Source organism: Strix uralensis, chromosome 4 (genome assembly GCF_047716275.1).
Source record: "Strix uralensis isolate ZFMK-TIS-50842 chromosome 4, bStrUra1, whole genome shotgun sequence".
In the NCBI taxonomy this organism is placed as follows: Eukaryota; Metazoa; Chordata; class Aves; order Strigiformes; family Strigidae; genus Strix; species Strix uralensis.
The window spans coordinates 9,505,968-9,578,056 of NC_133975.1; the positions used below are offsets into that span (position 1 = coordinate 9,505,968).

Genomic DNA, 72,089 nt, shown 5'->3' on the forward strand with positions numbered 1-72,089 from the left:
TTCTATTAACTTTCTTCCACCCTATATACTTCAATGGGCTCTTTACTTAGTACTGGTAGGCACTTGAGACCGTGCATCCACATGTTTAAAACACTGTACACTTTACACTGTAAAGCTCAAAAACTTAACAGAATGCATTCAAATTCATGTTCAAGACAGACTTTCACACACCAGATATAGATGTTTCCTCGCCTGCACGTCATTGTTACACAAGGCTTCTTCCATGTTACAAGAAGTCAGGCAGCCGGCACCCTGCCTTGGTTAGCCCATGAGCCCACACTTCACAGCCCCATCACTCCAATGTAGCCCATTAACCATACCCATACAATTTAGATTCTTTTTCCGATGGTATGTGCACCTCTTACTTGTGTCTTACCAATAGGTTGTGGCCAAGATGGTTTTGCTTCCCATTTCCCAAGTCTGTCTGTCTGACCCTCATGTGTCTTTCACTCATGTGGTACCACTTGGCCTCTGCCTTCTACCATATTCTTTGTTCCCACAGTCTTGTAGTCAACATGAAGACTGTAGCTTCACATGATTGTCTCTGTAGGTAAAGGTAGGGAGGAGGCAAGACAACAGTCTTACCCCTTTCTTACAGAAAGTCTACTGACTTCTTCAAAACTCCAGAGATGCAAAAAGTTGGGACGGAAAGATTTTACCCAGCCTCCATCCCAATCTCATATAGTGTTGAAACTTCTTAATGTAAAAGCGTAAAGGTTACACCTTGTAGGAGATGGCCAGAGTGCTTTTGTCTGGATTTTTTTTTGGTGGGTTTTGTTTTTCTTTTGCCTTGCCATCAATGCAATGTGAGATTTTATCAACCACAGTAGGATCTACATTTTTCTGAAGCTGCCACCAGTAGATAAAAAACAGACACTGCACTGCTGGGGGAGATGGGGAAAAGCAAAACCAAACCAAAAATGTGCAGGTGTTCAGCCCTGCAAAGAGCTGTCTGCAAACAGGGAGATGGAAAGCCACATTCACAGGCTGCTGAAGCATCCAGCATAAACTCAGTCTAGCCCCACTGCTTTGCTTATGTTCAGATCTTACCGCCCAGAGCTGTCAGAGCATTTCACACACACACTTAGTCTAGTGTATTCTTTGCATAATGTAAAGTAGGTAGCAGCTTGAATAGCTCATTATGCACATCAATTTGGATGCTGCAAACGGTACCTAAGTCCCTCTTCACTGTCATAATAAAGCAATGGCTGTAGACACATCAAGAATGAGGGAGGGTACAGCACAGACAACAGGAACTTGAACTTCTTCAGTAACATCTGGATCCAAATGGTGAAGACTTAACATCAAAATTAAAAAAAATAAATTCAAGTGGTCCCCAAAACAACACATAATGTACAATTCAGAACAGAACATTGACTAATGAAAAGAGCAGAGACCTTTGGAGCACTAAGCAAAGCAGCAGTTTACAAGTTCTGGAGTATGCCATGTTCGCATCAAAGAGATTTAATTACAGAATGAATAAATCTACCCAGACAAAATTTCCTTGGGTTCTTCAAAGACAGTCTTGACTGTTTTGTCAAAGCACTTTCCCTTTTTGCTTTCATATAAATTATTGTGTGAAAAAAAAAGTCAATTAGGAGAGACTATGAGTTATGAAATATTTCCCTGTGCATAAGCATACCGGCTTGCAAATCTCATTGAAATTCTGTTGAGTTGTATTGCCCACACAACTTGCAATCTTAGTGAAAGCCACACAAAAGGCTTTCCTCCCCATTGTTTACATGAGCATTTTGGAAACAGGGCATATATTGCTATGCAGAAAGGGAATAGAGACAGGAGTGAAATGTAGTTTGTGGAGCTAATAAAACAGCAAGCCTTCCATTTGTTTCTTTAGTCCTATAGAGCCATTTCTGTTTAAGACTTACGTGCTCCACTGTTAGCAGAGCTGGTGGCAAGCACTTTCACTGCAGATTGTTAAAGTGTGTGGGCTAGTTTCGTTTTAACTATGAGAAAGTTTCCCAGCCATTATTAATGGTAGTGGATTAATTCATTATTTAAGAGGTTGATATATAGCAACAAAGGAACAGAAAGCCCTAAAAAGACTGGCTGTGCCATCAACCTAGCTAACTAAACTCATCTAAAGACTACAGCAACCCTAAGAAAACATGAAATTAATCTGAATTCTGGGGCTTCTGATGTTTGCAATGAGCTTGGCCAAAAGCAATGTAACTATTTTCATATTCCTTTACATAAAGTTACCAGTACTGCCTAATTACATGAGTAATAACAGACAACAAAGCCTCCTTCTCACACATTCAGAACTGTGGAATCACTCTTTCATGCAGCAAGGAATGGTATATATAAAATAATTAAGACGGACATCAATGAAAGCAAGAAGGGGCATGAGCTTCAGGAAAGCTGCCAAACCATTGGGGCTTCTGGCAGAACATCCTGAACGTCTGCAATCTACTCGTTTAAATATGGACGTCAAACATCTTACCAGAGACAAGCCATGCAGGTCAGTGGTCACAGGAGACCACGGGGACAGCAGCTGCCTCCTGCTGCCCATACAGGTTAGTTTGCTCACGTCGGCTCTAAGACAGCAATGGCAGAGAAACTGAAAACAGATGAGATGGCAAATATGTCTGAAAAAAGCTACAGAATTTATCAGAGATGCCCATCCTCACATCCCAGGAATTGTGGCTGCTCCAACTCCATCCTCCCATCTCTAAAAGGGCTCACAGACCATTTCTGAAGACACAGGCAAATACAGATAGGAAGAAAAGCCCAGGTGTCCAAGAGTTTCTTGTTTCCCCCAACCCCCAAATATTCAGATGAAATGAATGAGGGAAAATTCAACTTTATTTTACATGTACCCTTAGACCATCATGGCTGCAGCAGCTTAATGCTGCTTCTTACATTTTCAATGCCAATACCAAACCTTTTCACCACTCTGAAACCTATTGAAAGCAAAGGATCACCTCCTGCTCAGCAGAGAGGGATGTGAACCATCGCCAAAATGCTTCTCTTGCCTCTTGGAAATGCCAGTTTATCCCCTCACTGTTGAGGAAGGAAGGGGAAAGGGATAAACACTTCAGTCTAGATCTTCAGTTGATTTCAATAGGATAGCGATCATTTACAAGAGGGGATAATGCCCCCAACAGGTGAACTAATGTTTTTCCCGATTTACACCAGACTGATGAGATTCGCCACCAGCAGGTGAACCATCAGGGTGTGGATGAGATCTCCTCCATAACCAGGTGATTTCATTGTGTTTTACTTAAGAACCTCTCATTTACATCAGCGTAACTGGAGAAAGTACACTCCTCTGCAAAAACTAATTTTTACATGGTTGTGTGTGCTGGGGGATTGGGTGAAGCATCCTGGAAGGTTTTCAAGAGAAGAACTGAGCAGAGATTCTTTCTACAAGAAGAAAGATCCTTTCCACAGGAACAAGGCTTTGAGCACAGCCCCAGACAAGTGTAAAGCATGTTAAAGTCTGCAGCTGAGCTGGTGAAGGTCATCGGAGGTAACTGGGCAACATCTTTTTGGCCATGCAATCCCTTTCCTAAGCACTCACACACCACCGCACTCTTCCAATCCAGCCTCAGCACAAACACCTCCCATGGAGCAGTACTCAGAGCTGGGTGTTTGAATGAACACTTGTTGTTTTTTGGTTTTTTTACTCAGTCCTTGACTCAGACTCAAACCTCCCCTCCCATGCTTTCTCCTCACACATTCACACGGCATTCCCAGCTGGTTTGGTCAACGGCAATCTCGGGTGGGTGGTCACCTCCCAGCTGTGGCAGTGGTTTGCTCCCGTGCCTGCAGCCATGGAAGTGCTTGCCTGCAGCGTGCACAGCTCCGGCAGCTCGGTGACTATCAGGGAATTTGCAAATCAGAGCAATGAACTGTAGGGACTCTCAGGAGTAAGAGCTTCTGGCACATGCACACTTATACAGCTGGAATTAAAATCAGGTTTCATTTCCCTCTCTGTGTCCAACAGAGTAAATCATCATTTGCCTTGTAAGCAAGGAGCCTGGGACAGTGGCCTCCCCAGCAATAAACCTTAGCGGCAGAAATACATACCTACCAGTAGTGAAAGATCTTTGCTCACTCACTGTGTGTTTTAACCTGGCCCTTCTTCCCCCACCCTTTCTGCTTATAACAATTAATTGCTTCATAGCTGAAGGCAGGGTTTAATCCTGCAAGCATAAATTCACACGTACAGTGAGGTTTGTGCGATTAAGTCCTTGGGTCCACCAAAAATTTTCACAGGAGCATAATTATAATCAGACATGCAGCTACATGAGTGCTTAAAGGTAAGCACACGTGCAATTGCTTGCAATTTGTTGCAGTTTTTAAAATCAGAAAAATTGTTCAGCATCAAATGAATGTGAGCTGTCTGGGCAGATATACACAGCAGGGTAGACAAATCACTTTTTGTGGATCCTCCTGTTGATTCTTTACCTAGTCCCTCCTCAAACCCCAAATCCTTTCTGAAGAGGTGATTTTCCTCCACTAGGCTTTACACTGTTGCTCCTCCTGACCTGAGTCCCTCTTGTTACCTCTGCATTAGTCCCAAACCTGAAGTTTCTGAAAGAGGTGCTGCACATCTCACTGTTTTTTTCTTGCAGTCCAAAGGACAAATATGCATAAACGTGAAGTTATAGTTTTGTTAATCATATGCTTGGTCATCTGAACCCCTCCCATTAACCCAGAAATGGGGATTTTCATGTTATCTCCACGATGACCTGCCTGGTACAGTGGTTCCTGTTGCTCAAGAAACAGCTTCTTTCCCTCTACTGAGAACATACGTCTCCCACGCTTTGTTCAGCCATGTCCTGTTCACTCTGCAGCTCAGAGGAAACCACCACCTGAGGCTGCTTGTTACTAACTGTAAGTCACAGACTGAACAACAAGCAGGCACAGCACTGGGAAACGCACCAGAGGAATTCCCACCAGCAAAATGTAACTTTTCACGCCAAGGTCATTAAGGAAACAACATATAAAAAATGCGTTCCTGAAGCAGCTCCTTTTGCAAAACCCCTTCAGTCAGACACTTTCCCTTATCACTCGCTGCATCCCCAGAAGCTGCTCTTGATCCACTCCCCAGGTCTGCCACCAAATCTATCTTTCACATCTTAAATTTCCCACATCCCTGTCACAACTCCTGCACTTACAAGAACCTAGCAGTGCCAACCCACGCTTCACCTGGCCAGCTGCCTGATACTGGTGCAATCTGCCACATGCTTTTGATCCACATTTTCAGCTGCTTTAGAGCCTTTCCAATTAAGCGTTGCACTGCAGAAGCAAACTGTCCTGACTACACCCCTCAGAGGTCTGGGCTTTGGAGTGGAGCTTTCTCCAGGTGAGCTCAGTTGCAATTACTGGATGAATAAGACATTTCAGCTGGGTAGTCCCCCAGTCTCTCTGCTACCGAGAGTTGTAGTCCTGTTGAACACTATCTGAGACCTACTGGCTATTGCTCCAGCTCCACAGCAGGAATCACATCATTGGGGTTGCGCTTGCACCCTAACCTTGACTTTGGACAATCAGATGTAACCCATGGACGATGAAGCCCATGTCCTGGTTTCCTTCATGATGCCTAAAAAATGACCAGCTGCACCAAATTATGCAGAGGTCTTACTAGTTGATAAGCTACTGCAAGAGGTGACTGCCAGGTAAGACAGACTGAATAAAAGGCACCACAGCTGAACCATAAACAGTGATTCTACAGCATCAGTGAGGTCTCATAAAAATACTGGGAGTGTAACTGCATCTTCCCCTTGCAGCGTCTGTGTTGGCCCCATCCTCTTTGGCTTCTGGGCTTTGAGCCATCAGGACAGAAATGCATCTCTCACACCCTGTGGAAGATTCTCCATGCCACATGTACCTGTGCACAAACTAACCTGAGCCTGTGTGTACAGCGTCCTGCTGATGGACTGAAACTATCATGGGTATAAGGAAAAACCTCACTTCAGGATACAAATTTTGCCCCCTTCTGATGGTACCAGTCATCAGCCTGTTTCATGGGCTCACAGGTAAAGTATCTAAATCACACAAGCAGCCAACTAAGTTTGTTTTTAATAGCAAGCAGTTTGCTTAATGAAACCAAGTGCCAAACAGGGAAATATTCACTCCCCTTACTAGAAGCATAATACTAATTAAAGCAAGGGTAAAGAAAGAGGAAAACACATTTAATGTTTCTCCATCACTCTGAAAATTGGACTTATTGTTCTGGACACTTTTAGAAATACTTGCTCCTTTCAGATCATGCATGATAGGTTTTGAATAAAAACGCGCTGAGATAATCAGTATTTAAACCTCTACATAGAGGTTTAATTCCAAAACCACAAAAATAGCCTTAAATATTACCTCTCCAGTTATGCACTGCATAAAAATTTTGCTTTCTTAAAACTGGAATTATTGATTTCTGTACTGAGTGGCAGCTGCTTGCACAGTTGTTCCTAGTGAGAATTTATGCTTGGTCCAGGCAGAGGAAAGGAGCCTGGAATTAACCTCTTGCTCTCTGCTACTGGTAATTACCTTTGCCGCAGAGTGGAGCCTGCCAGGCTCAGAGCATCCAGGCAAGGCCCTGCCATCAGTGGCAGTGGCATAAATCAAGATGTGACAGCATGAAGGAACAAATAAATCATGGGAGGAGAGGTGATGTGGGGAAGGATAAGAGCTATAAGCATCACAATCAGATGAGTACATGGCCAACACCAACCCTGCTGAAGCTGTTTTGGTTGGCATCAGTTGAACATCTGGAGTTGAACTCGTTTTCTGGTACAACCTGTGCTTTGGAGACAGGAAAAATGAGCCACAGAGAAGTTAAACTTGAGTTTTTCAAGAGCTTCAGGGAAGAGAGGCACCCTCTCCTGGTAGAGGGTGTCGTCTAAGCAAGGTTCCCAAGGAGAGTTAGTACCAGAGCTAGAGACAGCATAAAGGCATCCCAGAGCCTCCTCTTCTGACATTGGCGTGGGGAGTTTATTTCATCTTTTACTATTCAAATATATCAGAACTACTTCTACAGGAACAATTTCTTTTTAAACTTCTGCTGTTCTTTTCAAAAAGAAAAAGAAATCTATGTTAAGATACATTACAAGTATTAATGAAGAAATGTCCTAACAGAAACTACTTTCTTGGAAAATAATATACAGAAGGAGCCTTTCCTCTTAAAACTATACATTGGAGCTGGGAAAATAAAGAGGAAATTGATCTTTTTTTGTGTTTTCTTTTCTTTGTTTTTTAGAGGAAGAGGGAATGAGCAGCAGAGAGGGATTTGGCTGTTGAGGATATGTCATGGCAAAGATGCTTCAGTGCTCCTGTGTAACATTTTGGTGAGATGTTGTGGTCGGGAGGAAAGCAAAATGAATGCAGCAGCTTCCCAGAAATTGTCTCTCAAGGTTTTATCTTTAATCTCTTTCCCTCCACACTCTGATATGAACTATATTGAGAAAACCCTGAGATCAGCAAAGCAGCCCGTGCTGATGCCAAAGCATGCAACCACGTCCCAGCCTCTCTCGGCAGAAGCGATAGCAAACGTCTCATTTCCTACAGGAGCTTGAGCAGGCTCCCAACTTTAGCTATGTCTTCATTGCCGCCAAGCCACACACACTGTGCACGGAAATACCCGCTTTGGGTTGTGGGTTCCTTCAGCGGGGAGGGTGTAAGTGCAAAGCAGGGCTATTTTAGCAGGAAACTGCCAGCCAGCTTTGTAGTTAGGAAAGAGATATCTCTTCTTTGCTGGAAAACATGAACACAGACAAATAAACTTGCTCAGCTCCTCTTCTCCTATCCCAGTGAGGGAATCAACTGGGTAGTTTTTATACCATCAAGATTTTTGTTTCTGGCTTTGTTTCTCATCATGAAGACCAGGACACACTTACATGTGGTGAACAACAAATACTAAAGATCATTGCAAGGATAGAGGCCATATAATGGCGGGGAAGAAAACACACGGCAACAACTGAGTGAAAGAAACCCTTAAACCCCTGGAGTAGAGCAGAATCAGGACCCGTTAGGAGGCCAACAGGCAGCCAACATAATTTAAACTGAAACAAAAAAAAGAACATACAGTATTTCGTGCAAGATTCTCACTTTGGTTTATGTCCCACAGCATTATTGAGGTCAACGGCTTGCAAAGTCCTAAAGAGCATCCAGTGTTTTTGTTGGTGTTAGGTCTCTGGAAGTTTTTGTTAATGAGGAATGGGTATTTTTCATTATTATTACTTTTTACATTTAAGTACTTTGAAGAACCAGCCCTGAGGAACAGAAGTCCCCCTGGAAGCTGATAGCAGCTAAGAACATAAGAGCCAAAATAATGAGGTGCTTGAGAACATTTTATACTAGCCATGAGGGACACAAATACTTGCCCTTTAGGGAATACACCAATCACTAATTATGAATCAAAGGGGCATGCAGAGATAAAGAAAGAAGTCCATGTTATAGACAAGGAAATCCACCACACTGACCTGCTACCCTGCTCCAAGAAAGCATTTCTTACACTCCCTCCAACTCGCATTTGATTTTGCGGAATCAAAATCCTGTCAGACTCCAGCTTTCTTTGCCCTTCCCCCTAGTTTTTTTGGAGAGAATTACAAAATGATGGGGTTAATAAAGTGCAGAGCAGCTGGAATCTATTTGGATTTCACTGAAGGACTTGATACTGTCTCCTGAAATCTTACGCTCCAAATTAATTCAAGTTGGGTCAGGCAGGAAAACACTGTCATGCCGACAGAAAGCTGCCTGAGAAGACTGTAAACACAGGGTAATGACACGCGACAATGCTCTCGCTGTGGGCACCATGGGGCCGGAGAGCTGCCTGCTATGGTTTAACCTCATTGGCCATCCAGGGAAAAAAAGAAAGGGAATTCAAGGAGCATTGACAAAAAGTCCCAGATGCAGTCAAAATTAAAGGGAGTTGCATCCATTTGAGCAGAGGGATAAAACCCAAGAGGTCGAGTGTGTTAATGAAGTTGATAAAACAAGTCAACTTTTCAGTGGGAAGGGAAGGGGAGAAGGGGCGAGCAACCCTGCGTAGCTGTGCAGAGATAGATGAGTGCATAATATTTAACAGAGGGGAAAAATTCAGGAGACGGCGCTGTTAATAGAGACCTTGCTTTCTCATTCAAAGGCAAGCATGATAATAACATTATTGGATTCATCATCTCGCAGCCACACAGCCATCCATAAAGCCAGAGGCTGCGTGTGCTGGGTGTGTTCCCACCCATGCTGCAGCAGGGATTCACGGCTTGCCGACACAAGGAACTTGACCAGAATATCTATTGCAGAATAATCTGTTCCACAATCACCGTTCTGGAACAGCTCCCTGCTCAGACCACTGTCTTCCACAATAAGAATCATTTTACGGTGGAATAATTAATGCTCTCTTCCAGAGCAAAATAACCTCTCTGGAATACCCTCCCTCAATAGGGTTCAGATGAGTAGCACCTCCAGAGCAGCTCTTGCAAAATACATCATTCTGGACAATTTTTCCTGGCAGACAAGACCGAAAATCCAAATATTCTTGATCCATAGGCAGAAAATCCATGCAGTGACCAGGGAAAGGAGTTTTGTAGCTGATGCAATCAGGAGTCTGTTACCCTTGTCGGCGTCAAAATCTTCTGAGTGCCCATCCCACTGCTCCTGAAATCTACGGGAATTTTGCTGCTTTGATAGGAGAAGATTTCATTACAGCCAGTTGCATGATTTTCAAGGGAAAAAAATGGCTTTTTATATTAAAATTTTTTAATTGCTTTCAGGTTTAGTTGGGGATGTATTTTTCCATTTAATTTCAATACAATGAAACTGTTTCAGCTTTGGAAGGGAAGGAAAATTGAATAGAAAGATAACTGAGAAGAGTTTGGGAAAATTTAGGGGAGGGGGACACATTTAAAGAAATACAGCCAGGGAAAGATAGCTTGCATTTTCTCAAACACTGTTGATAATTGGGTTTTTTGACAACCCTGCTTCTTCACATGCACAGTTTCCAAATTCTCCAGCAGAAAATAAAACTGCAAGAACTTCCCTGGCATCTCCTGCCCAGCACTCTCCAGGCTGTGTACAAGGAGCTCACCTTTGGACTTTGTGGTATTTCAGTTTTACAGCATCCCATGTGAAACTCTTCATCCTCTTCCTCTCTGTCTTCTAGAAGAAAACCACTGCTGCTTTGGAGGAGCTGGTACCTTTTCCTGCTCCTGCTTTAAAATATTCACCCAATGCAGTGATGGGCATTTCCTGAAGCACCCAGGAGACTGGGGAAGCTGATTGTTCAAAGTGCTTTAAAAACTGGTCTGGTTGTTCAGCTGTTGGTGTTATTCCAGTAATTCAGATTTTCCACCCAGAGCTTACAAGAGCAAACTAACTCTCAGCTCCATCACCTTCTTGGGCTGCGTGTCCTGGGAGGGGTTTTGGGCACCTGGTACAGGAGACTGCTCTCATCGGTACCTCAAAGCCTGCACTCAAGCCTGATTGTATTCACTGGAGGGGTGATTCCAGTTTTTCCTTCCAAATCCAGAAGGCTTCTTCCTGTTTCTGCCGATACCAAGGTTAGGAATTTGGACGAGGCAGAGCAGGATTCAGGACAGGGTGGATCATCCCTGCACGCAACAGAATGGGGATCCTTCACAGGCAAGTCCCCTGTGCTGCACAATGCCCTGTCTCATCACTGGTATTCACCATCGCTCAGCCCTCGATACATGGACATCTCCATGGTGAAAAAAAACCCACTTTAAAAAAAGCCTGATTTGTAGTTTAATGCAGACTCCATAAACAACCAGTCGCTGGGGACATGAGATTCAGCCTTCTTCATCTCTCCCTGCCTAATGTGAAGCCAATGTCTTCTATTAATGAACTAATGGCTAATTAGTAACCACTTCATTTCTCTTCCATCAGTTTTCTTCTCTAGTTCAGGCACAGAGAGGCTGGGCTGTGTAAATAAACCAGTCCCCATAGGAATGTATTGCACATAGAGCAATTTAAAGACAGCAAGGTAGAAGGTGAGCAAGACAGTGCCTCTTACCAGATGGGACAGTTGACAAGGACGTGAGACACTTCATTTGCCACTTTGCACCTCTGTTGACTTGCCAAGTTGCTTAACCCTCCTGTATTTTGGTCTCAAACCTTTGCTCATGCCTTTTCTGTTCATATCATTAACACTAAACACAGGGCATGTCTCCGATTTCAGTGCTTAGCAGAAAGGGGATGTGGTATTTCCTACCATCCTGGGAGACTGTAACAGGGCAAAACTTTATAACAGTTTCTTTTTGCTTGCTTGCAGTGGAGCAGACCTGAGTGATGTCAAGTCACAGTCAAATTCCCATCCCCAGCACAGATTCATACAAAGACAATGTGAACAGGCTTTGAAAGGGAACAAGGGCAAAGCCAGACCTTGTGTTCTAAGCCACAAGGACATGTGGGTTAAGCTGACATGGCATAAAACACTAAGACTTTTTTTAGCGTAATTTTATCACCAAAATCAGAATCGCATGTCTCCTTGGAGCCAGGTTCACAAAACTTAAAAAATATAGACCACTGAGGCCTTACTCCATCATCCCTATAGGACAGTGCATAGGGTATCACGACAGTAATACATGACTGACTTGGACAGCACAGTGACTGAGCACCACGTAAGTGTTCCAGACAGAGAGCAGCATCACTCCTGAAAGTGTGTCCCATCCCATGGATGGGACATGCCCTCTGTTCTTTGTTCACCCTGAATTCCCACAGGAAACTCCAACATTTACCCCAAAAGCTTTCTGTTCGAGTTGCATCACCCTGAGCTGACACAGATGCAATTCTGTGACTTCAGAACTACATGGTAAATACTCCATTCATGGTCCAGAGATGAAAAATTATTCACGGTAAACATCCTATTTTCCTGGTGGGGGTTGCAGTGTGTCTGCTACAACCATCAAAGCAAGAGGCTGCAGCTCTCTGACCTGCTTCTGGTGCAGCATCCTCATCCCTTTGCTCCAGAGATGTTCGAGCAGAAGAGGAGAGCACCCAACAGCTGGGACACACCACCTGGGACCCTTGAACTTGGGACCTCTGAATTCCAGTCCAAAATGTTACATCCCCGTTCAATCAAGAGAGATTATTTCCCTCTGGACTCTGTATTCAAAAATATGATGAAGCTTATGCATTATTTATAGAAAAGGGAAGACATTCAAATTCTGCCTGGGTCCCAGCCACCACATTGCATCTTTCTAATGGTTTCCCAATAGAGACAGATTCCTCTTCTGGCTGCCTGACTCTCCTTTCCCCTTTCCCCCTGATACTAAGGGATCTTAAAAGCTTAGAAAACTATAGCCACGCTAATTTTGTAATACACTGGAACTCTCCTTTTGCATTGTCCTAAGGGGGACTTACTCTAACTTGCTTCGTGGAAATAATTTCTCCCCTCATAAACCACCCCAAATTGTAAACCTTCCAATGAACTCCTTACATTAAGGCATTTTAAAGTTTTATTTTAGTAATCATCATAATAAACAACTCCAGTCTTTACAGAGTTTTCATCCCCAAGGATCACAAAGTACTTTCAACCATGGTGCACTGACTACGGACAGGGATGAATTCATTGCCCTGCAAAAAGGTCCAAATCCCTGTTCCCAGGGCCAGAGCCGGCTGTGCTAAGCAGGGCTGTGCGGGAGAGGCACCAGTGCAAGCGGAGAACAGCACCTCTGCCGCTCAGCCAGTACAGTCACCCTGTTATGATGCTCAAACCTGGCCAAGCAGGAATGGTGCGTGTCCTCTGCTTCTGCAGCATCACGAATTTATAGCCCAGTAAGCAGTTACCAAGAAACATGCTATTAACTGAGAGATTTATTAAGTAATAACTAACATAATTGATTGCACCATGATAGCAGAGAGGCAGTGGACACAAGTTGCAACACAGGAAATTATGATTAAATATAAGGGAAAAAAGTTCACTATGAAGGTGCTCAAATATCACAAATAGATTGTTCAGAGGGGTTGTGGCATCTCCACACAGGGACTGAGTCCTTAAATTCAGCTGGACGAAGCCCTGAACAACCTAGTCTGGTTGGGACCTGCTTTGTGCGGGACGTTGGATGAGAGATGTCCTGTGGTCCCATCCCAAATTCTTCTATGCCGTAGTCTGGTGCAATAACTTAAAGCATGAGTGGTGTTGGTTTAAATTAACACATCAACTGCTGAGTTGCAGCAGCTGTCACAGCTGTTAGCTACAGGCCTAGCAACCTCCAGCCGACACCAGAAACTGCAATGCCTCAAGTTGCGCTAGTGAGAGTTTGCAGAAACCCCACTGTTCCGGTAATTTCACTGAAAATTAAGTTGATTGCTCTCGTCTCACCCCGGCAGCTGCAGAGAACAGAGCACTGGGCCCATGCAGGAAATGTTTCTGAACTTGGGTGTTCCCTGCCTTCAGTCCCGTATTTTCTAGATTAAAGCCATGCAGTGCCGTTAACTGTTCCTCACAGCAACCAACTGCTCGTTATTCTCATTAATCTGGACCCGCTCCAGTTCATCAGTATTAGTGGTGAAGAGCAATAACCAAACCTGGCTTCAATATACTGCGCTTCAGATCTCATCGACACCCGGTGTAGCCACCTCCCTTATCTCATATACAGCTTTCCTATGAAGCTGGCCCAGAAAGCTCTTACGAGGCAGACAAACGGCGTCACGCTGTCCCACTTGGATTAGAGTCTCCCATAGCTTCCAGATGTTTCTCTGTCGTGCTGCAGCCTCACCAGCTGTTGTCTACTCTTTAGGAATTTGTGCACTGGATCACACCTTCTTGCTTACGTCTTTGCTGAAATTTGTCTTGCTGACAGCAGGTTTCTGGTTAACTCCTTCTGAAAAGTAATTTTTCCCTTCCAAGGAGTTGTGCATCCTATGCAAAGAATGACAACTAGACCTTGGTTGGAAGACAGCAAGGCAGGGAGACTCCACCACTGCCTGGGGGTTTATTTCAATAGTTAACTTCCAGCTAACCGCTTTTCAGCTCACACTCAGGAGGTTTCTGTGTGGGCAAGGCTACAGCATGATGTAAAAACTTGGTAGCTAGACAGCAGCTATAGGCAAAGTCATTGCATAAACCAAGTCTTCTGGGGCTGGGAGCCAGAGAGTGTGGAACTCAATATGGAAGATATCACTGTATTTTTTTGTTGATATCATTATATTTTACATTCTGTTTCATTGCAGTCTGAAAATACTTTTTAACCCACTGCTTTCACAGTGATCTGCAGTCACCTGATTGCCCTGTGATGCTGATCCCAAAGGAATCCTCGCCTGGATTCAGGCTCTGCCTGGACTTAGAAACAGACAGTTCAGGGCTTTAATCTGTTTTTTATAACCCTTAGATACCATAGGGAAACAAACAACTGAACAGTCCCTATGGCTGTGGAGCACTTTTTAGCAAACAGTAGCTCTGAACTATCGAGGCAGCATTTTAATCACTGCTGTAGGGCAGGGAGACCTGGGGCAAACAGCACAGATATCTATAGATCAAACAAAAACCCCGTAACCCATTGATTTTGGACAAAGGTCTAGTGAGTTCCAGCTCTGCTGCACAGCAGCTTCTAAACTGCAGTTACCAGCACTGTTAAATAAGTTGAAAAAAATCTTCACTGCTATAGTTCACATCTAGAAAACATGTAGGGCAGTAAACATGCAATTCAAAGGTGAATTGAAGAATAATTTTTTGTTTAAAGTTTTACCCCACGTAGCATAAATAATGAACGGGTCATTTACAAGTTGTAAGCCCAGTACATAGAAAAATCACATAAACTTTTCAACTTACAACGTTTCACAGTGATAGGAATGCCATTATTCTCGTCATCGTCGCAACTGAACACACACCACTGCTTAACAGAAATGGGGAAAAGAAAAAACAAAACTTCCCACCAGAAGTAATGAAAAGAAAGTTAATTACAGGACTTTAAAAAAATAGTAGTTGGACATCAGCCAGAAAGTTTTCTGTTTAGACCTGGTTAAGTCTTCCTAAGGGAAGCATTATTTTTTTTGATGCAGAGGCTCAAGTCTATTTTTAGAGCACATCATAGTCAATGAGTTTAGCACTTTCACATTTGAAGCAACAGTCTATTAATATTTGTTTTCAGACCTTCTATAACACCAGATAGTAGTTTGCTCACTTAATAATAATTGTGTAAATTGTCATCAATTCCATGTCTGGCATTAAACTGGTTTTACTCTGAATAACATCTTGGATTTGTCAGGTGAGACTCAACTATTCCACACTGTGCCTTAATTGTGTGACCTCCTTGTTTCCATTTCAACCCTCCTGTTTCAGTGTTGTGTTCATAGTGGTCCTTACACTGGAGGGGAGGGCTGCGTGCAGAGCTCAACAGGCTGGAGAAACTGACTGATGGGAATGTCATGAAGTGGTGTAAAGGCAAATGCAAAGCCCTGCTCCCGGGAGGAATAACCCAATGCAGCAGTACAGGGTGGTCATTGAGTAGCTGGACACCATCTTTGCAGAAAAGATCCTGGTGGAGAAGTTGACCATGAGCCCTGGCAGCAAGGAAAAGCAATAGCATCCTGGGCTGCATTAGGAAGGACATTGCCTGCAAGTCAAGGGAGATGGTCCTTTCCCTCTGCTCAGCACTGGGTTCAGTTCTGGGCTCCTCAGCACAAGACAGACATGAACATACTGAAATGGATCTAGCAGAGGCCACCAGGATGGCCAGGGACTGGAGCACAAAGTGCAAGAGGAGAGGCTGAGCCAGCTGGGCCCACTGAGACGGGAGAAGAGAAGGTTTCAGGGCGACCTTATTGCAATCTGCCACTACCTAATGGGAAGGTGCGGAGAAGATGGAGCCAAACTCTTCCTGGGGGTGCACAGCAATAGGGCAAGAGGCAGCAGACACTAGCTGCAACATAAGACGTACCCACCAGATTTTAGGAAAAAATCATCACCCATGAAGGGCCCAGGGATTTCTGTAATCTCCATCCCTAGAGAAAAGCAAAACATGATTGGACAAGTCCAGGAGCAACCTGATCTAAATTTGGCCCAGCTCTGAGCAGAAGGTTGGATGACCCTGCGGGTCCCTTCCAGCCTGAATTATTCTGACTCTCTGATTCATACCTTTTCACCAAGCTACATTTTTTTGAAACTTGCCTGAGTCATTTGAAGCATTGCATCCAAACCGCTGAATCACATGTGCGTAACCCACTCTAACCTGACCTAGCATTTGATCCTCAAAATGCCTCATACCAAAGAAATGAGAGTGGACTTTCAGTTTTTGTTAACTATGTGTTTATAGCACTGAGTAATACATTTGTTAGGCCCTTGAGATGAGTCGAATCTGCCTTTCTTTGCACAGGAAAGCACAGCAGCACCACTGCTTTTATAGCAATGAGGAAGTGCTGGGCTCCATGGAAAGATGCAAGCAAGTATCAGCAATTTAAACCATCACAAAAGGACTGTATCTTCAGGGGTGTTTGCATGTCACCTCTAAATGTAGAGTCAGATTGAATGCTCTGCAGTCCAGCTAGGCACAAAACCCACAAGGCACATTTGAATACCTTGATCGCAGTGTCAATACTGAAGAATTAATAAGCAAACACTACACGTCACCAGCCCGGAGGGAAGAGCTCTGGGTAGGGCAGGACACAAGTCACTAACAAGAGAGTCAGGAAACTTTTGCAGGAGCTGTACAGCTCCAGAGTTACCCATGTTTATGCAACCCATAAGCAGCCCCACAAAGAAAACATTGTTGGGGGCTTCTCCACCAAGCCAACTGAAGTCAAATGAATAGAAACCAGCATTAGACAAATTCGCTAGAGACAGTTTGGCTTTTTGTTGCTTGATTTTCCAAGAGTGGTGAGTTATTTTATTTCTCTATTTTTAAAGACCTTTTCCTCTCTCCCTTCCTCCACAAGAAAACCCCCACAAACCACAGAGTGATAGCAATAAATGAGTACAAGAGCTCACCAAAGGATTGTGGTGGATTCTCTTTCACTGTCAAATCTTAAATCGTGATCAGAGCACTTCCTAGAAATGATGCTGTATTTTAAAGAGGGATTAATTTTGGGAAGTCCAGTGGCTGATTATACCAGGTCATTTGAGCGGATAGTAAAGGTTTATTCTGGTTTGCGAGCATTATTGTGTTGACAAGGAGAGAGGAGATGAAACATGGGAAGAGGGAGTATGCGAGGACGGAGCACTGAGCGGGGGGTGCAGAAACACGACCTTGCGTTAACAGCATCCTCAGTGGAAGAAAATTAAAATTTGAGCAACAACAAGCTGGGAGAAAGCCCTTGTGAGTGCAGAGCAAGAAAGTGGATATAAAGACAAGCTGGGGAAAATCAGGAACAGGATGAAATGAGAGAAGTAATGAGCTTTGCACCCGCTTGGGCCAGCGAGCGGTGGGCGGGGAGGGGACGCCATCTAGTGAGGTGCCAGTGGGCAGCCCCGGCAGGAGCCCTCCCGGGGCGGGACCTGCGGCGGCGCGTTTAGATCAGGTGGCTGCAGATGTTTGGGTGTTAGGAGTTGGGGTTTTGGGTGTTGAGCTTTTTGTTTGGTTTTTTTTTTTGGGGGGGGGGGGAGGTGGTGTTCTTGTTTTGCAGCGTGGATGTAGTTCCTGGGGTGGAAACCTCGGGGTGATGCTGGTCCCTGTGCTGGGACAGGCAAATTCACTTTCCCTCTAGTCTTCTACAAAACACAGGTGACACGTGTCTGTTTTATCAGCCACTGGGTTATTGCTTAATAAAAAAAGCAGGTTTTAAAGGCTTTACCCCGCTTCCTTGAAGTGCCCGAGTTTCGCCAAGGACTTCAGTAAGAGTATCAAGCTTGGTGGTACAATATACTATATATCTCTTGACTGAGGGTATGTTCATATTCACAAAATCAAAATAAATAGTATAGTATCCTGCTCACTCAAGGGAAATTGCAGGGAAGAAGGCACAACCGAAATGCTAACACCATCAGATCTCCCCCCTCCATTTTTTTCCATTCACTGCTACAGATCCTCTATGAGCCTGGCTAGTTGAGCTATTTTCCACATCAGATTTCTGTTGAGCATAAATGTGTTAGGAGGTACAATAAGGTTCTTCTGTTAATGCTTCCTCCCCTGTCATTTTTTTTAATAGGGTTTTTTGGGTTGACATCAATCAATTCTTGAATTTGCAAGTCCAAAACCTAGATACCCAAAAGGATCTTATTTTCAGAGTGGGTACAAAGGATTTTCTGGGGAAAAAGATGACCCAAGTGGTTTAGGTACACCTCAAATTAAATCATACTGAGTCACTAAGGAACCACAGTGTTATTTTAATCACAGAATTTGGATGGGTAACTCTGGTTGCAGAAGGTAAGTCTAAAAACAGGGATGTGTGTGCTTTCCTCTCAATGTCACTCTTGATTTTGAAGACTCACCCTAAGAATATCTTTTCCGCTGAAATGTTGTCTTACAGAGGTGCATATGCAGTTCCCTGTGATAAGAGCACACAGGATTCAAAGGAAAGGATAAAAGCATTCTGCTCTTACAAGCATTGCATGCAGAGACTGCACAGGGACCGTGGTGGAGCTGGTGTAATTATGATAGAGGAAGGTGAGAGCAGGGCTTCATGAAGGCTACTAATGACTGAGTTTATGTAGACCAAGCACTAAAAACCATCTAGTGAGGAGACGTTCATTGGAAAGATTAATGGTCGCTGTATTTCAATTCTACTTCCACCAGTGCAAAGCAAGGTACTGAAAAACTGGAGTGCAACAAGGACTCCATAAATCTTTCCTATTTAGTCCTGCATATTAAGTAAGGGCTGGAGAAATGGGAAAGGTTGGGAGATAGGAAGGATGGAGAAGAAAAACCTGCTGATTTGCTTACTTCTTTGGGATATATTACCTGATTAAATCTGGGGAAAAAAATCTTACAAGTCTGGAGTAGGCTGTAGGGATCCACGGGTTTTCTGCATAACAGGTTGTTAATTCCCATCTTAATTTAGCGAGACTCTTAAGACATTTTTTTTTAATTATTTTTTTTGTTGCTCATCTCCCAGTTGTCCTTCAGCTCCTTGCAGAAGCTCTCCTTTGGATGGAGTGTGAAGATCTCGCTTAACCAAGGATCTGAAAATGTGGTTAGAAAATACTAGGAAGGAACTTGGATGGCTCTCGGGCTGGAGCCAAGACAAAAGGAGGGGGAGAGAGAATCCGCAGCCGCTCCCAACATGCACGGGAGACCTGACATCTTGAACTGCTGGCTGCAGCATTCACTGAGACATAAATCAGGCCATTCATGAAGGGGTCTGCTCTGCCAATATACATAAAGAGAAATACTAGACGGAAAGAGGCAAATCTGAATTAGATCCATCTCTTGCATAGCAGAAATCCTTTACGCCAGTTAGATGAGAGAAACTGATGTTTGAAAACCACAGAAGGTTTGGCAAGGGTAAAATTTTACATGCTAATGAGCCCCCAAAGAATTTTGACCTGTGAAGGATATTTAACTACCGAGAAAGATTTATATCCAATAATACACAAAAATGGAAGTGAGCACAGAATTCGGGGAATTAGAAACATACTACAAACATCCTCCTGCTCACATCAGAGTTGAGGAATAATTCAAGAAAATACCAGAAACACTTTTCAATATATAAGCAGTGAGAAAAGTAAGATTCCTTAGCCAGGGAATCTGTATGGTATGATCTGTCACTGTCTGCATTCAGTATGTAAAAGCCTTATCACTACAGAATACTGTAATAGGTCCTTGCACAAAGAGACTGCTCTGGAGAACTTGTCATCTGGAGTTTTTATGTTACAGTGGCACAAGAGCCAAGCAATGCATTATTGAAAGAACACAGATTTCCAAAGCCTCAGGTCGATGAAACCACAAGACTATCCATCTGTTGCCCTACTGCTTTGCATATGTATTCACCCTTTAAATGACATTTCACCAAAATAGTTTGCAACAAAACTCCTATATTAATACTTTTAAGACCATGATTTGATGAAGTCAGAGGTTTTTCCAACCAGCTTTCTGCACACCTGTATTATTAGCCTGATGTAAAAGAAGCTGACGTTGTATCAATATGTTACCTATTATTTCTAATTAGTGAAGTCAGTTACCATTCCATCTGTGTATATTTGTGGACAATGCATAAATTCACATCTGCAATAATAAATTATCACTACCTGTCACAAGGGAAACATAAGAAAAAAAACTTGAGAGTGATCAAATGCTGGCAGAGGTCGCAAAGAGGTGCATCCAGAGAGGATGCAGAGAGGTGGAGGAGTCTCCATCCTTGGAGAAACTCCAACCCTGATGGGACATGGCCCTGGGAAATTGACACTGAGCATGGGGCTGGACTACATGAGCTCCACGGGTACCTTTTCTGAAGCTTGAATTTGGCCTGTCCCTACCCCCTACACATGCACCAGACCGACCAGGCACTCTGCTTAGTCATGGGCACCACTGTTTTGTTTCCCCTCTACGTCAAGTCAAGAGAGTCGAAAAACCCCCATTTTTTCTTTAGACTGTAAAAATAACTAGACATAATTCTTTTAAATGTGTAATAAATATTTTTAAAAAGAGTATCATTCCTTTTATATAACCAATTTATCTCAGCAAAGCCAACACTGGATCCAGAAGTCAGTCCTTTGGGCATCCAGGACACAGGTTACTATGACCAAGTACACTTGCCAATGTCCACATTTAACATGCAAACTCAACGCCACAATTTCTCTGCTAGTTTGTTTTACCACACTGCTGCACAACAGCCCTATTCACCCTAAATAAATCTATCTTTAAAGAAAATTTTTAAAGTAAAAGCCTAAAAGGAACAAGTTTGCTACTTTTTAAGCCATTTATTTGATATTTGGCTTTAAGCAAAAAAGGGAAAAAGCTGCAACCCAACCTAGGTTATCTATTATTTTAAATGCATCTCAAGGCAGGAGGTCATTTCCAGCCATCTGTTGAAATATTTTGACACTAGAAAGTAGATCCAATGTTTGCACATTCCCAAATCCTGTTCGAAAGCAGCCAGGAGACTACTTTAGTCAAGAGGCTGGTGCAACAGGACCTCCACATCTATTGGGTCTGGATCTTCTTTGCTATGCATTTCTGTAAGCGCCAACCACAGCTGGGCCAAGACAAGCGCTGAAGCTTCCGAAAGAGCAGCAGTACAAATTATGTTTGAGCTAGATCGGTTATTTCCAAGGGACCAGAATCACAGAGGTACATAGGGATACGGTGTAGTTGGGAACTGTCAATGTTAGGTTAATGGTTGGACTGGATGATCTTCAAGGTCTTTTCCAGCCTAGACGATTCTGTGATACACCAGATCCCTCAGCGCTATGTCGACCCTACTCTTAAACACCTCCAGGGATGGGGACTCCACCACCTCCCTGGGCAGCCCATTCCAACGCCTAACGACCCGTTCTGTAAAGAAATGCTTCCTAATATCCAGTCTAAACCTTCCCTGGTGCAACTTGAGGCCATTCCCTCTTGTCCTATCACTTGTTACTTGGTTAAAGAGGCTCATCCCCAGCTCTCTGCACCCTCCTTTCAGGTAGTTGTAGAGGGCAATGAGGTCTCCCCTCAGCCTCCTCTTCTCCAGACTAAACAACCCCAGTTCCCTCAGCCGCTCCTCGTACGACATGTGCTCCAGACCCTGCACCAGCTTCGTTGCCCTTCTTTGGACCAGACACGCACAGGACACCTTGCTGGCTCAGGCTCTCTCTGCGTTCCCACCTAGGCTGCCAAGGCTTCAGGAAGAGAGGTAACAATAAATCATTTAGCACCTTTTAATTGAAAAAGCATATTGTTGGGAAATGCCCAAGACTTAGAAGTCTGCTGTATGCTGAGACGAACTTTGTGAAGAATATCTGGATTGAAGAGGAATACATACAATTTTGCAAAATCAGGGGTGAGGGGCACAGCATGGCATAAAATAATCAATCTCTGGAATCATTTCAGATGTATTTTCTCCCCTGACTTGGACAAAGCCCAAACATGGATCCTTCCTAAGGAGATTTATTTCTATTTGGAATAGATGTCAACCTTTCCATTAGTTCCTTGTAGTAAGAGTACACTCGCTGTTCCCCACTTTCATACCTAGTAGTTAGAAGGAATGGTTTAGCAGTTCACTGCACCAGGCAAGCAGTCCCACACACGTCAAGAGAATTTCTGCAAGAACGAACATCCCTCAAATCCCACCCCACCCCCCAGTTTAAAGATTCATCCATCACTTGCCCTCTTCCACCCCAAACATTTCAGTTACAATACTCAGACCATCAGTGTCCAGCTCTGTGACTGGCATCTCATCTGAACAGTGACAAATTAACACTAAATAATCAAAAGCAACAGAAAAATAATGGGAGAGATTAGGTTTCAAAATGATACATTTATTATAACTAAACAAAGGACACAAGCTCCAATTAACTTAAAAATTTATACTGCATTATGGCAAACACAGGACCAGTATGCTCAGAGCACAGACAAATAATTTTTGACTTAAATTTATAATAACACGGGCTGAAATTCTTCAACTGAAAAGCAGAACTTGGAATACATACAAAGAACAGAATATGGGATTCCTCTTAATGAAATATACCCAATAATTTGATATAAAGAATTTAAAAGTATTCAAATACATGCTGAAGTAGCTAAAGTTTAAATAATTAGCAAGGTACATAGATATAAAGTTACAAGAAGTATTTTGGAGTTGTATAAAAGATGTTACTTTTTCTCCCAGACAAAGCCTACGTAAGTGTAAGGTGTTATCCTGTCAAGAGAATATTCTCTACCTGCATGCAGTCCTGCTGACAAACTACCTCTTAAATCAGCGTTCTGGTACATAACTTGCAAGCAGATTTATTCTCACAGCATGCAGTCAGTGACAAAAATCTCAGTAAAAAACATCTTTTGAGCTAATGTGAAATGGAAACAAATTTTTCAATAAAATAGGTCTTTTGACCTGCTTGTTTTGAAGGGGAAAAAATGACATCCTACTTTACTTCTCAACCCTATTGCTAAACTGATTTTTTTAAAGGCTTTTTATATGTTTTACACTTTTTCCTCTGAATAGTTTATAATCAAAATCTGATCTTATTTGAATCCGAAACAACTGTAACGGTCTCACCGATTACCTAACTCTGAGCTTAAAGGCTTGGCCTGTGTAAGTCACAAGGTCACCGAGATCTCACATATCCTTTAATTATTTAAACAAATATTTTACATTTCCTGATTAAATATTCATTCAGGAATAAGTCTGACTGTACACTCGGAAGTCATCCTTTCTCTGAAAGTACTGCAGCTCCTGGTTTTTTTGGTCAACACGGAAGACAACAAAGCATGTTATCTGAAGCTAGTCCGTCCGCGAGCCACCGATTTGCTGGAATTGTCTGTAGTGCCTGGACAGAGCTGCTTGGGAAGGCTCAAACATGGGTAAATGTGAATCACCGAGGGCTTCCTTATCTTTTTAAGCTTGCAGAACATGTGTTGTTCAAGTCCAGCTGTCCTGGGTTTGCTTACTTTCAACATCAGAAGGAAGGTATTTCCCATGAAAATGCTTTGCTATGGTTGACGTGTACATCCTTGAAACGCTTTACGTAACAGGGGAAAACTGCCATTTGTGATTGCCATTTAAATGTATTTTATGTAATCTGTTAAAATTTCACAATATGCCAAATTTCAAACAAGTCCAAGAGCTAAAAATGTTTAATAAATCTATTGATTATTTTAATCAGGACGTTCTTCATAAAAAAATCAACTATTTTTGGCTCCCTTATTTAATCCACAGAAAATTTAAGTGAACAGTAAACACAGAAGAAGAACAGCAAAGTGTCTTGAACTCCCCAATACTACAATCAGATAATTTACTGTAAGGACAGTTAAAGCTCCGTAAAACTTTAATCAACAAATCTCTGAAAACAGCTTTTTCTGCTACTTCCATTTTAAAATCACATGCATTCAAGTGCATACAATTCTTAGGTTTTGATATTCCATAGAAGGTGGCTGACAATTTTAGAGTATCTTTATCATGTTTCAGGAATGTCAAGTAAGACTGTTATACACTCCTTTCAATTTGAAGATATGCAATTGTAAAACGTATCATACTTCAAAGCCCATTAATTCTAATTGTAAATTACACAATGTAAAAACAAGTTTTTAAATTGAGTTTTTTTGAAATTAGTTTCACTCTTGCATTTTCATCCAAGATAAGTTTTGGACTAAAAAAGGACCTAGTGAAGTCTTATCTTCAAAATCTACAAACTGACTTTCATGCTGAAATCTCCAAGTTAAGTTCAATTTACAAGGAAGAGAACAGCCCCCTTTGTTTAGGGACATATTAACTACAAAGATCATACTGATTTGAAATTTCAGCTTTGTCACAGCAATTTTACACTTCAGATACAATTACAGTAATTCTCAGGAGGATCTTACTGTAAGCAGCTTTCTTTGCAAACTGTACAGAATATGAACTCAATACTTGAATTACACACTGACCCTTTTTCTAGAATTGTACTGTACATCTTACTGTACATCTTGCTTTGGAAACAACTAAATACAATGGTCCATCATGCAAGCCATGAGATTGTCAAAACTTCTTTTGTTCCACTAACTTCAGATAAGTTTTTACAAATAATTTAGTCAATCTAGATAAATACTGAACATGGAATTATGTTGAAATATGCTTGGGAGTCAACATTTTCTACAAAAATATGCAACTATGACTAAAAAGCATTAAGTACTAACTGCCCACCTCAATATCACTGTGTACAGCGCCATTGTAAGATGTGCTCCCTATAGTGTACATAAAATCAAGAACGTTCATATATTTTAGAATACTGGGTGCAAAATAAAATTAAAATAGAAAAACAAACCACAACCCTGCTGGTTCAAGTCACACTTCATAACAGATTTTAAGAGTGGAAAATTCAGGCTACCAGGAATTATGGAACATCCCAGCATTGGTATTTTAGTTTTCAAACTTAAAAAATTACTATTAAGGACAGACACTAATGAGTAAACCGTGGCCTACTGTCAGTATTTAATCACACAGTTAAAGACAGTAACTATAAGCAATTAATTAGAAAGCCAATGATGTAATCAAAGCACTGGCAATACCAGACATGACTTGACTGCACAGTAAGCAAGGCTATGAGATGAAAGTATTTATGTACTTTGACTATACCTGGTTAGTGATTTTATACCTGAGATGAAAATTGAGAGGTAAGAGAACTAGTTATGGTGTAAATAATTATCAGATGAAACAAACATGCAAAAATAATTGCATTTGTAAAAAATCTATGCAAAAAGATCACAATTGATGTTTTCCCCTTACAATTATTTTCATTTTGCTATTTAGACGAACACTTTAACTTACTTTACTGTGTGACAGATTGTGTTCTGAAACTATTTTAAAGGCTCTTGTGATTCCAATGCTTTAGTAATTCATGGAATTTTGAGTAGAAGCAACATCCTCTACTCCTTAGTCTTAAGAAATTTAAGGCACCCATAAGAAGCAAACTTCATGGCAAGTTTCCATTCTAGGGGAAAAAAAATCTGATTTCCCCTTCAACAGAAAAAAATAATAATCATGAATTCATAAAAGTGATTAGAATGCCACATTCTCTGTCAGTGAGGCAACAGCTTAGTGATACTTAGGTTAAATAAAACTCAATTTAAAGAGCTACTACTGAAGCCACAGAATCTTCACGTTACAAAATGTGTAATATTGTGACAGAAGGGAAAATTTGTATTAAATTCTGAAGAAGCTAAAAGGTAGAGGCAGAGCAAGGCTGGGCCTCACATAATGATGAAAGAAAATAAATGAGAAACATTTTTCCATGATAGATACACTTAATTTATACAGTAAACTTGCAAGTTTAATGGATCACTGTACCACAACAACGAGTGCAAATACATGATTTTGTGGGCAGGAGCACCGCTAAAGAAGCATATTTTGTTTTCATCTGTATGGAATGACAGTAAATTACTTCTCTGATGAACAGAAATTTCATTCCATATTGTCAGAAAACATATCTACGATTTATTACTAGAATCAGCTCAAAACACTTCCCATAATCACAAAGCTCAAGTAATATGTAGCTATTAGACACAGAGAGATATACAAGGTTTTGGTTACAATTAGGATTAGCTTCAGATTCTGAAGCTTAATTCTTTACTTCCACAGCTTCTTTATCATGCTTTTCCTTTGCTTTCTCTTTTTCTTCCAGTTTTTCTTCTTTTTGAAGCAGTGCCATAATCTCAGCAACCTGACTGGTGCCAATATCAATATCTTCTTTGTCAATCAGTTCTACTACCTACATAAAATGAAATTGAGACAGCATTTACTTTTTACACGATTCAGGCATTTTCATATCATAAATTTTGTTCAGACAAAAAAAAAGTTCTCTCATGTTTAAGAAAAACAGCATTTCTTCTTATACAAAACACAAGTTCAAAGCACAACTAGGGCCTAAAACATATCCAGATTATTAAAAAAAATAGCTAAAACTTAAAGCGAATGATCTAGAACTTTTGACCTCAGCACAAAGATTCACATTTTAAAACGTTAGTAAAACACACCCGTTTATTATATCTGTTCCGATGGAAAGCTCAGATTCAGTACTTGTTGAAATAGTACTTAAGACAATACTTAATTTGTAGGTTTAATTTTATCAAAAAGACCTACTGTACTAAATAGGCACAAATTTACAAAAACTGAAAAGTAGAGGCGGGGAGGCCTTTCAGAAAGCAAAATTAAAAAATAATTTAGCAGGTGATTCCAAATTCCTTTATATAGCTTTTTGTACAAATATATTCTTGGCATAGTTCCTCAAGTTCCTAGAATTATTCTGCATTATATGCAGAATTCAGAGGTACATTTGACCTGTGTTGCTAAATGTACAATGGCTGTTTAGAGCAACAGGGAAGGCAATCACCACTGGGACAACTTCAGTAGAGAGGAAATGTGTTTCAAAAGGCTGATACTGTATTTTCAGCCATAGTTTAAGTGCTATTTCTGTACTGAGTAGGAAAATTACTTGCAAGGAAGTAAGTTTCAGGACATCTCTAAATTTACCAAGTAAAAAAGAAACAAGAAAATGAAGGAGCAATGCTGGGAAAACCTGAAAATGTTCTGCAAAATGAGAAAACAGGACAAATTAGGCCAAGAACACAGGTCATTTACAATGGACCTAAGGGACAACTGATTGTCTGATGTCTTTCAAGCATAGGAAATACAGGTCTCAGTTAAATATCTAAGGTATGCAAGTAGACAAGAGAAGCCATTATCTTGTGTTAACATAAAAGTGTATCTATACACATTATGTCAAGACTTTGGCTAATAGTGGTATTCCTAAAGTACTTGTTCTAATGCTCCTTCCCATGCTCCCTCCCATTCATAAGCAGCACAATGAAACTACCATATTTTACAAAACTTGACATAGGCATACAGGAAAACCTACAACTTTAAAGGGTAACATGGGTAACAGACACAGGATAAAGATTTTTTATCCCCCCCCATCAAAAACAGCCATACAAATTCTGAAGATGCTAATATGTATTATAAGATCTATTTACAATACATTACCAAAAACCTCACTGGCTTCAAGTAAAGACTCTTGCAAAAGACAGAAATATGAATTTAAGTTGAAACAGGTACAATGTTTGAGGGATGGCTAGCCTTATTTTCTTTAAGTAATCTACAGACTTACCTTAACAACATTATCTATATCAATTTTGCCATCCTTGTTTTCATCTAGTGCCTCTGCAATCCTAGTTAGCTTCTCCTCTGGAATCTTCTGAATTTGTTTCATCGCATTAATTAGCTCAGCAATACTGATGAGATTCTCCCTGAAGAGGAAGCACAATCTGTGCATGGCAAGCAGTTACTCCAAAGGAGTAAAGTTGACAAAATATAGTACTGAAAGTCACTACATTGCAGGTCATTTGTAAAAGCATTAAAAACTATTTATTTATAATCCTGAACAGAATGCAAAAAGCAGAAATGAGTTATTGATCAGCAAGCAGATTTCAAATGAATCTTTATCTTACCATTGAATATCACGCTTTTGGTTTTCATGTGCTTTATTTCACAAATACAGGTATCCAGTAGCATTTGAAAAATTTTAACACAGTTTCTGTGCTTCCCAGACTGTGTATCTAATGCCCTTTGCCCCCCGGCCCAATTTGCCAAAGATGCAGTGCCATGCACCTGTCATCCTTTCAGATTTAGAGAGGCTGGCCTACACAAAATTAATGAAAGTCACAGGAAAACAAAAGCTGGGAACTAATCGCTTTAGCAATTTAGCTGTTTTGTTAAAACAGGCTTCACTGTGCGTATCAAGGAAGAGACTTTGTAGAAGAAAGGACTAAACTTGACATTGTGACTAGCAGATTTCAGATGTTTCCACTGTCTGCTTACTGATCTCACAAAGCTGAAGTTGTCTGTCTTTTGCAGCCTAAAGCCTCTGCTTGCCTATGTAGTTTTGTTAGTTTGAAGAACCATCTTCCAGCACAGGTCAAGCTGAAATGCAGGAGACAGTGAATCCAACAAATATTAAACAGAAGGGCTTTACCAGTGTAGTCCCAGCTCCACACCTGGCCCTAACCTCTGGGCAGACTGACTTTTATTCAAGGAGCATTTCTCAAGCTGCCACTACACGTCCTGGACTTGTGTCATTTCCAGGACTCTTGATGCACCAACTTGAAGGTTAAAAAACAAGCCTTTGACAATTAAGCAATATTTAAACTAGTAATTTTCAGTCATACGTAATCACCCACAAAATTATCCACAAAACCATCCATTGCATAAAGCATAATTACATTCAGTACAAGCAGATTCTATATTGTATTTTTAATTTAGAAATCCGGATGGCTTTGATCAACAATTCTCTATAGCACCATTTATATGGCCACCTTAATCTTATTACACAAAATTTGAAACAAATGACTGTTTGCCCTGGGGGCTGGAAAAAACAAAGTTCAGAAGCAACAAAAGCAGAATCTTTATTTCTGTTTAGGTTATGCTCTATGGGAGCTGGGAAGTTCTCTTAATGAATCACACAAAATGGTGCAAGCATAAACTAGATTAAAACAGCATTCATAACCAGAAACTGTGAGAACTACAGTCACAGTTTTTAGGTATTTCAGTGCCTGTAGTATGCAACATATGACAGTTCAACATATGATTGCCTGAAAGACTCTCCAGCAACATTAAGACCTGGAGAAGTTGATAAATGAATTTGCAATGAAACTATGAAGGAAGATCTTTCTTTGAAAATCTGCAAGTGTCTTAAAGTTGAGAAGAAGCAAATTTTCTGCAAGGGACCACGTAAAATTATCTCCTTACTTCCATTAGACCATTTCTCTCCAGAGACAGAATAGACGTTATTGCAATTTTTTTTCCTCACTGACATCTTCACTACTAAAGAACAAGCACGGATATGCTTACCATGCTGTTGCGCACCTTTTCAATCAATGACACGGGGCAAACCTACTGCGTGAGGAGCATGACTAAAGGCCATGATTTCACCCGCACCACCGTTAGTGCTAGAGGAGTGAACAAGATGGTAAGATACTGCTTTGACTTTCAGAACCCCACCAGGACTCCTCAGCATATGGGGAATTATATCTGCTTTTTTCCTTCCTCGTTTCAACCATATTTAACACACCTTAGAAGGGAGAAAGTCTACAGCACAATTCTGTCAATTTTTAAAATAAATTATCTTAACATTCTAAACAACAACTTATTTGCTAATTCTTTTCTAATCACGCATCAGACAAAACAAGACTGATGATGAACAGTCAGAGACACATTCAATGATCTCAAGTCACTTACCCAGCAGGACTATCACCACCATCCAGCTTTATATCCACCACCTTTTGATTTGTCTCTAATTCATTAATAATTTTGTCTATCCGACCAATCATTCGGTTCACCCTCTTGGTCAATCGCTTGCTTGCCTTTGACTCTTCCACTGACTCTTCCTGGCCGGTTTTAGAGAGCTCTTTTATCTCTTGCAAATCCTAAAAGAAAAGGTCAAGAGAGAGAAAAGCTTTTGTCAGTGTGAATGCTCAACAACAGATAGTACTGATCTTGACTAGCATTTGAAGACAGGAACCATTAGCAAATGAAATGCAAATGTATAAACATATAAAGCCAAACTGGAATTAGAACAATAAATTCTAACACTGCTGCCTTTTTCATGCACCCCTTAAATGTGATTTTCTACACCTTTCATAAGATTGGTAAGATTCATTTGACTTAACTTGGAAGTATTTGCAATACTGACATCTATGCTTGGTAAGAATGAACTGCAGCATGCAGCAGTTAGCACCTGTTAGTCTAGTCACCCTGGGAATAAGAGCAGGAACAGGATTCACATCTGGTGGGAACTACTCCAATGATTTTAACTAGGCTTTATAAACACGTTACACAAATGAGGCTCTGCATTGTCCCGTACAAAGTTCATTCACCCAACTACAGGCTAACAGACATCCAAGCAAGATAGTATTTAAATTTGTGGATCATCTGCTAAAATGAAACACGAACAGAAATAAAAAAAGAACTTCCATGCCCCATTCTTCACCTCACTATACTCCTGGATATCACCCTTCAATTCCTCGAGCTCCTCCTTTTCCTTTGTTAGAGATTTTTTCTGTTCCTGCAGCTTGGTGCAAGCATCACTCAGCATGTCAATCTCCTCCTTAGTGATTTCCTCACCCTGTAACAGAAAATATATAGAAATTAGTAAGACACATTTGTGATTTTCCTCAACAATTTCGTGTCTTTTACCAGACAAGACAGACTCAATATTATTTTTCCATGTTCAGAGTTAATAATTGTCATAGCCATTTTGAGTCTGATGCAAAGATCTGAAATGCTAAGGCAATTAGTTTGCTATGGTACGTATTTTTTAAGTCCGCTAGTACAGCTAACGTGATTCATTATGCAGATTTTGGCTATTTGAAATTCTGTACTTTATTGTCTCATTGAAGAATGTTTTACTTCCTTCTTTCCTGGGTGAAAAATCCAAACAACTGAGAAACGATTCACTATGTACAGGAAAGATAAAAATGCAGAGCAAATTTCAGGAAGTTGAGCTGGAGCAAAGTTATCTTCAACAACCTTTGTGAGAATGAAGACGAACATCCACAGTTTGTGAAGTTTACCTGTCTCTTGAAAAGCTGAGCCTGAAAATCTAACCTCCAACTGAATACTTAAAGACTTCAAGATGGTTCACTAAAAATTCTGAAATCCCTTAATACTAGCTACAGTTAGTATATTAATCTTACCCAGACACCAGCTTTTATTCTGAATGGCTAAACTCTGAACAGCCACGTAAGTATAGTATAGAAAGACATGTGGAAACAAGGCTGCCAGAAACACAGAGCAGAACGATGATATACTTTGAAGAAACGACTACAGAACAGTTCACAAACTAGGCATCCAGCCCCTTCACCGACTCTGAAAGAGTTTCAGAGTACTGTTAACATCTAGGCATCAACCTCACTTCTGATTTTAATACAGTATCTATAGTTCACCTTAGGAAAAAAAAAAAAAAGCAACTCAGTTTTAAAATAAATTCCTCTGCGTCAAATAAAATCAGTCTTCTTCAAGAAACTGGCAGTCTTACATTTCTCCTCTAAGGGGCAAGAACGTATTCCACGGTGTTTAAAATCTTTGGAAGCATCTTTAGGGGACAGGCCACACTGTAACCTCAGTTAAGAAATGTCACGCTATCTTTACTTCCTGTTTTCTCCTATCAGTAAGGGCTGTTGAAGAAGTCCTACTTGTGGCATGTTGTCATACATTCTCGCGGTGCTGGTGGCGTGGCAGGCCGCAATGTAAATGCTGTGCCACATGTGGCCACGTAAGCCAGCTGCGACATCACACATCCTTGGTGTTGCCAAATGAGATCATCCCAGCCTTGCCTGCCTCCCCCCCACGGCATTCCTCATGGCTGCACTATCATGCACCCAGTTACACAGTCAGCCAAGTCAGGTAACTCATCACACAACAACGCATTTCAACGTGGATTAGTTGCATTTTGTTATTACCATTAAAACCTTCTTGGCAGCATTCTAAAGTAAACAGTGTTATAATAGTGGCAGGTAGATAATGATGCTGTCCAGGAAAATTGAAAAATTTTTTCTACTTAAAACATCCATTTAAAATTATTGTTGTTATTCTGCAAAGTAACACTGGGACTGAGAAAAATCCTGACATCAAATTTCATGAATAAAGTGCTCATCTACAAAAAAAACCCTCAAGGTACAACTGAAACATGAAAAAGAATCACACAAGAGATGGAAGCAGGGACAGGTGACCCAGGAAGAATACAGAGACACTGTCCCAGCAGGCACTGATGGGTTCAGGAAAGCCAAAGCCCACCTGGAGTTAAATCTGGTGAAGGATGTGAAGGGCAACAAGAAGGGCTTCTACGAGTATACCAGGAGCAAAAGGAAGACAAGAGAAAACGCGGGCCTGCTACTGAATGGGACAAGGAATCTGGTGGAAAAGGACATGGAAAAGGCAGAGGTGGTCAATGTCTTCCTCAATCTTTACTGATAAGACCGGCCTTCAGGAATCCCAGGTCTTTGAGACCAAGGGAGAAGTCTGGAGCAAGGAAGATCTACCATGAATGGAGGAGGATCAGGTTAGAGAACACTTAAACAAACTGAACACACACAGTCCATGAGACCTAATGGGATACAACCACAAGTGCTGAGGGAGTTGTTTAATGTCATTGAGAGGACACTCTCCATTATCTTTGAAAGGACATGGTCATCAGGGAAGATTCCTGAGGACTGGAAAAAAGCAGATGTCACTCCTATCTTCAATAAGGGCAAGGAGGAGAATCCAGAAGCTACAGGCCAGCCGGGTAGCAAATTAAAAACAGCACGCTCTGACTGTAACAAAGCATGCTCCAATAATAACAAAGCACGCTAATCCTAGAAATTAACCTATTACTTTAACGGTGGTATAAAGTACATTCAACAACATACTGGAGAAATAGTGCAAGACACTAAAAAGTTTTTATAGTGTACATACACTGCCCATATCACTTTAGAAGTAGTCAATACAAATCTAGTACAGTCTAGTCCAAAGCTAGTTCCTTACTTAAGCCTTTGGTCTTAGCTACACCCCTCAAAAGAAGGGAACACTCATCTTTACTCACTCATGCCTTCTCCCACCTCATGTGTTAATTATACACAGATTAAACATGCACAGATCCATTATGTCTACAGCCAGTGCAAATGCCCACTCAAAAATAGGCATGTTGGTTTCAATAACACAGAGAGCTAAAGGAGATACTCAGAGATGTGTTGTGCTGATTTCAATGTCTTCATTGGTGCTTAAGAATTTGCAATCTACTAATTAGCTGGTTTTAACTTACAGAATGTGGCGAGAGAGTTAAAACTGAAGGACAGCCAGGCGACTTATCACTCTTACATGAATGTTTTGAATCTTTACATTAAGAAGTCTAAAAATGTACAGTTATGCAGATTACCTTAATGCCTTCCAATACTGGTGCTGTATCTTTCAGTGTCTCCGAGTGAATTTCCATATCTGCCCTTGCCAGTTCTTGTTCAGTATCCATAGCCACCTGACTTTTTTTAACTTGCAGAGCAGCTGCTTCAAGATCTACTGCTGATTCCACCTCCTAAATTTGAAAGGCCGATGAAGTTTTAATTAAAACAAAGATAACATTATCTGTATTAGCATTAGTGAAGAATGGCAACTGTTTCTATTTTGAGAAGTCAAAGTAGACACAGACATTTTAATGAGAAGATAACATTAAAAAACTGCAACATATTGAGTGGTTTCACATAAAAAGCCCACTTGCACTTAATGAACTATGCCCATAAGCTCCTGTGGCTTAATTCACCAGTAAAGCAGGTCAGCAGCTTTTATAGTCAAGTACTATACAATGACATTATCAGGTTAATGACAAATAGAAAGAGCCAAAGATAAGAACATTTAAAGTATGGGGTTGGGGAAATCAAAAAACAAATAAAACCACCACCTTTGCTAGAGGAATAAAAAGCTTCTCTTATTACTCTAATTAAGAGGAAAGAGAAATCAAAGATATATAAGACTGAGACAATCTTTTATGTTTCACACTTGAGCCCTTCTGTGTTGCAGTCTATTTTAATATTCTCCCACATCTTCCACGTGTGGATTTAAAGTCCAGTTTCTTACAGGCAACACCCAGAGCAGAGGCAGTAACCCACAACATGCTAGTTTTTACATCAATGACATTTATTTCTCAATAGTTGAGAGCAGAATTTACCATGGCTGCAACTTGAAGGGTTTCTTTGGCTTTCTCTGCAGCTTCAGACAATCTTTCCATCTCTTTTTCTTCATTTTCTTTTCTGATGGCTTCCTCTTCCTGAAGTGTTGCTTCCAGTCGTGCTTTGTTATCTACTTTTTCACCTTCAACTTCTGCCACTTTGACTTGAGCCTCTTTGGCCTAAAAATAATGTAAGAAGTCTATTAAGGTCTACATATGTGTATATAGATATATCTATGTCCACATAACGTACGAAGTTTATATATCCTTATTGAGATAGGTAGTACAGGTATGCTAATTAATATAGTTAAAACCCCCTAAAGTTACCCTATTTTTGCATTTCTCAGAAAGAGATGATCGTCTTTCTTTTAAAGTGAGAACTTTGCACCCTGAAATCATATATGTTCTTCATGCTCTTTCTCTCAAAACCACCAATAATCTACTCAGATTATTTCTCTCTCTACACAACATCAACATTTTCACGTATTAATGTTTTTATATTGTCCGGAGCATAGATTGTTTTATGTAAGTAAAAAGTGTATTCCAAGTCTTCTTATGCTATTACTGTCTACCATCATGCAATGAAATATTGCCTTTTATTTGCTTAATTCTCAGACGCCTCCACATGTTAGCCAATTTCTGTGTTTGAAGGTCACTTAAACCTATCCATGGTTTAGCTTTTCAAGGAAAGAAAGGAACCATGAAGAACATCTACTTCTCTGAACAGATTTTCAGTGATACTGAAAGCTGGTTACAGACTATGGATATCAATACTTACAACACTCTCTGGTAGTGTCTGAAGTGTTGTTTTGAGCTGATCAGCTGGAGAAAGGGTATCTGGAAGGTACATGGCTCTGGATAAAATAAGCAATGAAGTAGGGATTTCCTGGTTCAGGTGCAGATCTAACCACTATAAAATGCAATACATAAAACAAATTTTCAACTTTTGGATTTTTTTTCAAGTCAAGCATACACAAAAAAGTACATACTAATTTTTTTACCACTACTTATCAGTCAATATTGTAGCACAGGAACTACAGGCTATAAGCAGCTAAGAATTTCTTATATTTCAATGCAACTGCTGTAAAAGTATTTTGTTTGAAGAAGTATTTCAAGAAGTATTGAATGGATATTTGAAAAAGTGTTGTTTAACGTGCACCTTCCTCTAAACCAGGCAACATCAAAAGACGAACTGATCTACTTGCAGAAAAGTTCTTTTCAGAGTAATACAAATAATTAACAAGACCAACTGCCAAAATCGCAAACATATTTTGGATATGTTTAAGTCTAAGTATCTATTTGCATCATCAGAACATCATGCCCAGTCAAAAGCCGGAAACCCACTGCTACTACATATTTTAAAAAGCTTGTTAAGGAGAAGACTGTTTTAGCCAAGCCTTTAATGAGAACAGAATCAAAATTACTTCTCAGAATCATAACAAAAATCAGAGCTAGCAACTGAAGTTAGCTCTCTGTATTCAGTCTTGGAAAAACATACCTGTTTAAGCTGTTCCTTGAGACGCTCTTCTGTCACACCAAGAGCTCTCATACCTCTGGCACGACAAGCTGCCTGCAGTTCTTTAACAGTCAGGCTATCAACTCCTTCTTCAGCGATCAGCTGCACAAAGCATAAAATAAACTTTAATATGTAACAGCTCAAAACTGAAGAACCATCATCAATGCATACCCAAAGTCCTTATTTTTACAACGGCCACTAGAGGCTGCTGTGATAACACAAAACAGACTTTGCTTTTTAAACAGTGAACATTATACTGTAGTCTGAACAGTTTCATAATGGTAATGTCAATCTCTCTCTAAATTAATATTTCTATCACCTCCCTTATAAATTGCAGTTTCATAGAAATGCTTTTCTTTGCAACATAATTACTTTCATTGCAATTAATGTAGATAAAAAAAGGTCAGCTTTTCTTTACAAATAAGGACATTTCTGATTTTAAGCTCTTCAAGCCTTTTCTTTCTAAGTTAGCTCAAAAATAAGACAATTAAGACAAAAAAGGAAAATGCCTAGAAAGACATATATATATCTCCACACACACTCATTACTCTTACATGTCAAAATTATTAACCAGTGCATATTTAGAATGACTCACTTTGTCATCTGCTTTTATGCTTCTCAACCTCATAGTCAGCTGGAAGCGGAGAAAGTTATTTGTCCCAATTGACTGAAGTTCCAACAATTTACAAAGTGCCACCAACTGAGGCCTGGTTAGATTGTCCAGAGTCAACTCATCTTCAAACAGTTTAGAGAACCTTAAGATCTCCTCATTACTGGGTCTTTCACCAGTTTCCCTTATCTGTAAGAAAAAACAAACACACACAAAGCTTTGCAAGGCAAATGTTATGACTGGGTGTTATTTTGAATAAAAATATTCTCCTGATTTATCAAGTACTTTGCATCAATTCTGGGATAGGAACTAGGCCAAAAGGAAGATATGAAAGAAATTTTTAAAAAGACAAGTTATTCACTATAAAAGGCAAACGAATTGATGGTGTTGATAGTTTCCAACATCATTACATAATATACTTAAGATTGAACTAACAAAACCAGAAGTTAGACCTGCTCATTAGTACACAGATGCATCTGAGTTGGCACTGCCATGAGACACCTCAAAAAAAAAAAAAATACCAGAGTAAATAAATAGTTGCTACAGAAGTCACACCGGCAAGTATTCTTTCTGGTACCATACTTACTAAACACAAAATCACATCAAAAGCATCACCCTGTGAAGATAAAGTGAGAAGTATGCTCAATGACAAAAATTTTACAACACTGGTGTCCCTATGAAACACAGATTTGGACATTTACCTACCTACATTCTTTCCACAACCACATTTGTTACAATAATGTTTTGCTTCCAGTTCCTAGCTGTTCCGTGGCACCTCAATGCAAATGCACTTATACTTGAAGCTATTACAAAGCATGAACCGCTATTTGGGAAAGGACTCTGCATGCTCCTTGATGGAAGGTTTTACGTAACTGCTTTTACAATGCAAAGTTAAGCTTTTAAGTAATGTGTTGCCAAATGGCACTTTATAGTAATTAAATCCAAATACTGGAAGCAGAAATAGCAGTTCAAAGTAGAAAAAAAATCATTCCCTAGTCTCATCAGGTCATAGTAAAACATCACCTGTATAAATGTTGATTTTTCTATTTTAAGTATATCATCGTGCTTATTAGTGATATTACTGACTCCAAAACCTGCAGAACTTAACAATGAAGTACTCCCAGTCACTTAACACCTTCAGTCTAAACAGTTAAGTACATAGATATCCAAAAAACACTTCTCCTAACTCCTCCACATTTTTTTAAGCCTTGTAAAGAAAACAAAGTGACATCAAGTACAGTCTGAAAACCTAATATTACCTATACAGCCTGATTTATTATGCCTACCTGTTTTACTTGCCAACTCAAATCTTTTAGTGAACAGCTACTGCATACAGGAAAAGATAAAAATTTGGAAGACAAGATGGTCTTGAGCCCATTAACCTCCAGGATACTTGGTTTCTTTGCAACACAACCCAGAGAAATAAAGTTCAAAGGCCTTATTGTTCCACTTCACCAGCTCCTTCACTACAGGAGCCAAACCAGAACTTTAAAAATACAGAAAGTATTTTCTTCCTTGTTTAAAGCTGAATTTTGGCAGAGCCAAGCATATGTTTCTTGAGGGTACAAGCTGAAACTTTCTAGTACATCACTAACTACAAAGCAACATAGATAAACTCTGGAATTTCTCAGCAAACATCTTAAGCCTATAATCAACGGTTCTTGCCGCATCATACTTCACGCAGAAGCAGCTATAAAAGAACAGCAAAAAGGTGGGAAATATTTAAACTGCTGCTTCCTCTGACATTTATTATCTAGCACAGTGTCTCCATGGCACAAATGAGAAATATATAGCTGTAAAAAGCACACCCACACATAAGAAATGTCGGGCTTGAAACTTTTTAGTCATCAAAAGAACTTGGGACTTCCTCCAGCAAATGTGGAGTGATACGTCATTTGTTTCCACAGAAATTAACCGCCAATTGTAAATTCTCAGCAGCAGTTCTTTCAGAAGAAAATTAAATGTTCCAAACATGAAGCATGGCAGTGGCATGCTCCCAGAGTCTGCAGCATTAGTGCTTCCGCTACTAACTGCTCTAACTAACCATTGAAAATATTCTGCAGATGAAAAAGAACAGAAACAGATGATTGCATAGAAGCTTCAAAGTACACGGACTTTGCAAGCAGATACCAACTGGCAAAACTTGCAGTATCATTATCTGAGGTAACCTACGCGGCACTATCAACATGATCTTATTACCCCACCCTTTAAAACTTTATTCTCAGCTCTGACAAGCAGAAAAAGGTCAAGCTAGCTGACAGGACTTGTAGAGTCCGGGTCTGAAATCCCCAGGCTTACGTGCCTTTTTCTGTGCAAATACATACTCTCGCCAAAGGAGGGTACTACACTCTTACTTTCAACAAAGCACCTGGGGCTGATAGCTTAATCTCTTATTCAACAGTCCCACAATTAAGAGAAATCACAAATGTGAGCAGCCTGAGATAAATCCTATCCCGAGAAGATTTAAGAAGGTATTTTCCATCCCTCCACGGAATACCTTACCTTTACCTACAACTTGGTGAAAGGAAACACTGTCAAACCTAAAGGCCATCAACACAGGAGGCAGATATATGACATTTAGTCTCTATGTCAGCAACTGCTTTTGAATAGAAAAATTTTGCACCAAACACAGCACTCCCATTCTAGCAAAGCCCCAGATTATACCACATTCAAGTCAGCATCCAAAAGGATTTCAGCAGTAAACCAACTGTGCATTTAAAAACTGTTTTTATAAGCAGAATTAAATCTGAAAAAAAATTTTTACTTTTCCCCCATGTTAGTCAATTAGGACAGAACTTCTTTCTCCCATTTTTTATACCCAATGTTCAAAAAAAAAGAGTTTGAAAACTACATGAATAATCGCTGAACACATAATCTGTTAGAATTAATTTATTAACAAAATCAGGGAACAAGAAGTGAATGAGCAGAAATATACTGCTTCTAGAATCTGAGTGAAAGTACCAGCTAGAATACTAAAGCTAAGAACAGTAAAACTTCAGCACACTGAAGTATTACTCACAAAAAATAAATTTATCCTAAAAAAACTATTACATCCTGCTTCTTCAAATCCAACAGAAAAGGTATCTGATGATTACCATAGATCAAACAAAATAAGCTATTTTTTTGGTAGAAAGAATATTTTTTTAAATTTTTACCTTTTGAAAGAATGTTGAAAAATCTTTTGTAACATTTCCTTTGGCTGCTTTATTTTTTAAGGCCATCTCCTCAATTGTGTCTTGAAGGAATTTAGCCAATTCAAGCTTTACTCTCAATTCTTTCTTCAATCTTTCCTCCTGTTAAAAAAAAAATATTTGGTTTTAAAAGTTCTTTCCAGGAATATGCATGCTAAATACCACTTCTGCCCTCAGTCAAGTTACGTGGAGTACTTCTGAACTTCTGCTGTAACACACACATCGCAAGAGACATTCACTCTTACCAAAGATCCCCGAATCACACTGAAAAATAGGTTGATCGTCTCAAAGCTCCATGAAGCATGAGATGCAATGGCAACAGAGTGAAGTGCAGCATGAGTGGCCTCACCTGCCAAAACTAACATGCACCCTCTGAATTAGTAAAAAAAAAAAAAAAAAAAACCACGAAACCAATCGGTTTGGGTAATGCCCAACTCCTGTATCCAGCACAGAAATCTTTACACTACATCTCATCCAAACAAAGAGGAATTTATCACGGAATTGGAAATTAATGGTTACTTAGATCCAAGTATACAGTCATGATTGGTTACATCTGTAACTGACTGGGAGCTCACCACGTACAAACCTCATGTAAAACTTTTGTGCTCTAAAAGTGAAAACTTGGGGGGCTTTTTGGTGTGTCTTTATAAAGCTCTAAATAATTCCAAGAAAATTTAACTAAAAGAAAAAGTTTAAACAAAACAATGCATAAGAAGCTATTTTAACTATTAAGTATACATACAAAAAAACCTTGCATCAAGAGTAAGAACTACAAATGTTAAAACAAAGTGTGCCTATTTTAACAAACTGGAAAAATAAAGTTTCATAGCTTTCATTTCTGCTTTGTAAAAGTCATGGAAAATGGAGATGAGGATAGCAAAAAAGACAAGAGAAGCTTACAGCCCTCATAGCTAAAGCACCTCAACACGTAAAGAAGTAAACCAGGATGGCACTGGTTCATTATTATATGTTAACAGTAAGATCATCAAAACAACACAAAGAAAGTAAAAGCATTCCCCTAATACTAAAAAAGTAATTCTGATTTTTAGAATTTTTCTAATTTCTTTCTTTACCAAGGAAAGTTCTAATTTTTTCAAAGCATATTACTGGATTATAAATTCAGATCTGCTTACCTTTTTAGACTTTGTCTCAAATGTAGAGGGAAGCATATTAGGGAACAACTTAAGAGCTACTGGAAGCAAAAATTCCATAAACGGGACAACAAGAAAAACTAGGAAAGGGACCAAGCGGAAAAGATCAGCACATATTCGAAGAAACTGGAAGGAAAAAAGAAAATATTGATAAGCAAATTTTTTAGTATTTATTTAAAAAAGACTTGATATGATCATCCACATTATCACTTAAGCTCACATATATATATTTGCTACAAAGGAAATTTAAAGTAACACAGAAAAGGATGTGACAAAGTCAGGTTTTAGTATCTTTTTCTTCAAGTTGCTATATACTACACAGTGCCAGAGTTTCACCAGTTTTCAACACTATAGAAAGTATTTCAAAAGCCTCACTGTGTCTCAATAGGATTATTCAACAAGTATCTCATTTAAACCTCTTAAAAGCACCTGAAAACAGGAGGTGGTCATTTGTTGTCGTTAAAGCTGCTTAACTTCTTTTATTCATCTTTATTTGTGCTCCACCACTTCTTAGATGCATGAGCTACTATGGACTAAGTAATCAAGAATAAAATGGAAGATCCCTCCCCCTCTGCCTTATAACAATTGTAATGTACATTTAAATCCAGGGTAATGAGCCCAGCTTGGTAGATTCTCTTTTTTTAAAATCACCGCTTTTCTAGAGCAGTAATCCTCTGAAGCAGGCCAATGCATTAGTTACCAAACCTTGAACTGCATAAAATAAATATTGTCCTTCTGATTTCTGTACACCCACAAATGTATATATTAGGCTGTACAGTCTACAGTCAAATCCTTCAGTACTTGTCGGAAGCTTAATAATTTGGTTTATATTGGGGAATGCAGATCTTGCTTGACTCTACTTCATTTTACAAAGCAAATAACTAGTTATTGGGAATACTGTCAGTTCCTAAACCAGGACTGAAGGTCAGACATACACTAGGACTGCTTTGCTAGAATACAAAATGAGTAAAAGTTCAACCATAATTTTCTTCGCATAGAACCAGCCAAAATCTTAAATACTGTTTGAGGAACGCACAAACTACACAGATCCAAAGTTTGACATTTTTCTTTGTATATAAAAAATTCAGTTTCCCAGAAGGTATGCTTTGGTCCATTGTTTACAGACTCAAAGATATTTCCATTCATTCCAACAATAGAAGATAAATGACTACCAGGGAGTTCAAAAAGATGTAAGAAAGTTTGGAAGAAAATTTTAAAAATCAGAAGAACAAGTACATTTTCCCTAAAAAAACCCTCAAGAATTTCTATGGAGTGCAGTACAGAGTTCCTACCCAGGGTCTATTTTTAGACAGCACATGCAAATATTTGTACAAGGCAAAATCCATATCTAAGGAAGCAGTTTCACAACTGGATTAAGCTAACCTAATGCTAACCTGAGATAATGTATAAAGAGTCATGAACCTGCACAAGCAGTAATAATGGGAAGGTATACCTCTGATCCAGCTAAAACTAACCCATAAATACACATATAGACGAGCAAAAAAGGCTCAATAACAAACCAAATGGGCGGGGGGGAGGTGTTGGAAAACTTAAGCACCATGCAGGACTGGCCTTTTCTGCAGCAGCACTGTCCTGAATCAGTTTACATAAATCACGCAACTGCACCCTCCACTAACTTGAGGAAAACAACTTTGCACAGGAACCTAATACAATGGTGCATGATTACACACATATTATTTGGCAGCACAGCATGAAAAACTTGTGACTACTCTGTATGTGTTGCTGCAGTTCATGTATCCCACTCCTCCCTCCTCTGCAGGGCCAGAGTTCGCAAAGCTGATACACTTGCCACAAACTCTATAGTGTTTGCCATCTCACTTTCATGTCCTGAACTATCCTGCTGTAGGAGGCAGCACTAGAGCAGTTAGTTTTTAACAGCCAGTATCGTATGTTCGCATGTTGCACTTCTTCCTGCCTTCTCATCCTAAATGTAGATTATGTGATCCTGTCGAATCCAACCCCTACCAGCAATTGTACAAGCAGAATTTTGGAACTGACTTTTGGTTTACATAAGCAATAGTTCCCTTGCATTAGCCATGCTGCAATTGCTTGTTAATGTGGTTAGATTACTTGGATATCTTTCCATTATTGCCTCCAAAGAGGAAGGAAAGGGCAGGCAGAAATAACTCATTTGTCAGTCTGCGTGAAGATAAGATTTCTCTAGGACTGTCAGTTCATATGCAGTTTAATACATTTAAAGCAGTATGTACTTCATTTTTTTTTTTTTTAAAGTTCAGAAGCAATTTTTGCAAAATTGTAGTTAATCTGGCATCAAAGTTTTAAGACTTCTTTAAATCAGTTCAGTATACTAGAATTTAAGGCTGAACTGAAGTTAACCATGCTGAAACAAATTTAAAGTAAGGTTATAAAAAGCACATGTAAAGGGTTTTCTCCAGCTGTAGGCTGGGTTGCTTTCCACTGAGCCTGGGTTCTAAACCTACCATGACTCCATTCAAGAGACAAGACATCCCCTACCTCCATATAAAAAAACCACAAAACCTAGATTGAGAAAATAACATTAAGTAGTTCTTAAAACTATTTTCTCTACATCTTCTACATGCATACAGACACACACCCTCCCATTAGGTAAGAGACAGGCTAGATCAATGTAAATGCTAATTTATACCTGCACAATAAACTTCTATTTTATTTAAAATAAGGGAATTGATACTGAAATCACACATCTGCACCAAAAAAAAAAGGATTCAGGAAGGCCAAATGCCAGACCACTAAGTAAATATGAGAAAGACATCTCTGTCATCACTAGATGACAAAACTAAAGAGCAATCAAATGAATAGCAGTGTGCCCAGGTGGCCAAGAAGGCCAATGGTATCCTGGCTTGCATCAGGAATAGCGTGGCCAGCAGGGACAGGGAAGGGATCTTGCCCCTGTACTCGGCACTGGTGAGGCCACACCTTGATTACTGTGTTCAGTTTTGGGCCCCTCACTACAAAAAGGACATTGAATGACTCGAGTGTGTCCAGAGAAGGGCAACGAAGCTGGTGCAGGGTCTGGAGCACATGTCGTAGGAGGAGCGGCTGAGGGAACTGGGGGTGTTTAGTCTGGAGAAGAGGAGGCTGAGGGGAGACCTCATTGCCCTCTACAGCTACCTGAAAGGAGGGTGCAGAGAGCTGGGGATGAGTCTCTTGAACCAAGGAACAAGCGATAGGACAAGAGGGAATGGCCTCAAGTTGCACCAGGGAAGGTTTAGACTGGATATTAGGAAGCATTTCTTTACAGAACGGGTTCAGGCATTGGAATGGGCTGCCCAGGGAGGTGGTGGAGTCCCCATCCCTGGAGGTGTTTAAGAGTAGGGTCGACATAGCACTGAGGGATATGGTGTAGTTGGGAACTGTTAATGTTGGTTGATGGTTGGACTGGATGATCTTCAAGGTCTTTTCCAACCTAGACAATTCTGTGATTCTGTGAATAAATCCATCTATTGATGGAGTAACGCATGTGTGTCCAAAGATAACATATTATTTCTAAACGTTCATGCCTTCTAGAATAGAGTCCTGATCTTTCAGCAGAAATATTTCCACAATATCCCTATTTTCCTGTTGTTTGTAATTTCTCAGAAGTATGGCTCAGTGAACATGAAACAGGCAGGAAAACCAATGGTTCCAATCTTGCCCTCCAGAGAATTTCTGATTCCGTTTTAAACCATGAATTAATTTGTCTCACTTGGTTTTCCAAGTTTCCCAAAGCTCTCAATAAACTAGCCCAAGCCAGAACCGCTACTTCAAGAAGTCCTGCCGTCCTCATTCCCCCCTATCCTCAGTTACTCTTTCTTGGCACTACATAATCCCCTCTCTTGCGTCAGCATGGGCTGTTATATTTATTGCTGAGCAATGTCTCAGCTGGATCAGCTGCCAAACATACTCTTGTACCAGCATAACGAAAAGGGCAAAGAAGTAGCATGAAGATGCTGAGACCAAATATCATCAACCAGTGCTGTTGTAGAAAGATACTAAACGTAATCGCAGACAAAAACTGCTACATGTGCCTTTAACAATTTTCATTATTTGTCTAACCTTGCATATAGGAAAAAAACTCTTGCATACTGCATTAAGATGTTTTCAGTTGAACATTTTCATGTGTAACTAATGTACCTAATTGTATCAGGAAATGATTAAAGCAATGAGGAAATATTCATATTTTTCATCATTTAACAAAATTTTTGAAGGCAGAGATGTGAACCTAACAAATCGTGTGTACAGTGTACAAACTGCAGAGAACTGGACCATGATCACAAGCAGCACTATTCACTCCTGCTGCCAGACTACACAGACTTTTCACTCTCCAACATTTCTTCCAGCATTTTTTTCAGCAACAGTTGAAATGCCTTTTTTTAAAAGAGACAGACTTGAATATTTTATCTGTATAAAATGCTTAAACATCTTGTCTTTAGAAACAGTAAAATCAGAACTATTAAATCAGCATGTTTGATATATTGCTAATGAACTGAAGTTGAACACCAACGCATTCTTTCAAAATAAAATTTTTTAAACTACACTAGTTTTAAACAACTTATTATTTTGCAGTCTTTCCATATAGAAAGGCTCACATCAAAAGCTTTTAAATATCCATATCTTTTAATTCCACTTGAATGAGCATATTTACTTCATCCACAAACTGAAATTACTTCTGAATGCATGTACGTTATCCTAATTTAAAAGCACTCTCATTTTGCACTCCAGATTTCATCTCCATCCTCTATTCCCTTTTCTTTAAAATTATCAGTTGCATTTTTACAGTTTCACAAATGTAAGCTACACGCCATAAAGAAAAACAAAAGTATAAACCAAAAACTTTCCTCAAATTATCTTCTTTGGACTAAAGTTATCTCACAAATATATTTATAACTGAGATAGTACTAATATGGGATTATGAATCATGCTTTTCAGCCTGCAGCTTTTCTTCTGTTTAAAAAAAACCCCAACAAAACCAACACAACAGAATTGGCACAAATCCAACCTTTACTAGAAGTGTTTTCCTTCTATTTATCCAGCTGGAATGAAAAAGCAGAGAAAGTGACTGTGTACACACATGTGGCACATGGATATGAACTTGAGAACAAACCACAACTGCTGTCCACATGACAAAACAGAAGAGTCCTCTGCTGCTCCAACTAGAAAATATCAAATTTATCCTCAATTATGGGGAACAAGACTAAAATGTTTCGGAGTCATATTCAAAATGTTTAGTGTCCACATAGGGAGGAAGAGGGAAATATACCTAGCAATTTTAATTCTAGGAACAGAAGACAACAGAAAGAACCAACTCAGTTCAAATAAAATGAAGCAATTGCTGACGATACTCAAACAACATTGGTATTTACTCAGTACCTGTCTCCGTTCTCGACGAGACAAAGTATTTCCATGAAGTATTCGCCAGAGCATCCTTGCAGCTATTTTGGTGTCAATCCACAGTAATCGAAAACCATGGTAATAGTGCTTCAGTTCATCCACAATCCTCTGTCCAATAGATTTTTTCACAACTTCCACTTCTGTTGGACTATATACAGGACCTCCTTCTTCCAACTTCTTGTTTTTGTCCTTTAAGGACTTCAGTGACTTCTCAACTATGGAGTCATCACGAAGGGGACGTGAAGAATGCCACCATCTAACTGGAAGATACGTGGGACCTAAAACACCCATGGTTGCTAGTGGCGTCCATGAGCCAGAAGTGAAGTGTATTTGTTCAGATCCTTTAGTCCAACAACAGTAGCGATCTTTTTTGGAGTATGCGCAAACAGGAGGGACACTAGTGCAATATCTAAAGTGTACAGTCCTTCAAAAGAAAAAAGCATTCAAGAATTAGCAATAGATCATAAGCTATTTGTATAATATATATTTGTATAGTTATATGAATTTATGTATTCATAAAATGCATCATTTGATAAATATCTATCACATATTTAAGGAAAAAAAAAAAAAAATCAAACTTGTGACTCTCAAGATCAATGCCTATACCTGAAAAGAATGCTTGGCTTTATTTCATGACAAAGAAAAAACCTCCAGGGAATTTTCCATTAAACAGCTTTGAAAGGTACCTTATTTTACTCCAGTTAAATGAAGAGTAGCAACCAGAAGTACTTTCCATTTAGAAAGCTACATTTGAAAAATAAATCTGCAAATCCTAAGTAACAAAGCCCCTTCTATTATTTCTCCTGTTTGAACAAAACACTTGAGAAAAAAATAGAAGTTGTAGACTTGGGTTAGGCGCTGAGTTAGAGGAAGAGAATTCGTATCAGAGAAATCCAATTTCATTACAGTTCCTCTTTTCCTATCTCTAGTTTTCCTTTTTCAGCAGAACCTTTTGCACAAAATTCCATCATGGTACTGACTTGGGAGACACAGAACCAACACTCTTCTACGTTATTCAGAATTTTTTTTCTTTAATTAAACGTAAACTGAAGTTAGAAGGAAAGTCTTGCTCAAACACACCAAACATTCATTATACGCATAGAAGAACTACTCATTATATGCAAGTAGGATTGTACACACTTCTATGAAAGGATATGGCAAACTTAAAATAGTAGATAAAGTATTTTATATAAATGAGGTCCATTAGGTGTCCCTCAAACTGAAATGCCAGCATTAAGTCATCTACAGGACAAAAGTGACTGGGATGCTTCTTCACTGAGCCCTTGCACTACCAAAACAAAAATCAGAATGTGTATTTGTATTCAGTCAATGGACAGAAAATAGATGCAAGCGGCTCTACAGCTGTGAGTAATGCTTTAAGGAGAAAAGTTTATTGAACACATAAAGCATTAGCCTCACTAAATTTTCAGCCAGAAGTACTTCTTAAACTTAAATCACATGTATCCTATGAATTTTAAACTACTTTAATAGTTTTATCTATTTAATGTTATTCAAATAGAGCTTTGTACCAAAAAAAGACTAAATTATTACTTTTTAAAGACACATTATTATTTTCTAGCTTAAACTAAAATTATATGCATCTGACCATTCAATGGTCATACGACTGCCGAAACATACAGAGCTACCCAAAACATTTCCTTCATTAGCTAGAAAGCTACACACTTGCACAGATACTAATGAGAAATACTGTTCTTTTAAGAAAGTAAAGCACATATTCAAAACTAGATTAAAACATTTGGCATAAATCAATCCATCCTAAGTCATTTCCCAAAGGCAGAGCTCCAGGCCTAGAGACCAAGTTCCACCTACATACATCTACATGCTTCTGTATGCAAAGAAGGGAGCGCTGCCTGCAGAACTGGTTCTGACTCTTCAGGGAAAAAAAATTTCACAAGAAATGTGCTTCTGATCACACTTTCACTAGCAGTATGTCAGACACATAACTTCTATCCCAAGCTGTCCTCAGTACCTGTATCACTAGAATCCCTTGCTTTTGGATCTGGGTCTTGTGGCATGTGGACACTAGTTTGTTTTTTTTTAAGCAGTAACATTACATTAACAGCAGCTTTTGGTAAAAAAAAATAATTCTCAAAATAATAACAAGAATTTCTGTCCCAATATTCTGCTGCTCATATAACAGAATTAAAACTGTAAATTTCCAATTTTCCAAGAGAGGTCCCTTATAATAATCTACTAAAAAGTAAACAGAGATTTGAAAATGCTTTATGTATTAAAAAAACCTCTCATAACTAATTATACAGTAAGTGATATAGAACTAACATGACTAACAAAGAAAGGAATTACTTTGTTTTGTATTAGAGGGTTATGTCTAGAGACACATCCTTATGTTAAAATGGAACCTTAGGATATGGAAGAATAGTCACTCTTTCCTGAGCAGTTAGACTGTAAATAAACTAGAGAATATGTGTTTTAACATTCCAAGGAAAGGCGTTAGGAAACTCATATCCACAAGTATGCCTTGTGAGCCAAGTCAGGAATGGCGAATGGATTCCAGCAACATCCAACTCTAAGTGCCATAAGAGCACACAGCAGCTGGATTCGTTATTAGAAGAGGACACCATCTCCTTGGAGAGTCTCACCCAAGGTTGTAACATACAGTAAACTACTTTGGTTTAATAAAGATACAACTCAAATGATCTACATTCCTAACTGTCTACTACGTTTTCCAAACTAGCTGTGACTGAATGTTTACTCCATGGAATTACACAGAGAAAGTATACAAGAAGCCCATAATATCCCGTGAGGTCACCTGGAATCACTCAACAAGATTAATACTTTATTGCTTTCACATCTTAAGTGAAACAAAAAGGGAGGAAGTTGGTAAAAAATAGAAGATCTCACTCTCTTTCTCCCACATACAACCAAGCAGGTGAAGAGAGTAATACTCAGACCTCCTTTAATCTGTCAGTAACATAAGCTGAAGCTAATATTTTCACACTTTGTCTAGAGGATTTAAACCTACAGTCTACAATAGTATACTAACTGACAGTTTTGCACAATTTTGAGTTTAGGAAAAAAGTACATATTTACTCACATTTTGTTTGCCAGCCTCAAGGATGTACAGCTAAGACATGCTCGATCTCCCAAGTTACCTAGAAAAAATACCAGTAATTAACATTAATTCTGAAATTGAGGAAGACATTTATCCATGTAGTGAATTGTACACAAATTCGTGATTTAAAAGACCAACCTTTACTTAGGAATCACTATTACTAAAAGAACAAAAAAAGATGCTGCTTAACAGCAACTTCCTTATGGTGTGCTGTTTTTAAGCACATTCACACTTTGGATGACTGTGCGCCATAAACAGCCAAGACTGAATTTTTTTTTTTTTTACTTTAACAATAACCATGTGAAGTACTGAAGCTCAAATTCCTCATCCTATTCCAACACAAATCAAAGCACATGCCTTGATGCTCTTTTTTCTCTCAATCTGTAATCCCAATTTATAGGATAAAAAAAGAGAAAACAGGTGGGAAGCAATTCTGTAACACAGCTGACATCTCCATAAGCGTTCAAAGCAAACTGTCCGCGTATACAGTCGAACTCTGTGGACGTGCCAGGTGCTGCTTGCACTTGTTCAGTTGCCGGAGGACAGGTTTCCAAGTCCTGAGACAAGCAACTACACTGCAGAAAAAGTTCGCTGAAAGCAAATGTAATTTTTGAATGGCTCCATGACCACACAGTATTAGATGATACAAATGGAGCACTTGCCAAGTGTCTAGGATGAAAATGTTTTTCTTGTTTTAAGCAGGACGACAAATAAAACGTGAACCTAAACACACTTCACTGGAGAGGTAGAACCACAATACCATTTCATTATGTTGCTGTCCATTTTGATTAGCACCTGGTAAAAATAGCTCTACCCCTGGATCTCTCTGCAAAGGATATAAATTGTCTTGAAGGGCAAGAGACTGATCCAAAGAATATGAAAGGTTAGCTTTCCAGTAAATGCTGTGTTCCGCAAAATGAATTTTATTTGAAAGGCTAACTCAGAATCAGTCCTGATAATAACTAATAAAGTCCACAAGGAGGATTGACACCTATATATGGGCATCCTCTATCCAGGTACAGAGACAAGCAGCATCCATTCTGGAAATAAATTGAGGAGACCATCAAATGATGAATTATCTAAGTCAGTTCATAGGCTTCAACAAAGGGCCATGCCTGAAAGGCTTGCAACCATCCAACACCACAGAAGCACCATCAGCTACATAAAATGCTACCTAGTGGCTGTATGCAGTCTACAGTCACTGAAAAATCATCCCTGAGCCCGCTAGAAAATAATCGACCTCCCTAAAGCAACTTTAAAAATAAAAAAAAAAAAAAATCTTGCCTCAATACCTAGCTGCAATCATGCAATAGCTAGCCAATACCAAGTGCAAAAAGACTCCTGGACAAAACAAAGGAAGATCACAGAAGCAAGACTCCAAATGCCTCTACCCTCTTTGGCTAATCTTTTCAGAATTACTGTAACCAAAACAAAAATGGAAGGTTAGATGAAGTAGGCATGCTGTGGTTTGTTTCTCCCATCTGGAACCTACTATTGCTGGTCAATCCTAAGAGACAGCAGGATAGAACGGTTATTTTAGAGGTTAGTGGTCAACTTTTCCAGCATCAAAGCTAAGATACAACCTACGACATAATCTGAAGTAGACAACTGTATCTGAGAAAACACAGCACCCAACACTGATCACCAAAAGTCGTCTCCACAAAATATCCTAATTATTAGAGGAAAAGAGATAGCTCCACAATCAGGTGGGGCTATAAGAAGGTATGGAAAGGGGAAAGGAGGGGGGGAGATAAGTTAACTTATGCAAAAAAAATCTCAATAGTCAAGGGATGTCCCATGCTAAGTGGGCTTTGATGTCATTACAGAAAAAGCTGTGGCATTATCAAGTCAAAGGAACAGGATTTACTCCTCTCAAGTTATATCAAACTCTAAAAGGTACTCACTGCCACTGCAAATAGAGCCAGGGGAAAAACTGTCTCTTTTGGGCTCCAAAATCAAGCCCTGAGAATCTGTGAAGGCATTCTGATAGTCTCCAACATTTACAGAAAGATCAGTAGCTGAATTTCTTGACCCAAGAGGCTAGCCATCTCAGAAGGATGTCCCTGACTTGAAGAAACAGCTGAACAAAGCAGAGAAGTACTCAAAGTCTTGGGAAATAAGTTGCAGCACAGTAGTCCGTTTCTCTCACCTGAGTGCCAGGAAGCACACAAAGCCTTTGTGCCAAAAATTAGAGTCCTACTAGTAGAGGACATTACGAGTTACAGACAGGTGTCCCTAGAACAAAGAGGGATGATCTAGAGATCAAAATTGGCTTGAAGTTTCTTAGATAAAACCTCATAACAGCAAGACACTTTCACTTTGCTCATCTTTGTTTCTTTTTCAACCAGACTCATTAATGCTAAGGAAGGGGCCAAAGAACAAAATTCCAAGGTTACCGTAAGAAAACAAGCTGACTCAAAACACTTATTGCCATACAGCCATTTGGACTGTGAATAGGTACACAGAAACATCATTTAACCAAAAGATTCTGCAGAATAACTGTTAATTTCAACTTTGCCAGTTCCAACAAGAGCTCTTTATGTTTTGCAGTGTCTGTTGTAACCATGTACCTAAGAGCAAGCCGGCCTTGAAATAAAATACATACTTGCTTCAAAAGGAGCAAAGTCCATACTCCTTGCTTCTAGGATAATAGAGACACCCAGAAGCATCTGAACAAGGTGAATGTAGCTTACTGTACTCAACCCTTAAATTAAGAAACATGCATTAGGATTACTTGGTTTGAAAGCAACAAAGGTGGTAGTGGCAGGAAAACTGTATGTTAACATATTCCTCATGGAAAAGAAGTCATGAGAACTTTTATTTTTAAATGTAATGAAACATCAAATCCAAAGTTTTAAATTAGAATAGCCATGTACCGTTATAAAGTTTTAAATTAGAATAGCCATGTACTGTTAATATGGTTAGAGTTTTTAAAAAGAAAAAGCTAACTTCGTGAAGTAAGTCCCTACAGAAGCTTGCAGTACTTAACAAGCTGATCTTTATGGGAAGAACATTTAGGATTCTTAGAAGCACTTAGCTTTAACTTAATCTTAAGACTACTTACACGAGCTAAGTAAAACAAAACACTATACAAAAGATTACACCATACAATAATGTATTAATATTAGATTAACCCTCCAAATAAAAGCACTGGTTGCATAGTAAGCACAGTGCATCACAGTACAGAAATGATCTGATTCTATCACAGTATTTCAACCAATGAGAATTTTCACATGGGTAAGATTTATAACACGCAAAAGTGTAGCGATCATTAGCATTTCTTTTTATGCTATGATATGCCACAAGAGGAATCAAAGCTCCCATCTAATTTGAAGGTACATATGTTTCCTCCCTGATTTAAATAAACTGGATGGTTAAGATATGCCAGGTTTTTGTTCAGGTCACTGTACAAGTTCAAACTAAATAAATGTCTTTTACAACAGTAACTAAAAAAACATCAACTAGAAGAAGCTACCATACTTGAGCAGTTACCAGTAATCAAGACACCTCGTTTATCAAAATGAACGAGCATCCATATGGTTGATCAGGTTTGCCAGAATCTGAACGTGCAGGTACCCTGTCCTCACTGACAGCATTTCAGCGACAAGTCAGGGCTCAAACCAGTGCCTGTTAAGCTTTCACTCATTCCTCGCTAAACCCCCGCCATTCCAACTCATGGGACGTAAAAAGCAACCACAGGCCTCATGTACGTCACAAGTTATCAGCTGTTTCATGTCATTAAACTTCACCGCCCAAAGATATTTAAACTGCCAAATTATCTTATTAATGGAAACAGTATCATGCACTGCCTTCCCCCTTTTTGTTTTCCCAAGTTTTCAAAGCCGCTTGGAAAAAGGCAAATTCACACTTCCTTCCTAATATATGCTAAGAAAACGACCTCTTGTACTTTCTGAAAGGATACTGAGAAGCGTAGAACTATTGACAACACCCCTTCACAGCCAAGCTATACCGAGAACAAGGCAGGCAGGACTGAAACGTCGGAACGTGCTCCTGTACCTTAATAAAAACCACATGGTTTTTCCTTTCTCAGCCAGCTGGCACTTCAGAGAGCATGTGTCCTAACTGCCGTTATGGGAAAGCATCCCCTCAAACCACCCTAGCCGGGAAGCAAAGGCGAGGAGACCAGCTGCCCGTGCCCGGCCACAGCAGCCAGGGAGCGAGGGCCACGCTGCCGAGCCGACAGCAGCTCCCCGCCGGGCGGGGCGGCGGCCGAGAGCGGCAGGGGTGAAGCGCCGTGCCCAGCCCCGGCTCGCTGACGCCGGCTGCGGAGGACGGAGCGGCGGGGATTCTCCTTCCCTCCCGCAACGACCTCTCCGCCCACACCGGGAGCCCCCAGACGTCGTCGCCGCCTCCGCCCTCCCTCCCTTCCCCCTCCCACCCCCCCCGCCCCGGGCCTTCAGCGCCGCCGACAGCACAGGCCTCGCGGGCCGGGCGGCAGCGCGGCCGCACCGCACCCCAGGGCCGGGCCGGGCCGGGCAACGGAGCGGCTGCGCTTCCCTCCCCGCCGCCGGAGCCGCCTGACGGCCCGCGGGGAGCCTCACCCAGCTGGGGCCGGCGGCGCAGCGCTCGGGGCAGGCGGCAGGCCCGCCGGCCGCAGGTCTGTAGCAGCATGGACGCCATCTTGGCGCTCGCGCGCGGCTGGGCGACGGCAGCGGGCTAGCGGCGGCGGCGGGCTGCCGGCCTGCTCATGTCCCGCCGCCCGCGCTCCGCGCCGCGATCGCCACCTGCCCAGGAGCGCCGAGCCGCGACCGCCGACTGCATTTGCATCGCGCCGCCCCGTCGAGCCGGGCACGCCGGGAAGTGTAGTCTGCGGGGGCGCAGGGTAAGCCGCCCGCGGGCGCGGGGCGCGCGGCATGCCGGGAGCTGCAGTCCGAGGCGGTGTAGCGTGACGCGCGGCGCGGTGCATGCCGGGAGCTGTAGTCCGCCCGCCGCCACGGCGCCCGCGGGAGCCGCTGCCGCCTCCGGTAGCTGAAGGAGGAGAGCGGCGGGCAGCCGAGCTGTCCCCCACCCGGCACCAGCGGTTGGGGCTGTACAAGGCCGTGTGAGCTGTCCCGCGGGCAGCGCGGGCCTTGTTTACCTGAGGGGACTGTGGAAGCGGCGTGCGGCGGGGCCGTGGCTTGCCGCCCGCCGTGCCGGGGAGGTCCGGCAGGCGGTGTGCGCTGAGGGGTGGCCGCTGGGGGGGAGGGCGCTGCTGCCTCTCGAAGCCGTCCCGAGGCGCTGAGGCCAGTGTGGCCAACGAGCACATCACCGTAGCCCTAAGTACAGTACAGCGATGCCACAGGGTGTGTGCAACGACGGTCCCTCGCGTTTGGGGCCAAAAATCTGGCATTTGTGTTGGTGTTAAGTACTGCTTAGCAGCAGCCGTTTCACCGCATGCACGTGTATTGCTTGTGGATCTCGGGATGTGACAGAAAAAATTACCTTTCTTGTGGAGCTCAGATACTTCTGATATAAAATAGTACATAAATTAATCAACAGATGTGCTTCGGTAGTGCTGGTTAATAGTTTGGTTACATGTAGCCCGTTATTCTTCAAATATCAGTCTACTGACCAGCATTAGAATCTTGTATTAAATAGTTAAGTGCTCAGTTAATACGCTATGGAATAGTACCATTAATTTTACTTAAGTTTTTAACTGTGCAGTCAGATTCAGGGAACATCCAGAATCAAACTGCAGAAATAATAATTTAAGAATTGTGAAATTTTAAAAGCTACATATATGTGGTTTGGGTCTTAATGCCTTCCTTGTTCTAAAAAATGGGGGAAAAGCTGCTGGAACTGTTTTTCAACAAGATGGCTGACACACCCTGTCAACAAGATGGCTGCCTCAAGGACAGGGCTCAAAAGTGACAAGGATACTGTGGTTTCAGACCTCTTATATTTCACAGGTTATTCATAATGCCAGGCATTTTTCACCTGTACACCCACCTAAGCCCCAAAGAAAACGGGTGCTATTTACCTATATGTAAAGGGTGGCAGAAGCTTCAGGTTTGACCCAAAACATGACTGAAACAGCATCTCATAGCAGCGAAAAGCAAATGTTTCTGCAGTCGTCCTTTCATGCTTGAGACTTGGCAAATGCAGGAAATTAATTAGTAATATTTTAAAGATTTTTATGTATTTAAATCCCCAGGGTTTCTCCTATGAAAAATAATGATTAAATTTATACTTATATGTTTAATTCAAAAGAATATGTGAAGACAGAATATTCAGTTGATCAAATCTTAAAAAAAATATCAAGACACCCTTGTCTCACATCTTTTGACTGTATTGACTACGGAGACAGTAGTGTTGTTTAAATTTAGTGATTATTAAAATATTCATGTTATTATTTATGTACTTATTATTAGAGCTACTTTTAAAATGTTAGGCTCCCAAATGCACTGCAAGATTTTTAGCCAGCTGTGTTTGCTTTATGACTAATTAAATATGTAGTGCATTTAAATGGTTAAAATTATTTAAAATGTGCAACTTAACAACAGTGCTTTATATTAATATGGCAATTAAAAAACCCCCAAACAACAACAAAAACCCCATCTTCCCAATCTACACATTTTTCTCACTAGACTGGGTTTATAGCCTTCTCTTGTTATTCTTTTTTCTTTCTGGTTGGCTGATAACAAAACCAAATGAAATGGGGCAACTAATGGCAGTTCCTCTAACAAAGCTGCTTAATTATGTAGAAACATTATATGAAGCCTATACAAGAAGAATAATATGCTCTGAAGTCATTAAACTATTGACAAGAGATTTCAGACAGCAAACAGATGATTACAGAGGTCTCAATACATTTATGTAGACAAGTAACCAGTCTTTCAATAGTTTCATTAAATTCATTAGTATTCAGGGTGGCAGACAATGTAGATGCATGAGCCTTTTCAGAGCTGAATCCGTTATGTTTTTGTACAGTCTTTTGTCCCAGATTTGTTTATACCTGGAAGTTACATGGTTTTCTACTGTATACGAAAAGGAATGATAATACATTCTCTGAAAATTTCCAAAACTGATACAGTTTCAAAATACTAATTGATTTTGTGCATTTACCAAGCATTGTGAAATAACGCTTAAGAAAAGACAAAAGTATTAATAATTTTCAAGTAGTTGTATGAATTGCTCCCCCATGAAAAGGCCTAGTGCCTGTAGGTGATACATGGGCCTACTGTGCAAGTCAGTTTGTTTTAAAGAAAAACATCTTTTACTCCATCCAGACCAACAGGCTATGAGTTCACAAAGAAAACACCCATCCCCAGAAGAAAACGCGATACACGTAGTTACTAGGGGCTTATTTTTAAAAAAACTTAAGCTGCTGCAGCCATTTTAGACCTGGTTCTTAAAGCAACCATGTTGTTTGAAAAAGTTGTCAGCCATCTTGTTGAAAAATGTGTTTTCTAGCAGGAATAGAGTGAGTGCCTGAAAGGAAGAAATAAAAACCCCATCTTTCTAGATGAATTTAATAAGGATCTTAGAATGATTAAAATAAGTGCAATAGTTAAAATTAAAATTATTTAATATTAAACATCAAAAATTTTCCCCCTGTTAAATAGAAGCAAAAGCAACATGAGAGTTGTCTAAACAATTACAAAACAAACTTCAAATAACAGGAACTTGTGATGCCTGTTATAGGCTGTGGGAGTATCAAAACATGTATTTTACTGATATGTGAGCACAGCCCAGTGATATGAAAAAAGCAAGTGTTTTACTTGTCTAAAAGACATATGTGCATAAGACCTATAAAAACACAAGAATATGCCTGCGCATCTGCATTACTTGCATAGACATGAAAAAGGAGCAGATGAACCTATAATTCTTGTTGAGGAAGTTTAGAGATATATCTAGAAATTTGGGGGGCAAATGTCAATATGAACAGGGAGCAAAACTGTAGGGTAAGTAGCTACATATGCAGTATTCTCTTTCAGAAAATCTTACTTCACAGCGCAACAGATTTCCCATAGTAAATAGATATATTCTTATCTGCTCTTGTCCCTTACTCCTTCCCTCTTCACCATCTAATGGGCTCTCATGGGTGGTGAGCAGATGCGAATAGGGAGCAGGATTCCTTTGTGGCCTGCCAAAAATACCTGCGCAGTTGGAAGCAGCACCCCTCCATGCCCACCACAGTTGTCACCCCTTCCCTGAGGACATGGCCCCGGAAGCACCTCCTAGATCCTGTTGATTCTTTGGGAGGATGGATAATGAGATTCCCCCACTTCCAACTTCAGACACGTGGTCAGTTGCCCTATAGCTTGTGAAACCAGCTCTGTGTAACAACACCAAGTCTACGACACTCCTGCCAGAACCACGGCATTCCTTACACAGGCGCGGCCTGTGCTCCCCGTTACACCCAGAGGACAAGCTGAGCTGGCAGCAGAGGCAGCAAGGGACTGGGGAGATAAAATGCAGTGGTGGAGGGGAAGGAGGTGCTGTGCTTGATGCTCTGGGCTGTAAACGGGAGGAGGTGGGAGCATAATTAGCATTCGATAAGACGGGAGACAGGTTTGCCATTTCTCTGCTGCAACATCATGTTTGTGTTCACAGTGTGATTCTATAAGCTATGTAGTGGTACAGGTCCATATACAGTACTTAATAGTAGGATTACGCTTTTAGTCTGTAGAATCTGTTTCCATGGCAATCCCCAGGTTGTCTCCTTGAATAGGTTTAACAATATGGGATTAACCTCATCTTTATTCACCACTGTTCAGCATAAATCTGAAGAAAGGGGAAAAAAAAAAAGACATTACTGTGTAGCAAGTTGCATTAAGTTTCCACTCGAGGGAGAAAACCAACAGATTATTATTAGTTCTTTAAAAAATACTCCCATTCATTGTCACAGATTTTTAGGAGAGACTTGCAGGATACTGAGGCTTGTTGCTCTGTAAATGTTAGAGCCCAGAGGTAAAAGTTCAAGTGGTCTGTGGATTACAGACTTCTCTGTATGTACGTCCAGGTCACAAGTTCACTCCTGTCTGTCATGTGCCAAAAGCAAGCGGCAGTGGCTGCACATTAGCAGCAGCACAGAAACAATCGGCCTTGGGTGCCTTTTCAAACAATGCAGCGAAAAACTACTCAGAGATTTCCTTGACAGTAATAACGTGCTGTAAACAGTCACTCCAGATCCAAGGATAATTACCTGCTCAAATCCCAGTCAAAAAGCGGTATTTTAAAAGACTGCATAGGCTTGACCCAAATTAGCAATACAAAATAACATATTAGGTTGTCATTAATTAAATTTGACATGCAGGCAGACGAGGAGAACACAGCTGGGAGAGTACAAACAGATAATTTTGAAAATCTTTTCACATTGAGGAAGAAGTAGCATTTGCAGTTCATAGTGAAAATCAAACAAATTCTCGTTTTAACCAGCAGATGGAGCTTATGTGAAACAAACAAGCGGAAAGGATGCCTAATCATTGCACAAAGCAGTGTTTTGGGGCGCTGCTGTCTACAGGACTGGAGGAGGACATAGGAAAAAGCTAGAAGGTTCTGGCCGAGACAGGATCAAGCAGAGGCAGGAGGGCAGGCAGTGTTCAGGCTATACGTGTAGCAAAAAGGGAGGAACGTAGCTATAATGAGTAAACTGATTTAGACCTTGAGAAATATGGAGGGGAAAAAAAAGGACAAAAGGAGTCTCCAGTGTTAAGAATGCACCTGTTAGTTCCAGCTGATATGAGAAGGTCTGGGATTTTGCTGCAAATTTACCAATCCTGTATTTAAGATAGCCTGTTATGCCTCTAAATGCGTCAGTTTGATTTTATGAATGACATACTTTAAAAATATGTATTTAGAGTTATTCTTTGCCTCCAGATTTTTTTTTCCAGTCTGTAAGATTTGCAAGTTCCTATCTGCAATTAGAAACACAGAAAGACGACAATCTTATGCCATCATTTGCCTCTCAGACTTAGGCCTTTAAGGAAATACCAAATGTTGTGTTACTGTCAATAAAAGCTCTCAATCTGCCACCTCAGCTTTTATAAACCCATCAAGAAGCAAGACAAGAAGCGCATGCGACCAGGGAAGCCCTCCCCCATCCTGGATTTTGTAGACCTGAACCTGCACTCCTGATATATCTCCAAATTCCTGGTGAAGTCAGCCAGTATTATAGGAGTGCTGGAAAAATAGGAGGTCCCTACAAACCAGAGATACCTTTCAGTTTGTGTCCATTAAAGAAACAGCAGAAGGTCAGCACACCATTTTAGGAGAATTTTTACCTTTGTATTCTACAAAGGAGAAAAATGGGCTACTTCCAAGGGCAGTTTTGGTGGCAGTAACATAACTTTCTTTAGCAATTTGGCAAGGCTGATGCTGCTTGTGCTAAGCGTGGGTTTAGAGGGGAGAGGATTACAGCCAGCACATGCACACAGCTGTATGACTTGGTAGCAGGCAAAATGCTATGTAGTCCCATTGTCCCTCAGGCATATTCGGGCTTTGTCTGCCTCTAAGGAGGGAAGCAGAACTAAGCATTTCTGTTAAAAGAACAACTAAGAAAGATATTGAAGATGGATAGGTTGATTTGCTGAAGCCTGATGCTTAAAATTCCTGTGCAGAATTTAGCCCTCTTGGGCCTCAGCTGTTGTTACCTCTCTCTTGCTGGTTTTGCTGATGATCTTATCGGTCCTGGCCCATATTTTTCCCTAACAATCAGCCTGAATGACCCTACCAGAATCTGTCTTTCCAACCCTTGAATTGCTCTCTCTTGTTTACCTTTCAGCTTTAAACTTTCTACCTTACATAATCCAGACCAAGCCTGTAACACAGATCTCACACTTTTTTATCCTGTTCTCCTTGACCTGACTAACACTCCCATCTTCGGTGCTGCCGTACAATGACCTCCCCATTCCAGCATGCAAGCCCACAGCCCCTCCTTTATTCAAGTCAAAGAGCTGCTTTTCTCAAGAGGCCTCCCCACAGAGATAATGAAAAGCAGATTAAGAGATTTAAAAAAGGAGTTGGTTCCTTTGGAATGGTCAGTGCGCTTTCCCTTTCTACAACCATCCTCTCTACTGTAAATTTTCTAAATCAGTGTTTGTCTGGATGTCTGTGCCTTGACCTCAGCAGGACCTAAGCTGTTGGGCCCCAATCCTACACATGCATATGCATGCCATGCCCCTTTGCTATCACTGACATACACAGAGTGGTAGAGGAACAAGCACAGTTATCCATTTGTAAAATCAAATCCTGGTGCTTGCCAGATAATATCATAAAAGTGTTGGTAATGGCTAAAAATTAACATTTTTATCTTTGTTATTGTGACACAGAAAGAATGGCAACCTCCAAGGCAAGTGAAGCGGCAGCTCTGTTGACAACCCTTGGTTTGGACTGATTTGTAGGTATATGAGAATCTTGAGGAGAAAGACCTGGTAAAATGTGACGTGAAGCTATAGAAAAATAACAAAGAGCCATCAGCACTAGTACATCCCAGTAGTGCTTTGCCAGTATCCTGTCTTTTTCTTATGCGGCTGAATTTCAGGCATCAGAAACAGAAGACGCTTTGTCTGGGCTTTCCCATGTAATCAGCAACCTCTCTCCTGCCTGTCTTAGGCCGCTATTCACTTTATTACTATTATAGTATCCCCTAGAGACAGACTCAGGAGGCATTCACCCCCAAACGTCCTGTTACCTTAAAATGATTAGTTATTTTCCCAGTAATGCATTACATGCTTTAATCCTGCTTACGTGAGTGTATGAAGCGTGGCTAGCAAGTTATATGCAGATAGAGCGAGAGGAACTCGTTGGGACTAATCTGAGCAACAGGTAAAAGTAAGCCATCCAGACTGCTCATCAGTCAGGGTGACAAGACTCACGCTCATTCCAGTATGACACGTATCGATGATTTTCTTTTTTACTCACTAATCCAACAGCTGAAAGAGGAAATACACCCAACATATCTCAACAAAAAGAATCCATTCCCCTTTGGCTCAGCCAGCAGTGCTTTCCTGTCGTGCCAAGGGAACAACCTCCTCCCCTTTCTGAGGCCTCTCCTCCCAAGGAACAGACATCTAACTCTCCCTGAGCGGGAAGCCTCTTTCAGCGTGCCAGCTGGGAATCAGGGCCCTGGGCTCAATCCCAGCACCTGTGCCTAGTTTTCTTACAGAGCGCAGCCAGCTGCTCTTCCAGGTCTGCAAATGTCCTGTATACCCTCTTTCTTTTCCTTTCTGTGCGTTGCTTTGGATAGGCAATGCAAATGTGTTGCTTATATTTGGATTTTTGCAAATACACTATTTTACATTTACCTTTACCTGGTTTGTGTTAAGGATCGTAGCAGGGTACTGACAAATGGAGCCATGCCATGTTTTCAGTAATCCTTAAACCAGGGTTGTTGAACCAGTAGTGCCCAGAACCCCTGTACTATTTTTGAGGAAATTTGAAGGTGAGCAGCATATAACTGTAAGCTGCTTTGGAAACTGGTGACATGGAGGGGAGGAAAAGCATTTTTGATGGCTGGTGTTTGTTAGTGAACTTTTCTGGCATTACACATGGTAGCAGAGAGTACAATTGACCCATGGGTTCACAGGCATTAGATAATTGCTTTGGCTCTGACTTAGTTCATAGCACGTTAGACTAGTCATTTCTATCTGTGACACCGAACTATCAACTGCAAACTTCCTGTGTGGAAATAATTATGCATCTTTTCTGAGTTTGCATTATGTTCTTATTTATCCAACAGTTCTTAGGCAGAGAGGCAAGGTTAGAGTTAAGAGAAGACTGTTGTCACTGTTAATAGCTTGTCTCTGAAAAGCCTTCATATCATTCAAAAAGCCTAGTATAAACAGGAGCCAGGCTGGGGCTTGCATTCTGTACTGCAACGGGAAGGGGATACATAGAGGTCTGGAAAATAATGAAGGTGGGAGGAAGGTGAATAGAAAATGGTTATTATCACTGCTCATAATACCATATTAATTCAACCAGTTTATCTGGGAGCAGAGTTTAAAAAAGAACAGAAGGAAATACATTTTCATATGAACTGGTTGCCACAGGATGTTCTAAAACCCAAAAATATAAATAAATAGGTTCAAAAAGAAAATAGATTCAAGGGAGGTAGGCTTAATGAAGTCTCTGACACATGCTCATCTAGATGCAATGTCTTGTTCAGAAGTTAGGAAGTCCCTAAACTACTGAATTTCAGAAGCAGGAATGACACAAGCGGCTAAGAGCTACTTTTCTTATGCCCTGTTTCCAAATCTAAGCATCCATCACTACTTCCCTTCTTGGTTTCCCTTGAGGAAAGGACATGCCTGAGCCTGCTTTGAATTTTAAAAGCCTTCTCCATTCTGCACAAATAGAGGTGAAAATAAGAGACCATGAATGATTACCCATGGGCAGCTAATGAAAACCACAGGATGCAAGTCCTAAATTGGGACCAAGGAGGTGTCTGAGGTAGACTGAAGGGTCACTGTTGGTGGGTCTCAAGGCAAGTGCCTCGAGGGATGCATGGCTTGCCCCATGCCGGGAGGCTATGGTGGTTCAGTTAGTCCTAGACAAGCACGACACTGTTTCTGCCATCCTTACAACTCCAGGTGTTGCTGTCACCAACAGAACAACAAACAGGTTAATACAAGTGGGGATTTTTTGAATAGAAGTGTAATGAAAGCCAGGTCAGAAAGGGAAAGGATTTCAGTCCAGTTGGTAACTTACACAGAACTTTGCAGCACAAAACTCTACCAGGGTAGGGAACTCACATCTTCTCTGGGTTTCTTACCACAATGTTTCCTCTTTGGACTTCACAAAGTCCAACTTCTGCCATAATCCACCTGGCAACAAGTTACAGTCTATCTCCCTCTAGTGGGTAATTACCCATGAAAGCCACGAGGAGACATGAGTTAAAAATTTGCCTTGCACTTGCTTTCCATTTTCTTCTTTCTTCAGTTTGCTTTCTTCTTCTTTCCTCTGTGATCTTTCTCACAAATACATTCAACGTTTTCTTGATACCCTCTAAACATCATGTCTGCTCTTCCTCCATGCTTGTGCTGTGTGAGGAGTTGGGCCGTTTTAGGATTTTCTATTTGACTCTGATGTAAGTGGAAATGAAAGTGAAGAAGCTGCCCAAGAATGACTTTAAAATTAAATACTCTAGAGATTGGTGGTGTTTGCACAGAGGCACATGTGCAACCCCCAGTATGCTGGAGACTTAGAAATCTGGGAAAAAGAAAACCTTAAGGCCCTCCTTAAATGGGTTCCTCAGGTTTGTAATATATTTTTTCTATCTGGAGTCGGTCAAAAGAAATTTACGGTTGGGTTTTCTTATCCTTAAAGTTGATTTATTTGGGTGGAAAATCTTCTGCATTCTGCTTAGTAACTTGTTTGCTTTGCATTTGTTGTTCCATTAACAAAAATATTAACAGCAAAATACATATGCCAGCTGTGTTATATCTAAAGTTAGCTCTCCTAACAGCACCAGTTAACTACCAAAGAGTATTCCCAGAGCAGAGCTGACATTAATTGAGAAAGATAGTGCTCTCAAATACGTCAAGACAAGATGCTATAGAAATTGATTTAACCAGACCATGCCTTTTGTCTGTGGAACTGCATTTCTCTCCTTTGCAAAGCATATAGGCTAGATACTATTGCTGCAAGTCCATTGAGATTAATGGAGATATATCAGGGATGAATCTCAAAGGTGTTTCCTTTCTCTGACTACTCTGATTTTTTTGTCTGGTTAAGCACATTTCAAAAAACAAGATGAACAAGCCAATATTGTCCAAAGGAAAAATGGCAGGTCTGGTTGAAAGAAATATTTAGGTCAGGCTTTGATAATACTACATTTCTTGAGTGATAGATAGTAGGCTTTGTATTAATCATTATCTGTTATCTTTCTGTTTAAAACTTTGAACTATCTGAATAAACCAACAGGAAAGACATTTTGTTCCAGTCCAAGTATTTTCCAGGTTCCTTGAGGCACTGACCTTTTTCTCAATTCACTGTGGTAATGGTGTTCCTCAAAGTCACTAATTAGAATCCCAACAGAGTCTTTATTATGGCAAACCAGTGTCACAAGAACGAATGAAATGAAGATAAACTGGAATGTAACTGAAACAAAGTAAGATCGTGGATTATTTGTTCTGACCAATTTCTGTTCCTACTAACACCTATGCAATCCATATGTTTACATTATTTTGTGAAACAGGATCATACAAAAATAATTTTGCTATATAGCATATTGGGATTATCAACAGAGTTATTTTACTTACATGGGTAAAAAAATATTGTAGCTTTCACTCCCTTTATAACCGAGATGTCAACATAACTAATTCCATTTCACTGTAATAAAGACGAAATGAATTCCAATCCTTCACCTACATCAGTAACAACATATTTTTATTCAGCTGAGACGTTGCATAAACCTGCTGAAGGTAAGAATTGCAGACGGTGCTGAGACAGGATGTGGAGGCAGGGAGGAGGTACTGCAGAAGAAATTTACGGATTTTTTCTCGAGGGCTTTACTTGCATTGATGTACAGGACAAAAAGGATCCAGTGACTATCAGCTTTCAAGACCAGCTTGTAGAGCCGACAGTAAATGTTCTTTTGCTTCCAAATTGAGTACATTTGTTCTAGAATTTATTAAGACTCTGTAAACAAAGAAACTTACAGTGCCACATCCTGTTCTTTATTTAGGTTGGATGAGGGCTTCATTTGGCATTACGGAAACTAGAACGACTGCACTGGGCTAAACCAAAGGCCTGTGAGTCCCTTCATCCAATCTCTGGTCATAGTCAGAAACGAGTGCTTAGGGAAAGAGTATGAGAAATAGGGCATGCATAGAGTGTTGCTGCCATTAGCCTACTCTGCCTGCAGCAGTGACTGTTGTATTTCATCGCTGCTGATAAAGAAACACAGAAGGTAGTCTAGTGGTCTGAGCACAGAGCTGGGAGCGATGAATCTGCGTGTTTCAGTCTTGCCTCTGTCACCAAGGTTACTTGTATATTGCTGTGTCCCAGCTCATGTGCATGTGTGCTTGTGGCAAACCTGTCTTCAAGCCTCTGCACTGCAGAGGCACACACAACCCACGCTTCTTTACCCACACTCGTGCTCACGCTGTAGTTGGCCAGGTCTGCTATTATGGTTTGGAGAGATTTGTTCCTCCCTAATGAGTTGCTTAACATCTGTGATTGTTTCCTGAAGAGCTGCATAATATCCCGGTGCACTTCTTATTGTGCCCCTTTATCTCTCCCACATTCCTTCTGGTTCCTCTATTTTTCACATGGTTATCATCACCTGTCTTTGTGGTCCTTGTGCTTTGTCTTAAGCTTGTCATCCCTCAGTTCTTACACTCCAGAACAGCAGGCTCAGTGCAGTGTAAAAACTCAACAAATGTTTTCCCCGACTGCATAGCCTGAGTCAAGGTCAATCTATCAGGTAGCACAGAGAGGCTGACTCTTTCAAATGTCCCAGCTGAAGCTGCCAATAGAAAGGTGATGCTGTTAGATTTCCAGTACAACCAAAAAGATGATGTTTAAGTCACCTCCTTAAAAATTCCTGTTAAAAATTCCTGTTAAAAATTTTGGTTAAAAACTATGCTTCACCTTGTTTCAGGACTACCCTGCAATTCCCAGCACCATAAGATCACTCCTGAATGGACCCTCAAAAACTGAATCCATCAGCTGCAGGCCCACTTCTAGTGAGCTCACAACTTCACCGTTACTCCTGAAACTCTGCCACCTCCTCCTCATCTGTCTCCTCCAGTGCAGCCATTGTTCCTACCTCCACTGGCCTACTATTCTTCCAGAAACACGACATGGAGGACTGCAAGCTCCCCACTCAGGGCACTACTCAGAACATCCAGGCAAGTAGATGGGGATTTGCCAGAACTCCTGTTTCCATCATTAACCTTGTAATGGAGAGCCTTTACCAGTTTGATGCATACTTGCCCTCTACAGCCATTGGGCATGTCCTCATTTCTGCAAGCTGATTCCAGCTGGCTGGATCAAAGGGCAGATTTGAGGTATTTCTCCCCAAATCCTTGCACCTCAGGTTGAGCAGAACCCTGGAGAGCTCCTCCTCCTCCTCCTCCCTGCGGCCTCCAGCTGCGCCTCTGCGCAGGGCAGGGGTGCGAAGAAACCGGAGTAAGCCACATGCAAATCAGGGCTGAGTGGTAACCAAATATGTCTGACCCAGGGGGAAACTGGTGGGAAGAGCAGAGTCAGTGAGAGGGAAGTAAGCGAGCAAACAGGCAGGAATATACAGGCCCTGGTATACTGGCATGTCAGTGGAAGGTTGCGTATAGTAAATAAATAAATACAGGTACACATGCTTTAGCTATTTCCCCAGGGTAAAGGGAGTAGGAGTGTGTTCAAAGAGTAATATTTGCTATACTGTCCTGCGAGCGCAGCTTCAAAACATACATTGGGAAGTATTTATAGGTTGTACATGTGAATGATCAAGGAATTTAAACAACCTGAATAATGAACAGCATACACCAAATCCCACCAGTCTGATCCCAATCTCAAATTCCTTACTTCTCAGTGTTACAATTTCACAGACAATTAAAATGGCTACTTAGCTACGTTATGTTATTATGAGCAACATCACTTGTCAAGAATTTTAAGTATGAAAAGTGATGTTAATTGTTAGGCATTACTACCCAGGTAAAAATTACACCCCAGTGTTAAGAATGCACAACAGTATGCCATTAACTTGTTTAATATGATAGCTTTGAAAGAGTGATATGTTTTGCTTTTACATTTCTACTACAAGACCTTTGCTATTTGTTCATTAAAATTCTTTCTGCAATAAAGATGATTCAATGATTTTGCAAACCAACCTCATCCCTAGAATGTTATAATTTGACAATTTCAAGGCTTTTCAACACAGACCCTTGCATATATGTCATATATCGCATTGCAGATTTCATCCAATAGTGGAAAATGTACTCTGAATGTAATATCATCTTATCAGTATTCTAGCACCATAAGCTTTCTCACTGCAAGCAGGGTACTGTTCATTACAATGAAACTGAAAATGGAATAACTGAAGGATTGATTTATATGACCTTCACTCAGGAATGTTCTAATTCTGACATAATCTCTCTGACTGAAATCCTAAACACTGTATAATTTTGATTTATTACCCTTAAAAGAAGGAGCTTAGATCTATAGATCAACAGAATACCTAGCACGGAAAAGAGTGGTGCAACAGCTCAGGAAGATTGCAAGAAAATGCAGATTGATCATGTGACTTTACTCCAAACATTGTCTCAGCCAGCAAATCCAAGAACGGGGCTGAAAGCAACTGGAAAAACATCATGCGGATGTTTTCACAAATCCACTCCATCACTCAGAAATCTCTCTTGATTATATACATTTTTATAGCAAAGATAAGACCATATTAATAAGTTAAAGCATGAACCAATGTTTATTGGTTGCAGGAAATGTTTATTAAAACAGCTAATTTATGGCAAAACAGGGCCAGAGCTTGGTTCCCAATGTACTACGGCTCTGTTTTCCTCCCGCACCAGCAGTATAATCTATTCTATGCTATCCTGTCCTAACATCCACTTGTCATGGGGGCCAAGAGAAGGCTTATCTATGGTGTGAGTGTGTGTTGGACCTGTCTCTGACTGCTAGCAGGTGAAAGCTAGAGCAGCCCTACAGTCCGCTGCTTAAAAATAATAGCTGGTATATTTAAAGCAAAGTAGCTGGATCTAAATCAAGTGGAACCTTATTGAATTGAAAGGTGAATCACATTAGTTGTCACTTCTTGGATTTTTTGGTGAGGTAAAGAGAGCAATTAGAAGAAAGGACAGATACAAACTATTCACAACAAACTGGTTGATAAATGTACATTAAAAGCCCAATGAACACAGTTTTAATACCTTCCAGAACTGAAAGCAACAGATCATTTAATTTTAAGCAGACTAAGAAACAGAAATCTGCCCCCCACCTGCACCTTTTTTCTGTTCTTAGTGTTGAATGAAATGAATGCTTGCCTCCTTCCCTCCCACACACTCAGCTCACAGTTCCCACTTAGCCACTTCCCAGTCTTATTTTGGACAAATCTTTATCTTATCACCCTTCTCTTGCAAATCCTTCTTCTCCAGAGCACTCAACATCCTCCTTTCACAAAATCCACCTTTTACAAGTGGTACCTAATCAATCATACTTTATCCTAGCTGGAAAATGGGGGGGCTTATTTTATAAAAAATTCTTTTTATTCGGTGCATTTTGTGGCTGGTATGAATACTTTGTTTAATTCTAGCAGATGATAGTCTCCTCTATGCAGGAACATTTGTCTGCTTCACTGTATTGCACAATGCTAGTCCAAGCATATTATTCTCACCTATGAATAGGCCTGTTCCTTATTACTCCCAAAGATCAAACATTACACAATTCCTCCAGTATTTTTCACTTACGGACAGTCTGAGCTACAGCTACTGCAGCCACTGTAAAAGCACTACAGCCTCAGAGAGATTATTCCTTCCTTCCTGAATACATTAGAGTAGATATACCAGGAACTAAGTCTGTGCTTAGGGATAGCAGGAAGTGCCTGATTCTTTTTACGTATTTGTGGAAAGGAAAAAAAAAAGAACCCTAACTTGGGTGGAATAAAATTTAGGACATTTATTCCCTCAGCTATGTAGACAGAGTTTTCAAGAATAATAAATTATTTATATCAAAAACTGTTTTCTAGTAGAGTGACAAAGGCCTGTAAGTGGTGGACAAAAGAGAAAAGAAACAGTCCATATTATTTCTACAATCCATTAGCACCATAATCATATATGATGCATATCAACATATATGAATACAAGACAGACAATATTGGATTCTTTGGACTAGAAAACTTAATGTAAATCCCAGTTCTGCAAACCAATCCTGGCATGCTTGATTTTCAGCATGAGCTGTTTATTGAATTCTCAAATGGAAGTATTTATCGGTAGGAAAATCAAAACAGCAGAGGAAGTAATATAGTCTTAGATTTCCCAATGGTGAATTCATTAGCGGAGTCAATTCTGGACTCAGCCTGGTATCTCATCCACCAGACAACACTCGCTTCCCAATGTAATGACAGATGATCATAAAAGCTTAACAGTGTTTTACTATGCTGGTAAAGCAGATAAGGATGGGAGTGAAGAGCAGCATGGTATCTTCTTCGACCAATGACAAACCATTAAGTATGAGAGATTAAGAACTAGACTTTATTAGGATGATTATCATTACCCTCAACAACAACTATAAAAAGCTCTAAGTCAAATGGTTCTGACTCACTTGTTGAAGGGTACTAGCATCTGTGGAGGAAATTCTGGGTATGGGCTGTCACCGGTGGCTAATCCCTCTGGAACAGGTGCACAGCAGTTTGCCAGCCCCACATCACAGCAGGGCTGGGAGCCAGGGGATCCAGCTCATAAAAGAGATGCCCACTTGGAAAAGAGGTGGAACAAAACAAGAAAGGGCACTGCCTGTCTTGGCATGTCTCCTGAGGGGCTTCCACTTGTAAAGTTTTGGTGCCTGGTAGAATTTGGAAGCCTTTCTCCATGCAGTGCACACCCTACTTGTCCTTCCCCAAGATCAAGTTCTCCCAGGCCACAGCAGCAACTCTCAGGTGAAGTACTTTTGCAGCCAGTATGTTTGTAATTGTAAATTCAACAGATTCTCTACAAACTGGTGACTGTTAATATTTAAAAATATCACTAGAATGCATAAGTAGCAGATCAGTCTAACCCGACTAAGGTCAAAGAACATTTATTGAGCCCTTTCAGGACAGAGGGCAGAGATATTGCAAAATTGACTTTCAAATGAATGAACAAGGAACACAGACTTAAAATCTCAACTCTGGCAGATGCTGAACCCAGTGTCATTTGATCTGCAGTAGCACTTGGGTGTCTGAGTAGGAAGGAAACCTTTCTCAGAAATTACTGCTCTTGTTCAACTAGTCCAAACTGGTGGCTTCTGAATAAGAGAAAAGCATTTTCTTACATTGTAAGTAATATAAATAAAATAATATAAAGTCTTTTCACTGATTCAGATACACCTATTAAAAATTACATGTTATAGAGTTAGAGACCCTATTGTCAGATCTGCACTAGACAGACAGAAAGACTTCTCGAAGGGATTTTTTTAAAATCTGAAATACAACATACCTTTCAATATAATATTTCTGCCTGATTAAAGTAATCCTATTGATAGTCTATCATAGTTTGATTATGATTACAATTTATTGTAAACTTATTGTATTCATTATTAACCTGAGCTGTAAAAATATTAATACTAGTAATTATTAAACTTGAGAACAATGCAAAAAAAGATAAAGAAAAAAAAAAAGGGAAATGAAGCTGATTAAATGTCTGGCTCCCATTGATTGCCAATAGCTGCTACTGTTAAATTAAGAGGTTATTTTATTGTCTGCAGCCAAGTTCAGTCATACTCCATTCAATAACCAATAATTTAGGTCTTTCAGTTAATAATAATTACAATAAAAGTATTCCCAACTTTCAGGCATGCTGTGTTTATTTTAGGATATTAACACAGCAATCCAAATACAACACGTAAGACTCCCTCAGGGCTTTCTGTCTCACATCCCAGACCTTCTGTTTCTTTATAAGCTTTAACAGCCACAGTTATAAGAGATATAAATAGTCCGAAGCACAAGAGAATCTCTCTTCCCTGACAGAATCTTTATTTACAAGCTGTACAAACCTAAGCAGGTCAAATAGTCCCTTGCTGGCAGGTTAATAAGGCCCACCTGCCAAATAAACCCACCAGTGAACTCCACGGGGCCCACATAAATCCAAAAAGCTTGGACAAGAGAAGATTTTCTCCCTAGGAATCATACTGAGACGGGATGCGTATAGTTCAAAAGGGGTTCATCTTTCAAACTCCAGAGTGCTTGTCTACCTGGCACATACTCATGAGTGTGCAAAAGGCTGGCAAAAAACATGGTTCTTACCTTCAGAAGACACCATTATTTAACATTCATATGCCAATATTGCTTACAGGACACCTACATGCCGAGGGCTCCTATACTGGTGCCGTACAAATATGTAAGACTTTTTTAAGTCTCTGCCCTTCAAAGTTCTTAAAAGGCAAGTATAGTTGGGTCATAAATCAAATCTTTAAAATTATTTAAGACTTAACGTACAATTAATTTGCCTACAATGCCATGAAAAGGAAATGGAAGAATAGGATAACTGATTATTTAAGCTGACCTAGAAATTAATTCTCAGAAGCCACAGTAAATTTTTAAATGAATATTGACCAGTATCAAAGTGTCTGTTCCGAGACCTGAGCTGTTCAAACACTACTCTTGGGTAAATGTTTCCCACTGAATCAATGACTTCTTTATGTTTTTCTCTGAATCAGCTAGGCCCAGCAACTGTCCCAATGTGGGCATATCCATAGACCTTTCAAGAGGCCTAGTCACTATGTTTACATTGCATTGTACAAAGCATCTCCAAAGCATCCTTCAGATTCCTATTTGCTGTTCATATAGTCAGTAAACTGGTAAATTCTGAGAGCATGCCTCCTAATTTATTATACTTCTAGGATGGCATCAGGCGGGTGAAGGCAGACGGCCATGCAGCCGTGGATTGTAGCTGGGCAGCAGAAGCTCTCTGGCCCCAGACTCTGAAGCAGGAACTAGCGATCCATTCATGAAGGGAGTCAGTTTGCCTTTGCACACCAGGCTGAGAACTGCGGCAGTGCCCGAGCTGATTCACCAACAGATCAGATGTCCCAGCCTCAGAGGTGGCAACAGTAATCAGGAAGGGTGATGTGTGGCTGGAGAGGCGGTGTGTGTATAGGGGGCAGGGATCACAGGTCCAATTTTAACGAGCCGGTGAAAGTCTGATGAAGTTCTTTAATGTATGGTGAGGGCCATGTCCATACCAGGCCTACAGGCTGTCTGCTGCCTGCCTGTAAAAATCCAGGTTACAGGCCAATCATGGAGGACATAAAAAGGCTTGCAGCTATTCCTTCCTG

The 72,089-nt window shown here is 40.4% G+C and overlaps 1 protein-coding gene across 3 annotated transcripts; it reads right to left on the minus strand.

Annotated features, from left to right (window-relative positions):
- Positions 1–22,288: 22,288 nt before the first annotated feature.
- Positions 22,289–53,927, minus strand: LETM1 (leucine zipper and EF-hand containing transmembrane protein 1). 3 transcript variants are annotated; one of them, XM_074865578.1, is made up of 14 exons: positions 53,729–53,927; positions 49,149–49,206; positions 46,052–46,496; positions 40,664–40,807; positions 39,495–39,632; positions 36,325–36,528; positions 35,712–35,831; positions 34,992–35,123; positions 34,214–34,393; positions 33,431–33,583; positions 30,506–30,640; positions 29,755–29,942; positions 27,629–27,767; positions 22,289–26,233 (listed from the first exon to the last, which is right to left on the minus strand). In XM_074865578.1, the coding sequence occupies exons 1-14, from the start codon at positions 53,805–53,807 to the stop codon at positions 26,084–26,086; spliced, it is 2,265 nt and encodes a 754-aa protein (XP_074721679.1). In that variant the 5' UTR covers positions 53,808–53,927; the 3' UTR covers positions 22,289–26,083. The 3 variants fall into 3 exon arrangements, with proteins under 3 accessions (XP_074721679.1, XP_074721678.1, XP_074721680.1); XM_074865577.1 differs by having other exon boundaries at positions 27,629–27,785; XM_074865579.1 differs by lacking the exon at positions 53,729–53,927 and adding an exon at positions 53,184–53,442 and having other exon boundaries at positions 27,629–27,785.
- Between the last annotated feature and the right edge of the window lie 18,162 nt (positions 53,928–72,089).

Coding starts and splice junctions, on each gene's coding strand:
- LETM1 (XM_074865577.1), bottom strand. CDS start 53,807: ATGGCGTCCATGCTGCTACAGACCTGCGGCCGGCGGGCCTGCCGCCTG. Junction 46,497..49,148: donor TTGAGGCTGGCAAACAAAAT/GTGAGTAAATAT, acceptor TTTCTTTTGAAG/GACTGTACACTTTAGATATT. Junction 27,786..29,754: donor GGTGGTGATAGTCCTGCTGG/GTAAGTGACTTG, acceptor TGCCATGCACAG/ATTGTGCTTCCTCTTCAGGG.